At 37.4% G+C, this 72,089-nt stretch overlaps 3 protein-coding genes across 7 annotated transcripts in view; all 3 read left to right on the forward strand.

The window, feature by feature from the left end:
• lrrc1 (leucine rich repeat containing 1) overlaps positions 1-8,887 on the forward strand; it is a 27,621-nt gene extending 18,734 nt beyond the window's left edge. Inside the window, exons 9-14 of the mRNA XM_007546149.2 lie at positions 515-633; positions 2,034-2,117; positions 3,552-3,667; positions 4,406-4,569; positions 5,449-5,588; positions 7,482-8,887. Coding sequence (XP_007546211.1) covers positions 515-633; positions 2,034-2,117; positions 3,552-3,667; positions 4,406-4,569; positions 5,449-5,588; positions 7,482-7,640 — 782 coding nt within the window. The 3' untranslated portion in view covers positions 7,641-8,887. The remainder of the gene's footprint in view (positions 1-514; positions 634-2,033; positions 2,118-3,551; positions 3,668-4,405; positions 4,570-5,448; positions 5,589-7,481) is intronic.
• Positions 8,888-8,974: 87 nt separating this feature from the next.
• On the forward strand, positions 8,975-14,045 carry LOC103134178 (disks large homolog 1-like). 2 transcript variants are annotated; one of them, XM_016668448.1, is made up of 7 exons: positions 8,975-9,572; positions 10,615-10,854; positions 11,029-11,118; positions 11,306-11,383; positions 11,668-11,928; positions 12,110-12,205; positions 13,198-14,045. In XM_016668448.1, exons 1-7 carry the CDS (start codon positions 9,456-9,458, stop codon positions 13,288-13,290), a joined length of 975 nt encoding a protein of 324 aa, XP_016523934.1. In that variant the 5' UTR covers positions 8,975-9,455; the 3' UTR covers positions 13,291-14,045. The 2 variants fall into 2 exon arrangements, with proteins under 2 accessions (XP_016523934.1, XP_016523933.1); XM_016668447.1 differs by lacking the exon at positions 13,198-14,045 and having other exon boundaries at positions 12,110-12,522.
• A 10,815-nt stretch (positions 14,046-24,860) lies between these two features.
• mlip (muscular LMNA-interacting protein) lies at positions 24,861-55,424 on the forward strand. 4 transcript variants are annotated; one of them, XM_016668432.1, is made up of 12 exons: positions 24,861-25,023; positions 27,776-27,901; positions 34,740-34,877; positions 35,172-36,737; positions 37,784-37,858; positions 39,275-39,352; positions 39,433-39,516; positions 39,639-39,683; positions 41,246-41,290; positions 42,284-42,346; positions 42,423-42,545; positions 46,611-47,414. In XM_016668432.1, exons 2-12 carry the CDS (start codon positions 27,788-27,790, stop codon positions 46,776-46,778), a joined length of 2,499 nt encoding a protein of 832 aa, XP_016523918.1. In that variant the 5' UTR covers positions 24,861-25,023; positions 27,776-27,787; the 3' UTR covers positions 46,779-47,414. The 4 variants fall into 4 exon arrangements, with proteins under 4 accessions (XP_016523918.1, XP_016523917.1, XP_007546212.1 ...); XM_007546150.2 differs by lacking the exon at positions 46,611-47,414 and adding an exon at positions 54,957-55,424 and having other exon boundaries at positions 24,863-25,023; XM_016668431.1 differs by lacking the exons at positions 39,639-39,683; positions 46,611-47,414 and adding an exon at positions 54,957-55,424 and having other exon boundaries at positions 24,862-25,023.
• The last annotated feature ends 16,665 nt before the right edge of the window (positions 55,425-72,089 follow it).

Here is a 72,089-nt window from a genome sequence, read left to right on the forward strand (position 1 = left end):
CTACAATCTACACATTTTAGGTTATGGCCTTCAAACTTAAACAAATAATAAGCGGTAGGACCACCTGAATTGAAATTTGCCTCCTTGTGTTGTAGTCATGCTATAAGTTGAGCTTTAATTAGATATTAGCACTAAATATCAATTCTTAACAATATAGTTATCATTTCCTCCCCGATTCTAAAATGTTGTTCGAGAGTGTATATTGAATACGTTTAGTCAGATTTAATTTAAAAGCTTGTTTTGGTGCGTTTGTATGTTAACTGATGGCACCATTTGTACAACTCTTCACAAAGTAGTTCAAATTTCACGGAGTTGTATTTGTGCTGATATTATTTACTGAAACCATGTTACATTTTATTACACGGATAAAGGAACATTTGAACAAGTTTTTACAGAGGTTTGTAAAACCAATTTCCCTCTATATGACGACTTCAGATTTCTGACGGGTTATGTTTTTGCCCGCCCCCCCAAAAAAATAATCATGTTTAACAAGACATGTTTTCTCTCTCTGCAGGAAAACTAAAGAATCTTTCCATTCTGAAAGCTGACCTAAACAAGTTAACGCTTCTTCCGGAAACAATTGGCAACTGTGAAAGTCTTACAGAGCTCGTACTCACAGAGAATCAAATACAGGTTGGTCTTTTGCTATTGTCTGCAAGTGCCTCAAAATGACAATAGTGTCTGATTGCTGTTTAAATTAGAGAGCAGCTTGTCTGGGCAGAGGCCTAAAAGCATGCCAGTCATCGGGGAAATGGGTCAAGCAACCATGTCTAGGGATTTAAATCCACTTTAGACTGACCTATTGGTCAGACTGCTTTATTATGACAACACCGAGTCAGAAACTGGGGTGGGGGCGAGTTTATTTACTCATTCTAATAATGGCATTACTTCCTATGTAATAGATAAAATATTTTCCACAATATATAAGATAAAATGTAATACATTTCTAAACAACTTTAATTATGTACATATGTTGCATAATGTTGTAACCAGTATAAATGCAGTATAAATGTCCCAGTAAGTGTTCACATTGGGTGATCTGGCTGAGATGTATAAAACACTTTACAATGAATTGATCTTTTATTGGAGTAGCATAATTTATTTGTGAAAAATATTCAGCAAATAATACTTTAATTAGTAATTAAATGAGTAGACTTTTTTTTCTAGGTCTGAACCTGCGTGTTTTTTTTTTTTCAGTTCCTTATAAATACCTATTTTAGCTGGGGGAACTCCAATATTTTCTATAAAAAAAACATATTTCAAGGTCGATCCATCAAATTTGAACTGGTAATCCATGATTTTCTGCTTCTCTTATGTGATGTGACACAGCAGCTCATGTGTTGGCCAACTTTTAGGAAAACCCAAGTGAACATGCCATTCAAGTGTGTGAATCCACGTCTAAAAAAGGTCTTCATCTAAATTTGTCCACATTTAGAGGCATAGCAAGTTTAAAGCAAGCTGCCTAGTGCGGCCAGACTGATGTGATCCAAGTCTAGCTGAAGAGCTGCTGCATAGTGGCATGCTGAGGTCATCATGTCTCCATAACGACCTCATTTACTTGGTTTAATACTCAGGGCTTAAGTATAAAATAAGTTATTGACCCACATCTGCTTTACTCTCCAGCCCTGTACTGTTAAAGTTTGCATGTACCTGTTGCACATCACATCTTTTAATTTTTGATGCATTAAAGATTCAAGTTCATGCAGGACATGTAGTTTAGCCCCGATAAGCAGCAGTCCACTGAAGCCTTTTAGGGGAGTCTATTTGCAATTTGCTTTGTGTAGTGATGTGTGAGTAACGGTACATAACACTGAATCCAACTGAAACCATATTGATGTGATTTCGTTAATTGTTCTTTGCTGATGTCTGATCAGTGAGGTAAATAACTGAATAAAGTTTGACTTAAAAAATATATATATTTATTTACAATATTCAAGTAATGCACACATATATTCTGTGGTTTTATGAAGATACTGTTTTGTGTTTAAACTCAGGAGGATATGCTGTCTGATCACTGCTTTGTTTCCTCACAGACTTTGCCTGCTAGTATTGGAAAGTTAAAGCGACTCTCCAACCTGAACTGTGACCGAAACAATCTAACACTATTACCTAAGCAGGTATGTCTTTCACAATCACTTAGAAATCTGTTTTCAGCTGTTGATGCAAACCTCAAATTGAAAATGAGAAAGTAGGACAAACCAAGTGGTCCTCTACAGTGCTGCGTACTCACTTTATGAATTCAGTGGTTAAAACTGAATTAATTCATGTTCATCATTCATCACTGTGATATAACACTATGGATATCGGGTACAAGACTGAACTTATGCCTGGGAGAGAAAAATCTTGTAATTCCTTTTATCGTAAAGTTTGTTCTAAAAAACTTTTCAATTTAGATCCTTCTTCCACATCCAAAGCAAAACTTGTTTTAGAGTGCTTGAACTGTGCTCACTAACACCAAAAACCCGCCAAGCGTTAGATCAAAATTTTCCCAAAACTCTTAAACCGCTCATCAGCTCATATTCGTTTGTTGCGTTCACCTGTCTGCAGGGCGCTTGTCTTCAACCTGAAGCTTTTTAACAAAACTGGAGAAATGAATCTGACACCAAAGTTACACTGTTGGCAACACAACGGTCCAATAGATACTGCTGCGGTTGAATTAAAAACTAAACTGAAGCTCTTTATTTTTCTTTTCTCCATACAATGCATTTGCTTGTTGTGCGTCTACTTGTTGGTTCAGCTTCAGCTCTGTCTTGAGTGTCTCCATTGTGTCAGAGTGTGTGACATTCTTCTCCAGCCTCTTGTCTGTTTAAGTGAAGTCACGCTTGGTTTAAAGCTTCATCTGAAAGGCTTATTTAACGCTCATACAATGTCCCTGTGTGGGAAAGACGCAAAGCCTGCAGTGTGCGCACAAAAAAAATAACAGTTTGGTTATGAGGCAACAAGACCGCTGTCGTTGTGCAACCATTACCTCAGGTTCGCTTAGTTTTACAGATTGTGTTCATTATTGATTAGACGTGAATAAATATGTTTATAACTAGTCATTTGCTTAAGAAATATAAAATGTTTTAATATTTTTACAGCCTCTGTAATTTTGTGGTTTTCTTTTAAAATGTGTGGTTTTTGTTTTTTTTTATGGCTTTTCATGCCTTGTTAAGCTGATAAATCGAATAGTAATCGCAATAATTTTAACATCTGCATCACAGATGAAATAATGCAACAGCTGGAGTTCAGCCGGCCCATCAAATCCTTGTTTTGCCTGGCTCCCAGCCCTAGTTGTTCACTAAATTTAGGTCCCCCTGCCACATCCCATTAACACACAATTGCCTCTCCCTCATGATTACCAATTCTGGGACACGCGGCCACCCACATGCTAACGGATTTCCTCTGGTTTCAGTTTTTCCCCCAGCTGTTTTCGCAACAAAAATAAGTCTAGCACCACGGCATTCACACTGCGTCTGCCATGTTTTTATTGAGCAGGCTTCTGATCATGTTGCCGTTCTTCACAGGATGTTTGTGCTGCGACTGACATGAATGCTTGTGTTGTTGTCTAGATCGGAGGCTGCAGCGGTCTTAACGTCTTCACTGTGCGCGACAACTACCTGAAAAAGATCCCGCCGGAGCTGTCGCAAGCCACCGAGCTGCATGTGCTCGACGTCTCTGGGAACCGGTACGCTTAGCGGCAGAAGTAGAGATCATGTTCAGACGACAAAATAACCTCTTATTAAAACTAAGAAAAACGTGCAGGGCTTTGTCTCGGTAATTCAATAGGTGATTTAATTCACCCGTAGGGATACATTTCAAATGGTTATTTCTTTTAATTTGATAATTTGATTTGATAATGTCGCCTTACAGCTAACAAAAATACAAAATTCATTAGAGAATTAAAACATCAGATCAATTAAAAAAAATATTTTTATGACAGAAATTCTATCTAATTTGTATTGTATACATTCAACATGTGGTCAGGCTCTTTTTGCATCAATTACTGTATTATTTTGGCGTGTCAGACGATCAACCTGCTGATTTCCTGAAGTGGTAGTGAAGCCCTTTTGCAGTTTAGGCCAAGTCTTCCTGGAAACTAAAATCCTGACCTTTGTAAAACTTGTCAACAGAGGTGTGCTTGAAGTTGCTCTAAGATCTCCTGGTAAACTTTCTCAAGTCTGGACTATGTATGTTCATTTCCTCTTCTTGATGCAGTTTTTTAGTCTGATTCGACTTACACTCTGAATATAATGCATTTTTCACACTTTTAATTAAATTACTGAAAAAACATTTTCATGTTACCTGTTCCTTCTAATCCTCTTTCTCCTGTTAAGAATATTTAACATTTGACTTGATTATCACTCTAGCAACAATAACCTGAAGATTGTTGCTGGTTCTGTGGTTTCTTTTTCGTTCCGTTTAGCCTGCCGTACTTGCCGATGTCGCTGACCACGCTGCATCTGAAGGCCCTGTGGTTGTCAGAAAACCAGTCCAAGCCGCTCCTCACTTTTCAGACGGATGAAGATCCTGACTCAGGAGAGAAGGTGCTCACCTGCGTTGTGCTGCCTCAGCAGCCTAGTGACTCAGGTACTTCATTTCTGTGAAAATCTTCAATAAGTTTTAAGTCATGCATGTGATTAGACGCAGAAACATTTTTTCTGATGCCAATTAATTACCTCCTGACTCAAATTACAATCCATTTTGATTACATTCAGAAGTGTCTCATCAGTTCTCGCCCAAGTATTTACTGCCCTGCGGTTTTGATATTATCACATGATCTGCTCGGCGAACCGCTGTGGGCTCTGTGCACTCTGATCCTGTGATATCTGACAAATTACAAGGTCCTCTAAAGGATCGCTGAGCCTTTGATGCATCAGACTCTCTCTTGTCCCCCGAGGCCGTCTTTGGCTGAGTTTTTCCAGAAATGTTGTGGATTGTGCAGCCAAAAGAGGCTTAACAGTGCCTGGCTGCCTGACATTGAACACTCACCAATATGGCATTGGGATGCGAATGACTGGCTGTAAAATCTCAGCGATTCTTGTTTGTATATTATATCAGATTTTTGCAAGTATTCTTTTATTTTTTTTTTCATCAGTATGTTGCTCAAAAACCTGCTTGTTATGTGGCACGGTGTCCTTCTCTTGTGGCAGAGAAGCAGGTATTAGACAGACACAGTCAGCAGGGTGAGGCTGCGGTTGGGGGCAGGGGACCGTGTTGCTGTGAGCCTTTGACTAAGCTGGGATTTGAAACTGTGATCTGGCAGTTTCAGTCTCTCTCTTATTAGCAGCCGGGTGTGTGACAGCTCTCATTTATTGAGCTGGGAGCGGATTGTGACAAACATATCGACTGCTGAAATAACTTCCTTTAGTTTGCTATTGCTATTTTTAGATGTCATTGTCCTTTCTGTCAGAGCCTCATTAAGACAAGATATTTTGTTTCTTAAAAAAAAAAAAAAAAAACCTCCAGGTTACGACAACCTGGCCCGCTTTGGAGCTCTGGAGAGCCTTGTGAATGGGATGGCTGATGAGGCTTGGGACGGCAAAGCCATGAACAGAATCAGCTCCATTCACTTCCTGGATGAGGGTGAGGACGACGACGATGACCCGGTAAGATCAAAGAGCATAGACACAGAAACACCTCAGTAAATTTGAAGCCTGAAATATGTATGTATTCCTGTAATTACATTCATGAAGTGATGCTTCTTTATCATAGTGATTCATGACACGGACACATTTTCTTTTGTTTATAGGTGACTATAGTATGTTCTGCTCTGTAACTAAGCCCCCCTAAGAGAGATAATGGAAAGTTTAGTGGAAGGAAAAGGTTTTGGAAAAAATGACAAATACTGCAGCATTGAGATTAATGTGCAGCAAAACCTCTTTTAACGGTTAATGGGGAAATTGACAAAGTTAGGACAGTACCAATGCTAAATGCTCTGAGAACACACAGACACACCCAAAGAATGGTCTGCCGCAAAAGTTAGAAGCATTTTACCTGATTTAAGGAGAAAATGGACTGGAGGGCTGCACATTTGTCCAAGGTACACTTCTCACTTCTCAGATTGAGATACATTTTGCATTTGGTTTTGAAATCAAAGTTCCAGAGTCACGTGGCATTGCGCCTCTGCAATGACTTCCATGTCACCCTGCATTGATGCTGTAATATCTGCTTATTTACAACAGGACATCATTTCTGTTTTAAAACCCTTTCTTTGCTGCTCTAATATGATAGAATTACCTGAGATTCAGTTGTATGCCAAATCTTGAACATTTACAGAAATGTTTCTAAAAGACATAGTATGAAATGTATGCTTTAATTTCAGTCCTCTGTTTGAGGGGTAAACAGGTTACAATGAGGGAGATGTTTGATCATTTCACAGCTCTTAAACGTATGTCCAAAAAACACCCAGAAACTAAACACGGGACCTGATTTATTTTTTAAATCATGAAGAATCATAACCTTTTGCATTTGGCCAAGTCCTATTTTTTTCCTAAAGTGAGGCTAATTAAGATAAGGAATGGATGCTCATTTGTTGCAAGTTTCAATCATTCATTTTCTCTAAGATAAGCCTGGGTTCTGTGTTTCTGCGCTTTCAGCACACTCTACATATAACCTATTGCACTCAGCATTACCTTATGGTACTTTCAAGCCATCTGGATCGTGTGTTTGAAAAAAAACAACAAAAAAACAAGACATTTCCACACGCGACCAAACACGTGGATCTACACAGATTGAAAACATTTATTCGGTTGGGGTAAACAACTTGGGCAGAAATTAAAAAGGTTCCAAAGGTGTTTTCATTTATAAAGCTTCCTAAGAAATACATCTAACGGAAGCAATTTAACATATTCTTAAAGAGAATTACAGTATTGAGGAAGTTTTATTTAAAATCTATGACTTCCTGTTTCTCTGAGGTATACGTAAGACATCACAGTTTGTGGAATTTCCCTTCTCCACCTTTTTAAATTGGACAGTTTGTCCTAAGTTCATCTTACCAAAAGGTACAGTGAGGAGAGAGCAATGTCTCCGTAAGCAGACACTGTCTCTGTCGGACAAAGTACAAGGAAAAACAGTTAGTTTTTCCATCCTACCAAAAATGTTGGAATGAAGACTAGAATGAATCAAAGTGGGTTGATTTAAAAGAACTCAGTTTCAGCATTTTTACACTTTTCTGGATATTTGTTCCTTCTTTCTGCAACACCACCATTCCCTACACATTTACCATCCTCCAACCTTCAGGTGCAGCTTTGCTCCTCTGCACCTGAATCTGTTTTCTGAACTTATAATCAGCGATTTTGTACAACACGATTAGTTGTTGATGTGGTCAGTTTACAGGTTTGCATTGTAGCAGATTATATTGCTACAAAAAAAAAAGGATATATTTAAGACTTTTTTTGCTCACAATAACCAATGACTCTATTTCGCTTATGAACTGGTATTCTATGTTTAAAAATGTAAACCTGCAACCATAATTTACCCAATCTGCATCCGTCTCACAGGGAACTCTGCTACGAAGGGCCACTCCTCACCCCGGCGAGCTGAAAACCATGAAGAAGGCAGCCGAGAACCTCCGCAACGACCTGAACGCTGCCAAAGGCCTGGACTCCAACAAAAACGAGGTCAATAACGCTGCAGACGGAGTCACTACGTCTGTCTGACCTTTACCTCAGAAGTGTTTTTTTTTTTTTTTTTTTAAATCCTTCTGTGTCTCGCCATATCGTCCTGCACAACCTTGCAGCCCTTCGTTGTTGCATTTTGATATTTTTTATTTTTTCCCTAGCTTTTCTTTTACCCACAAGTCCCAGTTTGACCTCCCGCTTCGTTTGGTCATGCCATGCAAGAGCCTAACACCTCCAACTTCCTGTGGAAAAATAAAACTGTACCTGGGCCGCTGTGCCTTCCTCTTTTTAGCAAAACTCCACGGCAGAGAGATGCTCCTTTTTTGACAATATATTTTTAAGACGAAATACTTTTTTCAAAAGTCATCTTTAAAGGATTTTTAGGTAGTTGCACTATAAACCTCTTAAATGTTTTTTTTTTGTTTTTTTTTAAACACTGGGTCTTTCTACATTTTGGGGCAAACAAAAGCAGGAGTGTTTTTGGACATTCTTATCTAAAAATTGTTGTAAATCTCTTGTGAATACTGAATCTTTTATACTTTTTGGCAGCTCAGATGTAAATAAGTGTATAGCAAGTATCTTCTTAATCGGTTTAAGATTCCTGCTCTCTTTTACTTGGTACATCTTTATATGTTTTGCTTAAATCAAGGTAATGAACAAAACACTAATGTCTTATTTAATCCACTGGGTGATCTTATTTTTTGGATGTTTATTAGATTATTCAAATTGAAATTTGAGTACTGCACATCAAGTTTAAATTGCCATCTGCAGTGTTGTTACGCTGTAAGGATCATGTTTTATTTAAATGTGCTGTACCTGACTGCTTTGCATTGTTGTTTTTGTTTTTTTTAATAGATGCCAAAACAGATGTATTTGTACTTTTTTAAATTTTGCCTCCTTTTAAGGAGTACTGTGTAGATGATTTATCAAGAGCTTTGGGGAGGTTGAGGGTTTTTATTTTTGTTTTTTAGCATAATGATCGCTCTAAAATGTTATGGTTTCTCTCGGATGCACTTCTTATTGTTGCTTTCCTCCTTTTGTTTTTTTTTTAATGGTAATTAAAAAAACTGTTGTTTTGTTGTTAAATCAATGGCACCAAGTGAGCCAGAGCAAAAAGTTTAAACAGTTTTCCTTTTATTTTTATTTTTTGTTTCTAATTATTCTCCGATAAAGCTGCACAGAACAGATCTCAGACTGGCTCTAAACCTTGAGATTTGCTGACGTTCTTTTTTTTTTCTTTCTTTTTTTTTAAACCACTGATCAATAAAAATGAGTGCAACACTAAATCCACATTTGGTATTCCTCCAGATTGCTTTTTGCCTCAAAGTGATGCGAGATAAACAGAGTGTAGCAAAATAAATGGCTCAACGGGTTCAAAATGACTCTTGTCGAAAGATAATCGGCTGCTGAGGAGAATCGAACCGTCTCGTTTGGAGGTAACGCAACAGATCCCAGATCCTTTTGTTTTTCCTGTTGCGTCCGACCAGCTGAGCATGATGTAGAGCACCTCCACCCTGCATGTCCTGCATGCCACTTCTGTTTCTGACGTTGTCTGTTCAGATTCCAGGTTTAATCAAAGGTATGTAGTTGGAGAACAATTGTGGAGTTGCATTGTGAATCTCACTTTTTCTTTCAACCCTCTGCAAAATAAGCAGCTTCTCTGGATAAGGAAGCAGGATTTTAATATAGCTCCTGCTTTTTTGTGAAATAGGAGACTTTTTCCCTCCACAGATCCGCCATCTTCTTCAGCAATAGCTGATTTCTTCTGATTATCTATAGGAGATTAAAAATCCTCACAGTGACGAGCCCCCTGGGGCCGGCTGTCAAAGCTGGACCGTCCCAGACTTCAGCTGGATGAAGACCAAAGAGAGGCTGCAGGGGGGACCTCAGATGTTTGCCGTCAAGAACAATGTGTGCGCTCGCTGCTGTGAGCTGGAGAGGAGCAAAGAAAAAGCTGAACCAGCAGAGGAGGTCGGTTTCGGCGAAGTTATTTCATGTTCTGTGTAGATTCTGTTTCAGCTGGAGAACCAGGATTTGCTTTACTTTTTGTTCTTCGCTTGAGTTGCTCCAGGATGCCTGAGGGTCTTTCAATGACTGGTTTCCCCTTGATTTCCTGTGATATGATAAAATACAGTTTGCACACTGCGGAGCAGCACACATTGTGATTAAAAAGAAAAAAAAAATAACAGAAGGCTTCCTATCATATTGACAGCAAGCCTTTGTAAAATCAAACGGCAAATTTTAAACAAATGAAAAAAAAAATTCTCTTTAAGGAGAAATAAATATATTAGCTAGAGGGATCATTTTCCCTTTGGTTTGGGTTCAGCTTTAAAATTGAAAATTTCTAGATCTGCTTAGATCAACAGGAATACTAAATCTTTTTTATGCAGTCCAGTCCAAACACTATAATCCTTATTAAAATGTAAGTAACATTTCTTGAAGAAAACTAACATTGAAAGTCTGTTCATGCTTTCCATGAAAGTTTCATGAGTTCAGTCATTTCTAGTTGATCTGACAAATCCTGTAGACTGTGATCTCTCTGCAGCCACAGTTGAAAGTGTGAATTCTCCTCTTTTTTTCCTCTTTAAAACTTACTTCTGCTGAAATCAGTCAGTTTCTGTCTTTCTTTTTTAATCTGTAAAGACTGAAAGTTGCTTAGCTTCTTAATAAATATTCTGTCAACATGTCCTCCTACCTGAGCTCCTAATCTTTGCAGCTCCTCTAGAGTTACCTCGAATCAGCACAGGCATTTCCCAAAATTAATATTTCTGTCACATAAATCCCAATAAAAGTCATCAAGGTTTGTAGTTGTAACCAGTCAAAATGTTCTAAGAAATTAGAAAACCTTTGAAAGACCTTCAGAAGTAAGAACTGTTGATCAAGAACACGTCAACCTATTAAAAGAATGTATTTGGAAGATATCTAAATGAAACAATAAATTATACGGTCTGGAAATGTTTGCATGTTTTTCGCCGGCGGTCAGTGAACGCACCAGTTTTTCTGTTATCACCAGAGCTGTGCAGGTCGCCTGTCTGCAAGAGAAGCTGGGCCGTGCCCGTTTTGCCATCAGAGAGGTGAAGCCCAAGAGGGCAAGAATTTTTCACATCCCAGAGCTCTTAATGCAGGGTCCGGTCTCCATGGAGACCCTGTCTGCAAGACAAAGACGTCATCAGTCCCAGGCTTCCTGAGATCTTCTCCACTGAGCGAGACGAGTCTTCCTGCAGAATCATCCACCACTCAAGTGCCGTTAAGAGTAAATTCACTCTGCATCTTACGTAAATGTCAAAACGTCCCTCTGGCATCGTCTGAACCATATCAGGAGAGCCTCTCTGTGTACTCATAATCCATTTTTGCTTCTTGTTAGCTATACAGAGCTGCTCGTATCATATAATCTAAGGTTTATTAGTGATGAAAGCATTTCTTTCAGTTGCAGATCAAAGTATCTGGCCAAAGTGGTCGTTTGGGGATCAGCATCGCTGGTGGGAAAGGTTCTCTGCCTTATAAAGATCAAGATGAAGTGAGTGGTGGAGTAGGAGAGGAAAAATTGCCTAATCTGTTGCAACATAGCTCATCAGTCATTCATTCAGTAGCTTCTTGGCTCTCTGGACGAATGTGATCTGAAGGAGCCAGGTTAGGGATAGGATAGGGTTAGGGTAAACTCTAACCCTATCCCCAACTTAGTTTGCTTTTTTTTTCCCCCTCAGGGCATTTTTATTTCCAGAGTAGCTCAAGGAGGGCCATCCGAAAAGGCTGGGATCCATGTTGGAGACAGAGTACTTGAGGTAGAAAACAGAAACTTTAACTTCTTTTTGCTGTGGGAAAATATTGCATGGACAATCTGCTGTGCTATAAACCCTTGGTTTATCACTTCTCACCAGTGGGGGGCAGCACATGACCAACAGAGAATTCTCAGCTTGGACTTCCCTCAGTGACAATGTGAATGAAAAAAAAAAAAAAAAAAAGAAATACAGAAAAAATGAATTCCCAGACATGTTATTTCCAGGCTTTGTGCTCACGCTTCCATTCTTTGTTGCAGCAATTTCTAACTTCACCTCTGCCCTTCTAGGTCAACGGCGTCAGCATGCAGGGTGCGACCCACCACGAAGCAGTTGCTGCCCTCAGGAATGCCGGGTGCTGCATTAAGCTGAAGGTGCTCAGAGAAAGGCTGCCGCCCTCAGACGTGTACGTCCCGGCCGTGTCTCAGGATCCACCAGACCCGGCGGCGGGTCGGCTGCTGTGCTCGATCAGCAAACAGTCACAGCTGGAGGAGTCAGAAAAATGTTTGCCCAAGAAGATTGAGGCTGTTGTCTGCAATGGGAACAGTGCTGTGGGTGTTTTGACTCAATTTTCAGCATGAGCAGAAAAAGTCTTTTAAAATCTGACATTGTTTTGCAGCTCCCAATCCCGACACATACAGAACAGAACAGAACACTGTTAATGTTTTCTCTTTCCTTGCACATCTGGTTCAGTTTTGTTGATACTGCAAACTTTTTTTTTATGTGTTTCAGTGTGATTCTGACAGTGATCTGAACAGAACCCTGTTTGAAATCGAAGCAGAGGAATTAAAACTGGACTCACTCAAAGAGATGAATCACATAATGTCCGTAAGTAGATTAGTGATTATCTACAATTTACTATTTATGCTCCCAGTATTTGCACCCCATGATTTCTTTCACAGTTTTCCTCTGGTTACATCCATAGGTGTTTTTGACTTCTTTTTGTTAGATATTGTGTTAAACCATTACAAATTGTATAATTTTTAATCTGGATTAAAAAAGATTTGTTAAAATCCAAAAAGAATGGTGTGCATTTCTGGTAATTTGATGTTTTGTTGAATTGTTAGCAACACATCTTTACCAGCTTTGTACATTTTGAGAGTTACATATTTGCCCATTTTTCTTTTCAAAATAGCATAAATTCAGTCAAAACCAACTGATAGCCTTTATAATCAGGAACTTTCAAGTGAAGGACAAAGACTGAAGTTTGACTGGGTAATTCTAATGCGTGTCGCCCATCTCCCAGTGTGAGCGCTCTTCACATTTGAGGATCGCTTATCCTGGGAAAATCAATGTTACATTCAGCACCTGCAACTCTAAACTGAACAAATTAAAAGTGCTGCCTGGATGTGGACAGTACAGCTTTAAACAATGTTCATAAGGGATTATACAAGCAATGGCTACTTGGGTGTCCCAAGTCAGTCTTGCTAAGCAGAGCAGTTCACCTGGTCGTGAGCCGTCCATTTTCGCACACACCTTTCATACAGTGGCATAGATCACCTGGTTTTCACTATACATCTGTTTTCTAATTGGATACATTTTTGGAATAAATTACACATTTCACATTAAAACCATGTTAGCATTTCCTCGCCTTACAATGATGCTCAACTTGTGTTTGTCCATCATGCAAAATCCCAGTAAAACACCCTGATGTTTGTGGTCGTAACGTGACACTATGTGGAAAATGTCAAGGGGTAGAAATATGTTGCAAGGCGCTATAGTTAACACGTAAATTCCATTTCCCCCTTAAGCATATAAAAACTAACTCTTAAATACAACTTGCTTTTTCCCCCCTCACTCTTTTCCTTTTCATCTTGCAGATCCCCCGGATTATACTCACTCACCCCTCTACCTCAGATGAAGATGTTGAGCTCTTGTCACAGATTCCCAGAAGACAGCGGCTTCGTGACTGACAAGCAGACCAGTGTGGGCACTTTGGGGTGTTATGATGGTGCTTTTTACTCATTTTGAGCCCATTTTGGAGCTTTGTGGATGCCGTACAGGGACCAGTGGTGGTTCCTCTCTTTTTCAGGGATATACATTGAAGCGTAGGAGTTTACATTCGCTCACCATGGGCTTGTTAACCATATTAATTTTAGGATTTTAGGGATTTACTTAAGATATTTTTAAACACGTGGACTGATAATACAAGACACAAATTAACAGATTTTTAGAAACAAGAATCTGATGCAAAAATGTATATTTATAGCAGATTTTCTCTGATGCAGGTTCAATTATAATACATTCCAATTAATATTTAGATAAATGTTCCTTAGGAAAGAAACCTCAACCAACACCCACAATGAAGTCCCATTTTTATCCACTACATAAACTTACTGCTGCCAGGCTCTATCTGTTATAAAAATGATGTTGGAAATATTTTTTCTTTTGATAAACCTCAAAATAGATGCTAACTGTGAACATGTTTCAGTGCTCTAGTTGTTGAGTTGAGATTATGATAATGAATCTGGACATTGTGCTACTTCTGAATTAACCCCCACATTAACATTGAAGCAGAATCTTAGCATAATACTGCCACCACCATCTGCCAAAAAGTTTAATCTTTGGTCTTATTTGACCAAGATTTTTAAATAACAGAAGAAATGTATCTACACAATTCAGCTTGTTTGTACAAATTTGATCCTGTGCTTAGGAGGGAATATTGGCAATAAATTAAATTTTTTTAATATATATATAAATATATATATATATATATATAATTTTTTTTTTATTTATATGTTGTATCATTATTTAAAAATGTCATAGGATGCACCAAAAGCCTCAAAAAAGCTCCAAGTCCACACCTAACATTCATGGTGATTTTTTTAGCATACTTAAACTTAAGGATTATTGTAAAACCAGTGGAATGTATTTTTAGTGTCAACCACAACTGCTGCATTTAGAGTTGAATTTAAGTCTTTTTAAAACCTTTTTTTAATAGAACCAATTTGTGAAAGTGAAAACATTTGCTTTGTTTGTCAAAACCATTAAGCAACGACTGATGTTTGCTGTCTCTGTGTTACAGCGCTCTGCAAGATTTAGGCACCTCACACTTACATAAGTGTTTGTACCCAATGTGAAGCCTTTTACTTGTTTTGGCCTGTGCTGAGATGAAATGATTTGTTAAACAGATTGCGCAGCAGGAAATCTGATCTCACTGAGGCTTTATTTTCTGTCTTCAAGTTAAAGATAAATGATGTCTCGTGAGGATAAACACAATGCAGGAAAAAGATGATAGAGCTTTTTATTCACTTCTGAAGACAAAGATATGCAAATTGTAAATGTGGTTTATACTTTACTTTATGTTTCACATTTTATATTCTCACAGTAATAAAAGTGATTCTTTTTCTTAATAAACTGCAAACTTCTGTTCCAGTTGTTGTTTTTGTCTTAAAGATGCAGCGGAAGGCATTTCCAAAGTGATGTTTAGGGTGAAAACGGGAAAATCACTGCAGATCACTGACTATTATCCACAAGTTCTTGAAATACATGACAACCTCCTGTAGGTTTGCAATTGGTAAGATTAAAATGCTTCTTCATCTTTTGGGTGAAACTCCTCTGAGGACACAGTCTTGTTGGAAAGCCCGTGCATTGTCACAATTTAATTTAGAGTCAATTAATGGAAGGTCAGACTCGCTCTGGGAAAGTGTCTCAGGAGGCCTTTCTGAAAGTCGGGGAGATGATTCCAGGGGGAGGAGCGCAGCTTTGACGGGAAAATTAGTTTTCCATCAGGACAGCAATTTTCCCAGGTGCCCTTGTTCAAAATGTAACACAGTCATGGCAAAGCGAAAGTCCACCCTCTGCCATTTCTAGTTTTGCATAATAAATAATCTGGTAGTCACCCAGAATGTACAATTATCTAGATATGAAATCAAGTGTACAAAAAACCATATCACAGCTTCCACTATGTCAATGTTATTCATAGGTTTTAAATTAGTTGTTTAATAAAACCTAATCTACTGTAATAGCTAATGTTGAATAAATGTAAGGGTTAATTTAGATAAAAGGATTTCCAGATGTTTGTTTTTTTTTCACACATGCAAAACTATGAATATAAATATCCTTAAAGTTACATAAGTATATTTAACACTTTGTTGGTGTTGCTGAAATCTTTAAATCTAAGAAAATTAGCCACCTTCATTGCTCGATGCGATTCTGACCCATTCTGCAGAATTGCAAGAATCAGAACCTCACACTCAAACTCCTTACCTCTCTTTGGTTCTGTGAGTTCCTTCCAGGACTTTTAGTCCTTTGCACTAATTTTCTATAGGACTCGGGTCAGGTGACTGACTGGGTCACAGCAGTCATATTTTCTTTCTCTGAAGGTAATTGAGAGTTTTCTGGGCAGTGTGTTTCAGATCAATTTCTTGCTGAAACATCCATCCTGGTTTCATCTTCATCATCCTGGTTACTTGTATAACAGAAATGTCACAGCACATTTGTCCCTTCATCCATCTTTCAATTCCATCAGGTCTGGTCGGTACCCAGTGCTTTTGCAGGCTTGTCTAAATCTTGCTCAAGTTTCCGCAGGCTCGGAAAAGTGCCACAATAAAAACTCTGTGCTGAAAAGTAAACCTCTCCACGATGCGTCAGTTGATTGATTCAAAAATAATTAGATAAATAAGCTACTACAGGTTTAGCAATTTGTTATGTTGAACACATCAAGTAGTCGTTTAGTTTTTGCTTTTACTCTGCAGCCACAGGCAAATGACATCTTTCCTGAATGATCAAACCAACATCCATCAAATTTGTCTACAAGTGGAAACTCTAAATTTTACTTTGCAAATAAAATTGACAAACCTTTAAACATTTCTGAACTTCCACAACATCAGAAAACGATAATCTCTGTTAATTTTAAAAACTATCCTTCACACTTCTATTATTAAAAAGGATGAATAAAGTTTTTCACAGGGAACAAAGACCACAACCAAGTATTTTTTATTCAACTTGTCTGGAGGACATTAAAGTTGAAATGGCTTAATTAAATATTTAAACCTTTAGTCTATTAACACAGGGTGTACCAGGTGCTGCAGTCCAAAGTGTAGTCTGTCCTTTGGCACCAAAAAGGAATGAAAAAAATTGGGATGAACATATTGTAATTATACAGAATCGTATTGCTGTCACTTCAGAATACAAGGTTTTGAGCACTTTCCTGTTGCAACATAGCAATTATACTGTGCAAAAGTCATGATATATTTTATAAACTTAGGAATTAGATTGTGTAAATGTGATAACTTCATCCACCATCATCCAATTGGAGGCGGTACTCTGCATTTAGTGCATGCAAACTAAAGAAGGCATAATGACGAGTTTACAGGAAGGGGTCAAATTTTACTTCATGCTTGGTGTAAGACATGGGAAGACACTGATATCCCCTTTAAATACTTTTTATAGCAGTGTATAAAATAATTATTTCTTATCCATCAGTGTTTGAGTATTTTGGATAACATCATTTTTCTGTGTTGATTAATTCTGCATTGATCAGATAAAGAGCAAGAGGACACCTGTGCTCAAACCAAGTGGTAGTGACTAAGTGAGACATGTCTAAATAAAACTTTAAATTCAACAGAACTGTTTACTGACGGACCCTACATAAGAGAACAGGATTGGGTTAGGTTGAGAGACTACAAAAGAGAGATGTTTTTTTTGGGAAATATTTGGAAAGTGTAATTGGAAATGACAGAAAAGGCCCTGGGGATCCTCTCTTGCACTCTCCATTTGGCAAATATTTCAAAAAAGAGGTATGGTTAGGCACTTCTCACACCTCTCTAATGCCAGAGAAACTTGAAAGAAGCCTCTGGAGAGATGTGTGGAACATCTACAGTCATTTTTTAACCCCAAAGAGCCTAAATGTGGACTAAGGATGAATGACTGAAAAATAGAAATTATGAAAAGATGGAAGCTGCAACAAAGACATTTTTGCTATTCATCTTATTTTGAAGTCAACCCACAGGCCAGTTAAGGTGACAAACGAAAGATAAACAAGAAGAGCTTTGACAAATGGGAAGATATTGACTGTAAGAAGTTTAAAGTGTATGAAATCTGGCTAACTTTAAAGTAATATTAATCTACTCCATCTGTGATTGGAAGTGTTTATGCTCAAAGTGCCAAAACACAGACAATCCTTGTAACCTGGCTAATAAGACAACAAAATGACGTTTAGAAAAATCTATAAAGCATAAATGCACAAAGAAAGAAAGGGCTTGGATACAAAGACCCCTTGAAGAATGAAAACTGACTGACTGACTGACTAAAGAAAACCAAAAATCAGATCCATAAAAGCTATTAAATAACTTAACAGTAGCCCTGAACAAGAAAGAAAACAATAAACTCAAAATGTCTATTTAAAAAGATTTTTTTTGTACTGCTTCTTTCAGAGTGTTTATTGTCTTTTCTTCATCTCTGTAGACATCAAACTTCAAACTGGAATACTAACATTATTGTGCTGGTGCAGAAGAGGTTTTTTTAAGCTTCTACTTAAAATAACAAAGAATGTCAGCAAATGCAGTTACATAGTCCTAACAAATGATAACACTTTGCATGAGTCGCAGCTGTATTTTCAAAAATAAAACCTTTCATGAACACCAAAATAGTTTGTACAGTTATTAATTTAATTAAAACCATCTCATGAATTCAATTTGACGATTCACATTTTTAAGATTTAAGAAAGCAAAGTCAGGTATCTTCAGAGACAACAGCAGGGAAACGAACTCTTGATGCATGAAGTCTTCTTTCTGTCTTTTTGATGCCCCTGTCCACCATCAGTCAGTAGGCCAGTACAGGGATCAGACTTAAAAAAAATTAGAGCTATGTTTACCACAGTGATTTTAGAAAATGAAACAAAGTTTTATCTAATCATAGTGGGCAATGACTGTTTGCATGAAAGTTTATCTCCCCAGTTCTTTAAAGTACTTCACTGCAGTGACAATGGAAACAAATCGCAACATTTTTTGTTCAAAATGGGAATTATTCTATTATTACTGTGTATTTTAAAACATTTTCCAACCCAAAAAAATTATCTTAGCTCTTAAGCCACTCGTGCAACTGCATCAGGTTCTTAGAGGGCCAGATTTAAACTCTAGAAAAAAAAATCCTAAAGATTGCGTTTCTATCAGAAAGTAAAATGGATGTGAAACTACTTTATAATAGGTCAGAGAAGTCTGGCAGGGTAATCATGGGATGCAGCAGCTTAGTCCCTCTCTGATAATATATTCTCCAATCAAAGGCACAGAGCTTTACATCTACATCTGTAAAAAAAGCAGCACAGGCATTTGAAGCTTTTGCCTGAGTTTCCAATTGCATATCGGCAGTTTGTGTTTGTTGACAGCATTTACAAACGGAAAGATGAACAGCAGGGTGTGCGTTGATGAATTCAGGGATGATGAAGGAAGTCATTTTGCACAAGACAGGAAGTTAAAATCTTCAGTGTTGAAAGAGAGGAGGAAATCTAAGTGGGTAATATCAACAACGACCAAACATGCCAATGTTGAATAAGTAAGAGGCCCAAACATGTTCCAGAAAACGACGTCGAGAAGGTGTTGCAAAAATGCAGCCCGGATTTCTGTGCTGAGTTTAGCTTATGATGTCCCACTTCTGTTGGTATTCTCACTGAGGAAACACATGTCTTAATACCTGCAGAGATGGGAGCAGATGATTGTGGGCGTGGGTCACTATTGTGACCAAAGTGTAAAGGTTATTGACATTAGGAAACACATTTCAGATTTAAGGTCAGGAGCTGTGGGGAAGATGAAAGAAAGAAAATGGTGAGGAAAAAAAAGAGACAAAATGTGGGCTAAAATTGGACCAAAACTACAAGTGTACCAGCAGCAGAATGACAGGAAATTAATGTTTCTGAAGCTGTTTTTCTTTTACTCACCTCGTAACATTTGTACTCCACCATGCTCAAAACACGATGACATCTTTTCACTTGACTCAATATTTTCTTGACTGTTAGTTGTTGATGTTTGACTGCTTTATAATGACTCTTATTGTGTCACTTTCTTCTGTTTTTAAGTCTTAGCAAAAACATTTCCTGCCTTGTTTCATAGATTGTCTGTGTCGGATCAAAGCCCTTTTAGAACCAAGTAATGCAATCTCCTATCTTTAATCATTAATTAAACCAACATCACTCTTCTGCATACCAGTATTATCTCTACTCCCTCTTGCATCTTGTTAAAATGAAAAACAACCCCTTCTATGCATCAACAGAATAGACCAGCACACCAACAAGTAATATCGTGATGTAAAGTGGAAATTAGTGTGCCAGGCACACAGAGCACTGTGACAAGTGGTTCACGTAGTGCAACAGGATTAATTGCAAGAAAACCAAACTGTTTTTTTGTAGCCTTATTTTTTTGGGGGGGATCTCGCTTTCTCTTTCAGAATTCAGATCCAGGATTGTTCAGAAAAAACACTTTGAAGCACGAGAAAACAAAAATGTCCTGTCTATCTGTCTATCTGAGGAAACCAGGAGTTTACATACACTGAAGAAAAAACAAAACAAAACAAAACAAAAACACTGTCTGAAGGTAAATCTGAGTCAAATCCCTCTCTTCTTTAGGTCTGTTAGAAATACAAATTTTTTCCATTTACTAAATGCCACAGTAATGACATAATATGTTAGGGATTTATTGTAGAAGTTAATGTTCATTTCATCAGTATTTGGCAAGATTCATTCTCAGTGACCTTTCAGTTCATGTCAGTGCAGGGCACGCTTCTTGTGGTACTGATAATAACACTGTTTTACTTCAGCAGCATCAGAAATCTTTGACATGAGATCTTTCACTTTTGTCCTGGGGTCAATCAACACATTTCAAACCAAAACATGCTCTTCTCTGGGCAGTATGATGACTGGACATTTCCTATCATGCCTATTCTTGAATATAATCATTTGAACAGATGAACGCGGCTCCTTCTAGTGTCTGTAAATTGTTCCCAAGGAGGAACCAGAATTATGCAGCTGCCCAGTTCTCTGCCTGATATCTTGGTTGACTTCTTTTGACTTTACAATCATGTCAAATCAGAAAGCAGTGTTTCAGGTGTGGTCTTAAAATAAATCCACAGGTGTGCCTCCAGTTTACTCAAATGTGTCTGTCTACCTATAATAAATGATGTTAACCAGAGAAAATACTCAATTTACAAGGAAGCACAAAGAGCAGTGGAGCGTCATGTGCTCTGATGAGTCCAGGTTTATCCTCTTCCAGAGTGATGGGTGCATCAGGACAAGAAGAGAGGCAATTGAATTGATATACCCATCATGCATAGAGTCGTCTCCAAGTTCAGCTGACCTAAAGAATGAGGTCAGCTGGCTGCCTGAATGTACTGAATATATGGTGATCTTTTTTTCCTTCTCTGATTGCACAGAAAGTAAAAATACATAACACATCCATATTTTCTTTCTTGGAATTTTGGCATGCAGCTCTGAGTCCGCTCCATGCCAGAGAGCATGGAGCTGAAACAAGAGTTCAGTATGAGTTAGATCAACTAGTAGAGACACTTCCAGCACATCGTCACCTCTGCTCTGTACTTGGCTCCTCTTGCTAGCTAATCCACAAGGTGGCAATTAGCTGACAGCTTAGCTCCTTTTCAAGTGTTGCAAGAACGCACGTCCACCGACTCAATTGCAAACTCATTAAACAGCATCAATTTCAGGGTGCTCTAAAGCCAAGATGTCTGACATACGGAAAACATACTTGGTCTGGATTGGACGGAATGTTCTTGCACTTCTATTATATGGCCATTTTTATTACTAGAGCATAAGAGCCGCTAAGCAGATCATTTTCCTGGCGACTCCAAAAAGGCCACTTACTTCAATCTAAAACTAGGCACGTAAACACAAACAAAAATCTCTGCCTGAGGAACCAGAGACTGACCTGAGGAAAGACGCAGATGGCGTCTCGTATAACAGTGACCTACAAAGCTTAGGAGCCAAGCTTGATGCTGCTCTAAGGCCACTACTGCTTTTTACCTCCTGGGGTAGCTCCAGACCCGAACAGAGTCCAGCCCCTGACCATGAGGCTGGTAGGGTCTCTGGCAATAAACCAAGGTGGACTTAATTATACTGAATTGATATCTCCCATATTTTACATCTTATGTAATCTCAGCCAATATTATGCACATGGGCTCCAATCAATTCAAATATATTTTTGGAAAACAGAAACTTAAAATTCTGACAACTTGGAATTGGCATATTTTATCACAACTTGATGCTGTAAATGTTTTTCAGAGATTTTTTTTTGGCAAAACTTGCCCATTTTAATGCAGAAATAAGTTTTTCCCTTCCTGACTTGATCAGGCCGTCTGCTGATTAAACCGTTTGATCAGGCTGCTGCACATGCAACGCTTCCTCTGTGTGCTGCTATTATTTCTCTTTCTCACTGTTTACGTTTTAATTATGTTTTTTAAATCTCTTTCTCACATGCTGTTTTTATTTTAATTATGTAAAGCACTTTGAAATGCCTTGCTGCTGAAATGTGCTATACAAATAAAATTTGATTGATTTTTGATTGATTAACAAAATATATGCCTTAACCCCAGTCAGTAGATTATTCTGCCAACACGCTGTGGCTCTGAAAAGTGTGTAATGACCATCAAAATGCCAGGATTAGTAATTTTAAAGATTGTCAACAAATATTGTGACATTTAGTTTTTACATTACAATTGAAAACTGACACCATTGTTGTAAATGTGTCCACACCATTAAGCTTATGCTTTGTTGAATTACTGTTTGATCTAATTCCAGCGCCCAGTCTTTAATTTGGAGTCTATTAGAATGCCAGATCTTAACTAGCCAACATTCTGCCTTGAAACATGTCGAGGTTGTGAGGACAGCTCTTGTTCGCTGCCCTCCTCAGTGGATCCCTACACAGGGTTTCTGTCAAGTTTAATTCTGGACTTTGAACAACACAATTTTCCTCCCACAAAGTTGTTCTGATGTTGATTTAAAAGCCTTCTTGGACTCTTTGTAATCAGATACAATGAAATCTTTCTTCATCTTCAAGTTTCTATCACAGATCTCTGCGCTGCTCCTGACAGGCGAGCAAGACAGAAGTTTTTTTTTTATCTCTTGGGCTTCATTAACTTAAAAACCAATTTTTCCTCTTTGCAGGAAAATGTAATGAACCTCCGTCCTAAAATCTAAAACCTAGCTGGACATTTGAATTATAAGTAGATTTACTGACTTAGAGTTACTTAAAAAAAACTTAGAGCTTTATTTTTTACACATATTCATAATTATAATGCTGTTTTTTTTTGGAGTGTAGTTGTTTGATTTTTAATTGGGGAAACATCTTTGACTTTTAGAATCGAAGGATGTGAGGAATGTTTACATGTGACAGGAGGAAACTGGACGTGCAACCTTCTGACAAACATTTAGCCACAGTCACCTTCATTGTACATCGAAATTCAAATCAAAGTTGCACAAAAAGTTAAATTTTTTGTCTCATATTTTATCTTCGCTTTCCCTTTGGGTTTCCTTCCCTGCCTTCCTGTCACTGCAGGTCTGGTTAGATGGTAGAGAAAACTCTACATAACATGCTTTGTTACTACGTCTTGGTAAATAGTCAGTTTGGGCCCCACTAATCTACACTTCATATGTCATCTTCTTATTAATATGCAACACCAAAAGTGGCTTAAATGCAAACAGGTGGCAGCATTGGACCATGCTTTAAGTCATTGTAGTTTCCTGTGTGGGTAGACAGGGGGGAATACCCAGCAGGAAGAAAAACAGACGAGAGCAGCTTTGACAGAAATGAAGACGTCAGTAAGAAGGATTAGAACAGAGGTCTGCTTTCTCTCACTGATAAGGGAGATACACGAACAAACAACCGAGCAGTAGAATTAGACTCATGCTGCCAGGCAGCTTATTATTGGAAACCACCATATCAGTCACAGCAGACTGTTGAATAGTTTGGATTTGGATCACTTTGAAGCAAACAGAATATTTGATACTGTTTAAACAGATGCGTAAATACAGAAGTGCATTTAACACTTTAACAATATTGAAACTTAAGACATTCTTTAGTCTATATAAGTTTATTTTTTTTGCTGCTAGTTTAAAATAATTTCCTAAATAAATACATTTTTGTAAGGTAGCTGGCTCAATTGAAGGAGAAAGACAGAGGCTTGTTATGTATTTTTCTAAAATAAGTCACAGTACATCTGTGGTTAGAACAGTTAAAAACTGAGATTTACGTATCATCTGACACTAAATCAGAATAAATGCTTCCTGTTTCAGGTGAGAAATGCTATAAATATTATAATATTATAATATTAATCCTCTCTTGGGGTCTTTCTGCGTGGAGCTAGCATGTTCTCCCTGAGTATGCATGTATCCTCTCTGGCTACTCTTGCTTCTTCCTACAGTCCAGAAACATATCTGTTAGGTGAACTGGTTTTCTTTTAGCATGAGGCGCCCCAGAGTCCTGCCAGAATAAGTAATAATAGACAATGAATGTCCAAATAATGTCACACAGCACATAAACCCCCCCCCCCAGTCCAATTATAATGTTTAATTATACTGCATTCAAGCTATTTTTTAAAAGCCTAAATGATGATGTCATGCTTTTTTTGTTTTGTTTTTTTTGTTAAGACACCACAACTTCAAAACCCACATTACAGGGTACAAATGCACTCTGAGAAAAAAAAACATGTTTGTTTTTGGAGACATCTCATTTGGTTGGATGCAATTGAGATTGAAGTGTTTGTCAAAGAAAAATGACCTGCATCACATTTGGAGGGAAGAGGCAAGTGGGGTGTTTTGCTGCAGGCGAGCCTGGTGCACTTGGATTCATTGTGAGTTTATAATTAAGTTGGCTCAGGTATTTTCAGATATTACCCAATCACGGCTTCAAAAGATCCTTCCAGCTGAGACCAAGACATCGTGCTTTGATATAGAAAAACCTGCCAGGGCAAACTTCCATCTATCAATTAAATTAAACTTGTGGAGATTTCATTGTTCACAGTCGAACGGTTCTTCTGCCCTCCGATGCGACTTCAAGATTTCTCGTCGTCTGTGTGGGGGAACATGAAAGAGAGTTTAAACACATGTGTTTTCCAAATTAGCTACAGAGAAGCTTCATGTACTACAGTTAGTGTTTTTGGAGCGGTCATAGTAAACCTCTGATCTCAGTCCCATAGAAAATTCATGGGCAAAGCTAAAAGGTTTTTGGGACAAGCCGGAAGGACAGCCCGAATGTTTGAAATATATGTAAGCTTTGCATTTTAAGACAGTGAAAGACAAACAAACAAAAAGTTTATTATTCTTTTGTCTTTTTATAAAGTGTTTGCAAATATGTGTTTTCAGATGGGTGGTAAAAAAAAACAAACAACTTATGTCATTCATAAAGTAAAATAAATGAGCTACAGTGGAGCTGTCAGTTTGTCCTGGCATGTCACACATTGTTTCTGCTTCCCAGCACACAGACTGGTGTCTGCAGGCTATTTGTGGATATAAGGCATCTATAAAAGGAAATCTGTTGGACAACACAGGTTGACACTATTGCTCTTTCAGATTCATGATAGGAGCTGAACAGCTGGCACCTTGCTTTGATGGGAAGTGAAGCTTTGTTTCTGAACCCGAGGCTGTTGGAAAACCCTTTAAATGGAGAAGAACCAGAGCAGAACAGTTGAATAAGAATGTGGGAAAGGTAAGAAGGTTTTAAACTATATGATTTCATAGATGTTCATTTGAAAACATGTAAAGTAATCATCCTCTCGGGTGTTTTCTGTTGAATGGTCTCAGCTAACTTCTTTGGTTCTTTGTTGATCTTCGGAAACATAAGGTCTATAAAAGTATTTTAGCCTAAAGTCAAATAGAGCTGCAATGTGAAACAGGCTAATTGGGTTATTTTACGTTACGACACCGTTCGGTGCTGCCTTCTCACGTTACCCCCTACTAACCATTACCACCCTGCAGGCTTACACACATAAACAAATGGACAACATAGTGACGGACACTGTCACTTGATACTTAACTTGGCTTTCCGCCTGGACTGAAGTGGAAAATCACTTCAGATACATTTAGAAAGTCAGAGTTACTCTTATAAACCAATTTAATGTCAGAATTACATAATAAGCAAAGTAAAAATATTAGCACGGACCTAATATTTATACATTTCTATATTATATTTGTTTATTCTGTGCCACTTATTATTGGAAAACTGCAACTGAAAATCCCACTGACTGAAATATGTACAGTACTTATATTTTTTTACTTAGCTAATTCTTGCGTAAGGTGCGTATTATAATCTCAGTATATGTTTGTAGTCCATATTTAGCGCCCTGTGGGCTCAGTAGCAGCTGTTGGGTGTCTAAATTTACACCCACTTTCCCGTCTGACAGGAGGGGCTGTCTGTAATTAAACTCATTACTTTGCAACACGCCCAACAGTTCATACATACATCAACTATCTTGATAAACACACGCTAAGGTCATTGGAGCACCGCAGTCACAGGCCTGAGCTTTAATTAAGGTAATGATATAAGCATTCACGAATAAATGTGGATGTTAGCAGGAGGACAAAGCTAAACGTCTCAAAATCATTACAAAAAACATCATTAGACAAAAGAAAAACAGAAGGGAAATTTTTTAATTTTTTAATAGCCTTTCTTCCTTTAGTTTCATTAAGGTTCATTTGTCACTTTCTGGAAGGTCACAGTTAATGTGAGTGGCCGTAAAAACCCACACGCAGGGGTGCAGGCTCTCCAGGAAGTGATTGAGTGGCTCTTACGTTGGGCTAACATGCCAGCAGCAATAACTGGGCACACATACACACGCACACACACACAGTGACGACACGCAACAGATTGAACCAGGACCAGCTCTAGAATGTGACCTATGAGGACGGTATGATCTCGGCAGCCCTGACAGCGATTAGTTTACAGGAGGGCTTCACCGGCCAAGCAGGAAACACATGCTCAGTCTGTCACGGGGTAAACTTACTCCACTGAGATGATGAGCAAACAAAGGGTTTGCAATGACATAACAGTATAAAAGGGGATTGTAAAACAGCATGCAACCATTTTAACTAAAAAAGATAAACTGTATGTCACTGAAGGTCTCACTGCTCTCGCTGCCATTACTAAACTCATATATAAATACATTAATTGTTTAAAATGTATTCATTCACAGGATACTTTATAATGTATACTCTCACATTTAGTCATGTAGATGTGATGAAAACAAGAAGCTGAAGTTCATGCTGAGCATCAGAACGGAGGATGGGGGGGTTGGAGGGGTAAATGTGGATGGTTGTTGGTGCCAGACGTGCCGGTCTGAAACTGCTGACCTGCAGTGATTTTAACGAGGAAGCATATTTTAGAATTACAGGAAAAGGTCTAAGAAGCAGATGTGTCCAGTGAGCATCTGAAAATACTTTGATGGTGTCAAAGGGCAAATGGCCAGAGTGTTTAAAAATTCTAGAAACCAATAACATCTCATTACTCTAAAAGCACAGCCAACGTTGAAGCAGTTGGGATGCCGCTCCTGTGGGAAAAAAGGGATGTTGAGGCTAAATTTAAAAGTAACAGAGTGGAAAAACTGTGATTGGTCTGATTGGTCTTCAATGATCATAGAGTAAGAATTTCATAAAACATGGATATGTATGTATGGACACCTAATCAAATGACAATAGCTATGAATGCACCTCTTCTGATGAGATTAATTTATGAGTCACACAATCGCTTTTTCTTACAGTTGAATATGAGTAGGTTAACAAAAAAGTTATTTTAATTCATTAGTTAAAATATTTTAAATCTGAAAAGTTTCCAAGATGTGTGTAAATAAAATATATATATATCTTTTTTCTGCCTAAACCATTGAGTACAAAAGCAATGGGCAAACCTAGGCAGGCAGCTTTCCCCCCACCTTAAGAAATCCGTTTGATCATCTGGAGTCATTTTCTTCAACATTTTCTTTCCTCACATTGGTTCTTGATTATTAAAGTAATTAAGATCTAGCACTGTTTTGTTTCAAATAAAGGCTGTGGGGTTGTTTCAATTGAATGCCTATTTGTTATTTTTAAACTTGGGCTGGATGAGAGCATGAACTGATGTGACAGCAGCTAAATGGTTCCCAAGAATCTGGGCATGTCAAAGCTTTGAACTACACTGTTTAATTAACTCGCCTCCCTCTGAGTGCGTGCGTGTGTGTGTGTGTGTATCTGAGTAATGATACATCATATGGTGAGGAATATCACCCTATAAAGGAGAGACGTAACCGAGAGAACAACTTTCAAACTCAACGGGTTCTGCCACTTTTTGTACCAGCAGTTTTCATTGTATTTCACTTAGCATGAACTGCATTGCTCGTATGTATTTCAGTAACATTAGAAGGAGGGCCTTTCCAAGTATGCGTTACATTCAAATATATTTATTTTTTTCTCTCCAATAACATTTGCAGGTTGCAGTAAGGATGCCTGCTAAGCCTGCAGCGTTTACCTTTGTGCCTGTGGTGCAGAAGCTACCAATTAAAAACATTCTTGCCAGTGACGAGAAGTTTTCTGTTCAGAAAGGAAAATCAGATGAGGTAAAGCCGCAGCAGTGACATGCTGGTACTTTGTGCAACTGATTTTACAACCTACGGTTCAGGGTTTAAAGACATAAACTTTTAATTAACAGACTAAGGCTATGTTCACCCAGTAGGTGTTGACGTTTAATTCCTGTTTTTACTGAAATCTGATTTATTTTATTTTAATTTTATTTTTGCTTGGTCATACTAAATTATGCAAACGCAACTCTGTATGAATGGCTTAGGACTTGAAAGTGAACTGCATGTGCAGAAGAAGAACGTAGACCTCACACTCCAATGCACATTTTACATATATAATAATGGATGCCAGCATCTATGGATAAATGTCAAAGTTACTCAGCAATGAAGCGTACAGTAATGTCACAAGATCAGAAGACAAAAAGAAAACATAACTAATAGCAGTGGCCTTTTGTGGAACTTCAATGGCAAATGTTTTTTGTAAATTTAATAATAATGCATGTCTCAAATCAATGACGTAAAAATCTGATAAAATTCAACATGACTGTTCAGACATCAGACAGTCTTAAAACAACTTGATATGTATCTGAATTAGTACCACATGTGGAATTTAGTCATCGTTTTAGCAGGGCGAGAAGGTTGGAATTGAGCTTTTCAAGGTTGGATATGGTTGGCATTTGCCTGCTTTGTGAAGAAAACCTTAGATTTTCATATTTTTAAGGTTTCATATGTGAAAACACTTGAAAGAACATATACACAACTTCCCTTAGACATTTTTTAAGTAACCATCATTTCTGACTTTGACTGAGGTTTATAAGATTATTTACAAAAATATGATCTAAGAAGATTTGTTAAAAAGCCACAGCCTATAGGATTTAAGTTGGCCTAAAAGTGTGTAAGTTATTTATGTCCCAGTTAGCTAACATCACTTTTGATCCCATTGTGAAGGAAATCAAATGTCCATCTTCAGATTATCTGATGACAGATTAAAAGCTACTTTAACATAATCCAAAACTTAAAGAAAGTTGTTCATTCTGGATTACAGTCCTCACCAATTCTTCATCAAACAGAAAGTTTGATGGCCAGATACTATTCAGTAAGATTTTTACGGCTTCATTATAAATCTCAGCAAAATGTTAAAGTAATCTCTAAGGTTCACAACACAAACAGTGCCATCATCTTCCAGGAACCTCATAAAAAACATTTCTAATCTGAAGGTTAAAACAAAGGTTGATGATCTGGTTTAGCGAGGTTGGTGTATGAACACGCCGACGTAACGGTGGTACAAGGATTTGCTTCCAAGGTGAAATATTTATTGGAATTTTGCTTTTCAATTTTTTTTTTTTTTAAATAAAAAATAGATTGTTTCTCTAAAATCGAACTTCTTCAAATTGAAACAAATAAATCCTCAAACTCAAACAGGTTAATAAAGGAGAAAATCTCTTTCAGCAACTGTCAATTGTGTGAAAAGATTTTCATCTGAAGTGATTTATCATGTCAGAGAACTGAAGATTAAATTTGTTCACCACAGGCGTATAATCAATCTCACTTTTAATGTACCTATGGTGCTTTTGTACCTCATCTTTGGGAACAAGCAGGCAAAAAACAATTCAGTTGTAGGAGCAGCTGGTGAGGTTTTGTTACATTTCTACAACATCCTTTCGATAGAAAAGTGATTGTAAAAATATAAACACATGCAATTCCCATAGGTATTCACTCATCCTCCAAATTTGGGAATTCCAGTCAGTTTTTTTTCTTTTTGTTTTAACAGCATCTAGGTATGTACAGACATTTGTGAAAGAATGGGTGACTGTCAGGAGTCCATTGAATTTCAGGATAGTGATGAGCCAGGATGCAACCTGTGCAATAAATCCAGTCATTAAAAAAAAAAGAAAAGAAATCTAAATACTCCACTAGATAATAAGACATTAGCAGCTTCTGGAAAAAAAACAAAAAACAAACAAACAAACAAACAAAAAAAAACAACTGAGCCATTTGGCAAGTACAGGTCAACAAGTCCCAGTAGCTATTTATCTTCATAAGGTCTTTGGATGAGCTCCTTTTTGATGGAACGGGTTTTCATGTGTGAGTGGCTGGATTTAAGCCTTTCTGACTTAAAAATGCACATTTAGAAGAAAAGTCCAAATGTTCCATAAGCACACTCCAAAACATTGAGGAAAACTTTCCTAAAAATGTGGGATCTGTTACAGCTGCAGTGAGAGAGTCGACGTCGTGTTGGGGATTCCTCTTAAAAACATTTGTGTGAAATTGAAATGAGGAAACAAGCTAACCGCATTTAGATTACATCCCTGTTGCATCATTTCCAATATAATGTGAGATTCTGGTTCAAACATTGCAGAAATTGCATCCTTATCTATGCAAAGTCAACATCAAATACTTTTCTAAAGCAACCATAGAAATCCAGTAAGATGCTCTTCTGCCATAAAAGTGAACATCAAAGTCTAAATATAGCATCCTTACACAATTTAACCAAATATTAAAAGAAATATCTTCTTTTCAGAGCTATTTTTTCTGAATCACACCATAACAAAATGTACAGGTACATGAAAGTGCACTGTGATATTAAAAGTAACCTTTCCAGGGAGCTGGTGTTGACCCCCTGTGGTGCAGCTTGCTGGAGGGCTTAAAGTGCTAAAAGATGTTTATCCAGCATCGCTGTCGTAACAGCACTACGGTGCTGGAAGCTTGACGTCAGCTTGCTGGCTGCCAGCATCTAGACTTCAAAGGTGACACCATTAATTTTTGAATTTCCTCCAAGGTTATTATCCCAAGGATTGGCAGGCCTTTGGGAAGTCACAGTGAGAAAGAGCTCCAACATGTAAAAACAGACGGTCTTTTTAAGAAAAAACTTTTGTCTTAATGATTTGTGCATCTAAATGAGCAGTTGGCATAACTCTCACATGTTTGGATCCTGGTTTTCACTTTAAAAGTGGCTTGCTGTCAAAGAAAAGTAATTTAAACTAAACTAAGCTAAACTGCGAAGTTTGTAGCATCAATATCTGCAGATAATACAAAAACTGAATAATAGGAAAGTGGTCGGGACGTCCACAAGCAATCTGAACCCACAGTGATAACTACAGAGAAAGCTCAGGATAACCCGAGCCCCTCTAATTATAAGTTTTATCAAAATGGTTTTCAGCTGAGTCCTAAAAGTAGACATGGTGCCTGTCTGTCTCAGATGGAGCTGGTTCTACAGGAGAGGAGTGTCATGGCTCTTCCTGCAGCCTTTTGGATCAGCTGAAGGCGTTTTGTAGATTTATCCAGTAATTGGGGTTGCCTTCTAAACAGAAAGGACTCACAGTAGTCCAGCCTTTAATTGACAAACACACGGAATATTTCCCTGCATTATCCTGTTATTTCGTGACAGGATAATCTTAATTTGGCAGGAACGAACAGATAAAATAAGGAAGTGGAAACCACAGTGTGAAATACTCAGATTGTTGTCTTTAGCAGGCAAAGTTTATGAGTTTACTGCGATTTCTGGTTAATCGTATTTAAGTCTTATATTAAATATATATTAACATGAATCCAACATGTAACAAACTTTAAAAAGGAGGCATAAAATAATGTATTTTAGTCAGAAATACACAAATTCCGAGAACAAAAATCTGTTCATCATGTTAAAAATTCTGCATCGTATGCAAAGTAACACTTTTTTTGGTAGTTTTAGGCCATCAGTGTTTCAATAAAACTTATTCTCAAAGTAAAAAAAAAATATGCAACAGAGTTATTTTGTATTATCTGTACTGAATGTAGGACTGAAACAATTAATTAGATTAATTGTTGATTGAAATAATTGTCAACTAATTCAGTAATCAACAATCATTCTCTAAAAATAGTAGATTCTAAAACAGGCAATTTAAACTTTTTGCTGTCCAATTTTTAACCAGTTAGTCAAAAAGACAAACAAACAAACAAAAAAAATCAACAGATAATCTCTACAACGAATTGACTTGCTGTAAAGTCTAAAGTACAAAAGATGCGGTTTGTATTTATTATGAGCACACATCACTACATCACGCAGAGGATGCATGGGATCTTTTTTGACAGGGATGATTTTTGTTCTTCTATCTGGGTCAGATTGGATCAGGGCATACTTTGTTTATATTTGTTTTCTTACACTTCAGCTTGGTAATTTGACTGACATTTATGAAGAATATCATATCAAAGAAGATCAGGAAGAATATCAGAACCTTGTAGAAAGAGGTGTTATACAAACTGAGATACAGAGTATGACTCTATCAACCCAAATATGGCTAAATTTAGAACTGAAGATACAGAAACGTCAACAAGAGTTACAATGTCAGTAAAAGTGTAAGATAAATGTAAGGGGAAGAACATCCATAAATAATTCGTTAAAAGTTTTCATGTGAAAGAAACACTGTACAGTTGTGGAAGTGTGGACTCCAACTCCTATGGAAAAGTTGAGAGTGAAGAAAGGCACATTTCTTCAAAGTAACTTTATACTGACCACAGATTCACGGAGGCATAACCCAGAAGAGTAAAGTTTGTGGTTCTGCCTTGATGTTTTTATTTGCCTGACCAGAGCATTAGAAGCTTCTGTGCATGGCCCTCAAGAGAGTGACGCCTCCATCTCAAAGAATCAAACACGATGCACGACACAGAGTTCACACCCAGGCACAATAAGTCACAGGCTGCTCTAGAAATAGCTGCCAAAAGTGATTATTTGAAGTCCTGAAAACCAGGGAGATAAGAAAAATGTCATCAAAAATCTTAAAGATATACGAGAAAGGTTACGTTTGGACATTTGGCTGCAAATCACTTTGTCTCTGTGATATTTTCTCACTGCCGAAAGTTAAAGCTGCTGAAGGTTTCTCAAACCTCCGGCTGCTGTTAAAAAAAAAAGTTTAGGAAGAGCACTCTCAAGTTTGGATCATCAATTTGCTTTCATGTCTCTGACAAGAGCTTTGTGACACAAGTGTATAAATTCTGTGTCCAATTACAGAGCCACTTTAAATTAGACAGTGTTCTCTTTGGTTCTTTGTGAATCCCAGATTGCCTTCAGCGTTTGAAACTACTTGAGGTGGAAGCACAAAGGAAGATATCTTTGAATTCACAGTATATATGTGAATTTAATAAAATTACTTTAATAAAATGTAATTATTAAAGTAAGCTTTAATAAAATTACTAGAGCTGAGACAAAGTAGACATGACATGGAGCATTCCCAGAGTAACAGACAAAAGAATGGAAGATTCCAGCAATAACTAATGAAAAACCGGAACCTTAAAGCAGCACTATGTAACTTTTATAGTCTTTACATATTTGTTGAACTGTCACCATGTTGTGACAGTATAACATGAGACAGATCATCTGTGAACAGATCAATCTCCTCCACCTACTCCCTGTTGAAGAAATGCCCCAAATCATTTTTCTTTTGCTAATAAATAGTCTTAAGGGTGATATATTCATATTTCTGTGCAAACTTTGACATTTTCACATACATTTGTTTTGTTCTTCAATTTGTTGCCTAAAACAATCTCAATCTTGCCTTCTTAGGGTTCTGCAGTTCTCATTGTCGAGAGACAGAATTGTAGGTATCAGAATATTTATGTTGCCATGTAGCATTTCAAAACTTTTCATGTTTTCAACTCATTACATACATTAAAAGCGTAAAACCATCAGCCATCAAATTGCATGAGAAATAATTAAACTAACTTAATTAACTTTTCTCTATTCAGGCTCCATCTTGCTTAACATGAAAAAATAAATAAAATAAATTGTCAGTGTTCCAGGAAGCTCTCATCTGGAAGCCTTTCATTTCTCTGACTGTTGGTTATTTAAAGAAAAGCAAGAGAGCCCCAAACAACATTTTAAATGAGTTCAGATGACTGACAGCTGCCAATCGACTGATGTGTATTTTTAGGACGATCATCACCATGAAGTTCTTGGCAATAATTTTGCACCCTAGAAGTTATTGCTCCTTTGAGCTCCCTAGATGTGGGCAAACAACCTTCCCAACAAAATAGATATCAACTTTTCTTAATTTAAGAATTACGTTTTCTGCAGATTTTTTTTTTTTTTTTTTTGCCTTTGCTTGGTTTTTGAATGTATTCATACAATTGTGAGAATATATTTTAATTTAAACTACAAAAGTAGACATACAGTAGAAGGAAAACATTACAATTTGACAAAATCTTATGTAGGCTGGACAATGATTATGTCATAACTGAGTTTTTATCTTTAATCATCAGATGTTTCATTAAAGACAGGTTCAGTTTAATACAAATATCAGCATTTGACCCTTTAAAGATATTCAAGAAATGGGTTAAATTTCAGACATTTTTAAAATGAAGCCCAAAACTGTCAATAGCGCTAGTAGATTTAGATCGAAAGCTGTTTTTATTAAATCAAGACGTCTCTTTGATGTCATTAAAACAGTCTTATTTTGAAGGGACCCGGAGGAAAGTTATTAAAATATGTCAATAGTCACATGCGCATGCTTATGTACTCTACGCATTTGGCTTTCACGAAGGCTTGAATCTTGTTTACTTGCTATTAAAACACCAAAGTGCAAATCCTATAAATCTGCTACACTAAACTGAAAGCCAGTGCATATCATTTTAAATACATTTTACTCTGCATAAAATAAACTTGAACTCAAACAAGTAATAATTACAGGAAAACAAATACGTCTCAAACAAATCAGCATCGTCTCCAGATGGAATGAGTTGCTACATTAATGCCAGCAGAGCATGTGAATTATCTGGAGCGTGTGTTGTGGTGAACCCATGCTCAGCCTTGAAGCTCAGCCAGGCTCTGTGAAGTTCACCTCAGCTCCTCTCAGGTTTCACATGCTCTCCTCCACATAAATGTTTTCGCTTTCTACCCGGTCAGAGCATAGCTGTGTCCCGGGAGAGGACAGCCAGAGAGACCATGTCAGAGGGAGACATTTACAAAGCGGAGATTGTCTTTATCAAGGACGTCTTAGAGGGAGGAGAGCGAAACACAGTGCAGCTGGATGCAAAACCACGAGTAAGACAGAAATAAAATATTCTGCATGACAGTTTTATTAAATTTACACATACAGAAGAAATACTGATATTGCCTGGCATGAATATGTAGTTTCTAATCCATTTAATTTGAACCTTTTTTGTTTAAAAACGTAGAAGGAAGATGATTAACGGATTAAAATGACCTTTCAGATGTACATGCTCTGTAACTGACAGATGTAGAAAATGTAACTCTGCATGTCCAATATTCAATTTAAACAAAATTAGAAATAAAATGTAAAAATTAACACAAATGTAATATGTTTTTATTTTCCAGTTCAGTTCTTCGCCAGATCATAAGAGCCTCTCTCGAGCCAAGGCGTCTCCTTCAGTCGGCGCCCCATCTGAAAATACACCCGACCATGAGGCCGTAGCGACTGTCTCTATGGAAACAGTTGTTGACAAATGCAGAGGCAGTCCCTGGCTGCAGCGCCACGGTATCTCTGGACATTCTGAACATAGCTTGGGCTACTTTGCAAACAGAGCGTCTGTGCCAGAAGACAGAGCGAGCCCCGCAAACTCTCCAGACCTCTTCCCCACCCCGTCTTCCTCCAGAGAGTCCATCCTGTCAGAGGGCTTGGATAAAGAGCGGGGTTGGTACACCATGCAGTCTTCCTCTGTGGCTTCTCCCGCTTCTTTTAGCAGAACTGTTTCTCAGTGCTCATCTATCCGCTCTGGAGTCTTCTCCCCTGCTGTGGTTCAGATCAGGAAGCACTCTCTCGCGCCCGGCTCTAGCCTGATTCACACTCCTCAGACTTGTTTCTCGTCCTGTGACAGCCTGTCCTCCTCCACGTGTCTGCAGACACCCACTTCCCGGCATCGCCCCCCTCTCACCCGGCTGTCCCTCCTCACTGCCATCCTCAGAAAAGGTCGTCTTCCTGTGCTGTCTGCCGCGCTGCAGAGGCCTTACACCCCCTGCTGGCCTGTTAACCCCGTGACTCTGTCTGTGTGCAATGCATGCTCAGCCGCCTGCAGCGTGGCTTCTATTCCTCTGGAGTTTTCATCTCAGTTTTCCTCGTCCACCTCCGTAGACAGTCAAAACCCCGTTTGCCGAGAGCCCAGCGGCGTTGTCAGTGCTCCTTTGACGAGTAAGCATCATGTAAAACGTCTTCAAACTCAGGTGATGAGCGGTGAACTTAGAAAAGCTCAGGTAAAGTCACCTCCACTGGCGAAGGCCAACAATCTCCCCCACACCACCCCACCCCTGTTTCCAGATTTGAAATTAATTTCTGTGACACAGCATGAACAACCAGCCACGGCGGCTACAACAAAGAGTTTTATTTCAAAGCGGCATGAGCAGAGGCTCACCGTGCTCCTCAAGGACCATATTAATAATAACTCCAGAAAACTCCTAGCGCCAACCTCTTCATCTATTAAGGAGCCAGAGACCTCCGCGCCGCGGAAATCGACTTGCCAACCAAACTCCTCTCTCTCAAGGCTCCGAATGCTCTCTCAGCAGCTCAGATCGCCGCCCGTCTCCCCTCCACATCTCCACCCTCCTCTGCCACACATCACACCTTTGAACACACGTTCCTCTCTCCCTCATTTACAACAAACAACAAAGGTTGGAGGACGTGAGTCAGAGGTGAGCGGCCATGTTTCCAGAGGACCCACACCTTCTCAGACTTTTCCAAAGCCCCGCAGCCTGTCTCCTTTTTGCTACACAACCATAGCTTTTCCCGGATGGTCGTCGCCCACAAGTACGCCCACACCTACACCCTCTCCTGCTCCACCAATCAGAGACCTCACCTCTTCTCCTTCCTTGTCCCTCTGCTCCACGCCGTCCCCCAGGCCAGGGAGTGCAATATCAGACTGCAGTGACAGGGAGGGTAAAAAAAGAAAGGTAGTGTCCTTGTCTATCACAAGCATGACTTTGATGCACTAATGGCGGTGTTTTCTTTTCCTGGCACACACTGTTCTCTCATGCTGTGTGATTAAAATGAGCTATTGTCTGCTGTTAGGATGTCAGGTTTTGTTCTCTGTATTTAGATGTCTGTCTGTGTTTTGTCACATGAGCCATTGCTGCTGCTACGGATTATCAATCTGCACAGGTTTCCACATCTGGAAAAGCCGTTTGGTGTCAAAACTTTGGATTTATGAACACCAATAATGCAGCATGTCTAGTAATGTCTGTTTTTGGGGGATGGATGAGATGCCTGATACATAGGGCCAAGCAATTGGACTTAATTTTTTATTTTTGTTGTTTTTTTTTTTTTACAATTTCTCACATTGCAGAAGATGAAAACCAACATATTTTGCTCTAATTTTCTTCTTTTTGTTAAATTAAAATCTGAAAAAGCCTGTATGCATAATTCATCTCCCCTGAACCAATAATTGTAGCTTTTCGCTGCAATTAACAAAAATAGTCCCAATTAGTCCAATTGATTAGGGTCTGGACTGTGACAGGGTCATTGTAACACACACTTACATTGTACCTCCAGCTGTATTTCAGTGTATCTCCTTCTTCCCTTCAACTTTTAACCGCTACACTGTTCATGACAAGGAAAAGCATCCCCATATCATAATACTTTATCTGGTTTGCCCGGATTAATGTGTTGTTAGTTTTCCTCCACACATGGGCCAAAAATGTTCATTTTGGTCTCACCTGACTAGAGCAACATCTTCCACTGGTTTCCTGTTATCATAAGTAGATTTATAAAGCTTTGAGGTGTATGAATATTTATTTTCTTAACAGGTTCTAATTTTTACTAATTTGGAAAATTTTTTGATGTAGTTTTGCATTAGGGGTGAGATACAAAGCTGAAATGCTCTATGAGGTGCATCTCCAGACATTTTACATGGATATTCTTTCATAAAATGACAGAAATCTGACTCATAATTAATTTGTATTCATTATCTGCTTTTTTTTCTCTCCCTCTCCCTAAACAGCATGCACACAAGATTAAGTCAAGCTACAAATCACTGGCTGCAATACCAACAAACACGATTCTCTTGGATCAGCAAGTGAGTTCATATATTTAACTCTAATCCCTCTAATTCACCCTGTTATCCCGTCTAACATCCAGAAGATGTTAGTAATCCCCAACAAATTTGCAAAGTGTTGGTAAGAATAATTTACATGCTAATATCTGCAAAAGGGCAAATAAAAGTTAAAATAAAATCTCCAAAGTTTTAGAGTAGACATGAGGAAAACAAAACAAAAAAAACAATGAAATGTTTCTTGAAGACATTCTGTAGCATGTTTATTTTTCTCTTTTTTTTTAATACTCCTTGTATGAGAAAATACATTTTTTGTAGTCAGTGAAAATCTTCCTGCAGCTAAGTGCTTCTTAGCTGCTTGAAGATTTTCCCAATACATCGATTTTAGACACTTTGCAAGATTTCTTGTAGAAAGCACAGATTTTCCTTTTCTTCTACTGCTTCCCAGTTGAAAATTGTCCTGCCTTTTTTACTTCACCAATACTTTTTTGGTAAATCATGTTTTCTATGTGATTATCTCAGAGAAGCAACACAAAGCAACAGTACGACTTTCCGGCGTTATAGAAACTTTGAATTGTATGCAGTTGCTTTCCTTGGCTTATTTCACCTTGCAAACTTTCCTCGAGCATTGTTTTTGAAAGAAACGAATTGCAAGAATCTATAGAAAACAAAATCTGTCCACTTTAGAAATCCCTGGTCTCTGTGTGCTGGTTCAGTGTGCTATGCATGGTTTGGGTAAAAAAAAACATAAAAAAAATAAAAAAATTGTATTTCTGTTTGCTTGCTCAGGTTTTGTTTTTCTACAATCTGCACTATTCTTCACAGACACTGATCTTTCAAGTTCTTATTTAATAATGGTCAATAAACTCTTGTCTGTTTTCCAGTAATGTGTAATACATGCTTGCTTTTGAATTTCAATTTAAAGTCCACTGAACTTATAAAGGTTTGGTGGTTCTTTGACTATTTAGAAAATTTAATAGATGCTTTATTCTTCATCTTCAAAGGTATGAACCTAAAATTCAGAGTGCAGCAACGAATGTAAACAATGCTGCAAAGGATCTCTAAAAATACATGATACAGTAGCATAATAAAAATAAAAATAAAAAACATGTTTTTAATTCCAGTGCTTACGAATAGTCTAACAAAAAAATTAAACATACTTGATTAAAAATCAGCTGTGCCACAGTTGTTGTTAGTTCTGCTTTTCAAACTTTGTACAACTCCATTTTGACAATAAGTGAGTGTTTCATCATTTTTATAATGTTATGCAACAAGATGTTTGACGTGGGCATGAAGAACTGTTAATAAGTGCTAAATGCAAATAAAGTTTGTATTATTTTTCAGAATTTTTAAATTATGTACAGAGAATAATTGATGGATGATGTATTTTGTATTCTTTGGTTGAAACTTGGCTCTTTTTTTCTTTCTTTGTTTTCATAGGCAATAGATGAAGAAGTGGAAAGAAAAATGAACGACTGTAACTCCATGGACAGAAGTCCTACAGACACCCATGCAGAGGTCAAAGGGCACAAAGCTTCTTATCGTATTCATGCGTCATACTTCATGCAAAAGTCTTAATAATTCTGTCCTGTCTGCAGATGTGCTCTCCTGCTGAGCTCCGTCAAAAGTCAGAGGACCTTTATGCAGTTATTGATGAGATACTGTCAAATTCCAATCCACCAGTGAGTTCTGTCATTGATTGCTGAAATTGAAACCAAATTATTCAACAGCAAATTGTGAAGCACAATATTGAAAGTGAATTAATGGGATAATTTATTCACCTTGTAATTGCAAAACATCCCAGTGCCAGAAATCCTCCAAGTCTTCCACTACCAAGGAGCATTTTCAGGTAATTTGTAACAGTGTGCTGTAGATTCTGGGTCATGATGCACGTTTGACTGTGAGTCAATTTGCTGGAGGCTATGTGAGAAAATTACCACAACTTTTGCTTTTATTTTACTTGAAAACCAGAAATAATTTACAAACAAAGCACAACTTGGAACATGTTGTGGGTGTTTGTATTAAATTTATGCCTCCTTCACAAAAAATTAACTAATGACATTCATCTCTAGAAAATTGATAGTTTAGCATGCAGTCTTTCAAAAACACAGATTGTTCTTTTTAAAACGATGGCAGGTAATTCACATAATGTAAAGCCTGAAGCAAAGATGCTAAGTGCATGAAAATATTAGGCACCCATTGCCTATACCTGGTTTTGTATATACATATTATTTTTATTTATTTATTTATTTTACAGTACTTGATAAGGTCTCCTTTGGCACAAATTTGTGCATTAATATGGAGACAGCTAGCTTGTGGCTATGATAATCAAGGTTGCTATAGTAGCTGCCTTCATCGCGTCTGCATTGTTGATGCCATCTGTCGTCTTTCTCTGAACAATATTTCAATGGTGTGCTTTGGGGTTCAGTACTAGGATATTCAATCAGAATTTTCTTTGTGTTTCTGAACAGCTGATCATGATTTTGGACTTAATAAAACAGAGTTAAACAGCAACAATTACCTGGTTCCTAAATAATCACTATCTGTGAAAACATAACTCTGAATCACCTTTGGACCACTGAGAAACAGTCCAATCCCCTCAACTCAAGAAATGCAACAGGCGTAGTTCATGTCCTCATTACATGAACTATGCATTCAGAGAATCTGCCCTCTAATCGGGGCTTGTTGACCCAGCTTTCTGAAACGGGGCCCTATTGGCTTATGAAGCACCGACTCCAGCCGGAGTCCATGTCTTGACAATCTTCCCAAATGTTTGAAAAGGTTTTGCATCAAAATCCTTTAACTTGTTATAGGCAAATTGTTTTTCTTTCCACTGTTTTTTTATTTAACATGCTTTGATGCAGCATGTTTACTAAATAGGATACAGAGAGTAGAGATCATCAGCTTTCACGTTCAGTCAGAGTTTGAATTAAAATGGGGAATTACCACAGATGGAAACACTTCCTGCAAAACTGCTCTGGACTTTTGTAAAATAGATATTCTCATTCATGCTGTGATATTAACTGTAAGAGCGATTAAAGGGAATTTTGACTCTATAAAGTTGGTATGTATGAGAAAAAAACACATAGATTTTTGATCAAAGGAGACAGACTCATGTAGTTTTCAGAAGAAACAAGATCAGCTCAAAGTGGTAAACAATATTTGTCAGTGTGCTCTGGATTGAAGGCAGATGGCTGTCCAGACTTAACTGGGTCAGAAATATTCAGACATAAATCATGGCTGATAAAAAATAAATCATTTAGGAATTTAAAAAAAACCCAATTAAATAAAAAAGTTCCCTTTTTTATTTAATTGATTACACTTTTGAAAATGAGTTTACTTACTGTTAGGTGGAACATGTCTCATTTTCACACTAGATTTTTTTTTTCACGCCTTACTTTTCATTTTCAGCACAAGCCTTCATTTTCAAAATCCTTGGGCCGTGAAACTAAATATGTGAGTAGTTGACTGATTTTCTTTTCATTTATTTCCAGCTGTTACTCCCAACAGAACCCCTGCAACATCTTGCTGCTGCTTGTGTTTTACTATTTATATTATGCAATATTGCTCTCCAATTAGTTTTGTCCCTGAATTTAGGACTATTAAGTTGGACTTTTGTCATCCATAGAATATATTTTGCAATAGAAAGCTTATTTATAACAACATGAAAAATATGGGCGTTATCTACACGAAAAAGAAGCTCTTTTCTAAAGGTAAGAGCTGGTAGTTAAAACCAAAATCTTTACCTTGACAAAATAAATTTAAAAGAACTGTTCAGAAAATGCAAAAAGGTTTCCAATTGAGTGAGGTGAGAATACCTCATTGGTATTCTCACCTCATTGGTATTTTGGCTGAGTATGAACACAGAAAGAAAGTAAGAAAATATTCATCTAGCTGATTTTGGCCCTCAAAAAGTCCCATAAATTCAATCTTTCTTTGTTAAATAAACTGTGGTTGTTATTTTTTGACATTTCAAATAAATGCATTTAAGTATATTTGGTCAATAAATGTGCATTTGTTCCCACAAAAACACTGTTTGGGAATTCATGAGTATTTCATTAAAGATATTTTAATAAAATATTTCATTAAAGATATTTTAATAAAAAAGATAACTGGAGTGTCTGCTGAAAGTTTCATTCAAAATCTGATTGACATTGTTATATTTCATATGTATTTAATCAGAACTGGCATACAGGAAAAATTATAGAAAATAGCTTTTGTGTTTTATGTAAATATCTCTTAAATACACAACGATAAAGTGCTATTAAGTTGTTTTTCTTGTTTGCACAATTATTGCATAGTTAGGAGGACGACATGTTTTTTTTTATACAGTACTTTGTATTCTATAAATGTACACACCAATGAAGTAAACAACTAGCTGTACACACGGTATATATTTTTTTATACTGCATGCAATCTTCTGTCATTCACTGCTTTCTTTTTATTCAGGCATCGTTATGCAGCCTGCATCCATCTGCCAATAAGCAGAGGAATCTAACAGATGTTGAAAAGGTACAAAATATTTTACCTTGTAAATGTTGGTATATTAAAACTCTGCCCGTAACAGATTGTTGTTGTTTTTGTTTAGACAAAACCTGGGATGGTTCGTCCAATGTCGGCTATTCCAAGACTTACAGAGGAGATCGAAGATCGGTTTAAATCAATTTCCTTGAGGAAGTATTTTCAACAAGCCATGCCTGATAAGAAAAAGGTGAGATTCATGATGAGTTTGATGGAAAAAAAAAAAAAAAATCTAATTTTGAGTAACAGAAAACACTTTTTTTTTATAACTATCCTATTTGGTGTCGTGTTTGAGAAATTTAGTACCAAATATCTGCATGCTGGGATACAGATATATAGTAGTATCGTTAAGGTTCACCAGACTCCTTCCTTACTTTAACTAATGAGCCTTCTCTTCTCTGAGCATCAATTAGATATGTAACATATCAAACATAAACTGCTGAGTTTAGTAGCTCTATCATAGTAGAGGGCAAAGATATGTACATCCAGTTTGTGACACTGGAACAGCAGAGCAAACTATAGGTTTAGACATCAGTAACAGAGAGGAGATTCTGTTCCTTTATATCAAAATAATGAGGTGTCTGACCCAGAGCAGGAGGACACAAATTCAGACTGCATATTTTACAATATCTGCCTATGAGTGGAGATGTGCAAGCTGTCCATAAAACAAAGACACTGCTCTACATGGAGCAGGGCTGGCCCTAGACATGTTGGTACCCTAGGTGAGATTTTATTTGGTGCCTGCCTCCCCCATCACCACCATCTGTCATTTTATCAATTATATATGGCTTTTGTTGTCATTTTTAAACTTTTTAAAAAATGTCGCCAGTTATAAATACGCGGAAAAACTTCAAAATACTGATCTGAACAGGTTTAGGTGCGACTGAACTGAATCAAATGGTCAATTTTCCAGAGTTCTGCTAATGACCTGATTATTTGGCTCAGGTGTGTCAAAGCAGAGCCAGTTCTAAAAGTTGCAGGACTCTGGTCCTCAATGACTGGAGCTGAAGATCTCAGGAATACACACGTTTTCTTAGTTTAATTTCAAATACTTGGCTTTCCTGACGGCTGAAGCAACCAACCGCCTGCTCCTTGTTAAGTAATCAACTCCCCAATCACTTCTTAAATGTGTCTCAGTTGGTTGCTATCAGCCTGTTTTGTTCATGTTTTCTTTTATGCTTTTTACATTTTCTCCTGGTTTTGATTTTCCAAATTTTTAGTAACAAATTATTGTTTTTTATGTGCCTGCCTGGTCTCTGCATATGGATACTCCATGTCGCTGTTTAAGATGTTGCAATATATCCAGACCACCAAGTTTGAAGGGTATGGAAAGTCAAAAGTGCTGCAATTCCACAAATTAATTTTTTTTTTTTAATTTTTATCTGAAAATGTGAAAACTACAACTTTCAGCGGGATTGAGCATAGTAAAGCCCAATGTCTTTGAATGATGTCCAGAAATTGCAGCAATTTGGTAATCAAGAGATCAGACAGGATGGTTAAGGAAAGAACTTTATATGAAGACATTAGAATACAAAAGCCCAATTTAGTTAGGGAGCTGCTAAAGGAAGATTAACTCTCAGTGAAATTGAGTTCTTTTGTTGTTGCTCCAGAACTTTTTCAAAAATTCACCTTAAACATGTCAAACGCGTTAGAATTAGCATTTTGACAATGAGCAGGTATCACCAAACAAGCTGAGTACACAACATTGTCAAGGTTGAGGACAGGCTGGGGATTTGTTTTAGAAGGATTATGAGTCACAGTAGTTGTAAGGAATACATTTTTGGTTTATTTATTATCATTGTCCAAGAGCAGTGTTTCAAAATCCTGGTCCTCATGGGCTCCTACCCTGCATGTTTAAGGTGGTTTTCTTTTTGACCTGAACTGAGTAAGTGGGCGATAAACAGGTCTCTGCAGCACTTGTTGGCTGGCAGGAGCTAATGCTATCATTTGAATCAGGTGTGCCAAAGCACAGTAGTTGTGTCTGAGGACCAGGATTGACAAAATCTGCCCAAGAAAGAGCAATGTCCTTATCTAGAATGTGTCCACTGTGACCAAACCACAGTTTATATACACAGTGTGCAGAACGTTCTCTATGTCCACCTTCAGCTGATAGATGTTTAGTCGGGGAATCAAAACAGATCTAAAATTGATCTGTTATGGTCAAAGCTTGGAAGGATGGTTTTTCCCTCCTGCTCTCTCTTCTTGTAATACACAAATTACAAGAAGATTGTGTTGCACTTTATCATTGTGTATTTAAGAGACATTTACATAAAACACAAAAGCTATTTTCTATCATTTTTCCTGTATGCCAGTTCTGATGCATGTGTTGCTTAGCCTGTATCATAATTATGGAGCGCAGTAACGTATCCACTGTTATTAGAACCTGGCGCAGGTAAATTCTGGGCACTCACAAAGCAAACACATTACAGAGTTGTTTTTATGTTCAGCAAAGACAGAAGTGAAACCTCTTCTTCCTAGGTAACTGAGAAATTTTACAACTCTGTGTATGTCAGTGCTTCAATTTTGAACACACACAGCATGTGAACACACATTGTGATTGATTATTTGTGTGTCCATTTACAAGATGCATGCGGATTATTTAATCTAATGCATTTTAATTTGATAAAGTGGAGCTATCAGCTACTATATCACCAGACTTTTTGCTCTAGAAACATCTTCCTTTCTACAACCAGGGGTGAGAAAAGTGTCATTTAATACAGAACAGATCAAACAATAGGATGCCTTGGAGAAGCTCAGCTTAATGTCAGTGGCAGGTGTGTGTCTAAAAGGAACGAATGAGTCTGAACGTACTCATCAACTAAATGGCTTGTTTCAAAAGGTTTTATTTCTGCTCACTCAAAAGGTTTAACGCAATTTGAAAATTTTATCAGAACATTCTTCTGTTATAGTTAGCATTCTCCCCAAGCAAATTCAATGTAGGTTTGGTTTTCATCTTTGAAATACTTGGGAAAAAATAGCCCTAAGTGTTTTGGACTAACTCATTAGTATGGAAAATGCTAGCATCACAGTGAGTGTTTTTCAGGCAGCTCAAGCTGTGCTGCTTCATACACGATTTTTTACACACTGCTGAATATATTTAGTATAACCCTTGGCTGGTCTATATCATCCTGCTGCCTCTGCCTTTCATCCACTGCTGATTGCTGGTTCTGCTGCGTTCTTTTAAAGCCCTCCATCCTGCCTAGCCAAACTGTCCAAACTCAGAGACCCTCTTCACACTTTGACATTCAGAAACATTTTTACGGGGTAGAGGTGCGCCCATCACTTCTTAACAACTTACCCTTGCTTTTGAATGCAGTCCAGCTACAGGAAGTTCTACGCTTTTTAAGTTTCTGACAAATGTTTTGATGACAACATTTTTGTTGGTTTATATTTTACAACTGGAAACAGCAGATCAGCATCTGTTAAATTTAAATAATACCTGAGCTACAACCCCAAATCTTAGAGTTGACATGAGGTGAAACAGGCATCATGGATGAAGAGCAAGATCAGCCCACGCCATACCTTATGCACACCTAGTCAGACAGTCAAAGCCACACTCAGAAGAAGACAGAATCTCTGGCAATAAAGGTGCTTTAACACAAAGATGGCACAGACAGACAGTGGCTCACATACTGTGAAGAAAACCATACACAAACCATGTGGTTTGGCGGTATGTCTGCCAAACCCACTGTAAGAAATCCCTTCTTGTGTGGAAAGCAGAACTGGAGTCATATACGGTCCATTCATCAACATCAGTGTAATTTAAATGGTGTATTGTAGTGAGTCATGATTCTATTAGTGTGATACCTGTGCCAGGCATTGACAGCTTTCCGTATATTGATAGTTGTGGGTCACTAAGTCAAAGTCCAGGGCTGTTTTGTTGCCCCACTCCATCCCTGCTTGCCAGACTGAACCACTACCTGAGATTTTTCTGCCCAATGCATCACCATGCACAACGACTCTTTAACGATACTGGCATGAAATGAGTTATGATAACATTTAATATCCCCTTGGGGGGGAGGGGGATATATTTGTGAATTGAATTGAAGTTGGAATCTGTCGTTCATAGTTTTGGATTGTCATATTTAATTTTATATGAATTATTTCAAAACCCTGAGGAAAAACCTCAACATTTATATGTTGTACTCTATAACCGACAAAAGCTGCACTTTTCTTTCTGCCACGACAACAGACATCAAAGCTGATGCAGATCTGGTCAGAGTTGATTTTCTGAATTTGTATTTTTATTGTTCAGTGTGTTGACAACAGGAGAGACTGCACAACTGAGCTCTGGTTGATTAGACTTATCGCTTTATTTGCACACAAAGCCAGGAAGATGCATCTAATTACAGACACTCACCGGGGATTGTGCATATGCATTCTAATGCCAGAGCTGAAGCGATGTACCTCTGCAGTTAAGTAGCTATCTGCTGAACAGTTTTCTAGCATATTGGCTGACAGGATTCCCAGAGCAACACACCAGGAGGGATTGTATCCACAGTTTACTAAAGAACTCAAGTCTCTTCAACTTAAGCACGTCCAGGACCCTGGAAGAGGAAGAAGGTTAACCATACAACGTGTTTAATTACACATCTCAGACAGCTATCTATGAAAGGTTGGGGAATTCCTTACCAGAGATCATTAACAGTTCATACATATTTCATAATATAATGATTAAAATGCTTCTTTAATTGTAATACACCTACACACACACCTACACGCACACACGCGCACACACACAATACAAAATAATAAGTATCAGAAACATGATTTTGTTATTTCTGATGTTGCACTGTAGACTGTGAGGTGAACATTTCCTCTCCAGTATATCAAGTCACTGACACTCCCCAGTATGGGGCAACATTGCCTGCACTGCAAATAAACTCATCAACCATAATACCACAGCATTAAAACACAATTTTGGCAATGTTGCACATTTTGCAGATGTTCGTCAGCTTATCCGCTGCCTACTCTTTCCTATTTTGGGCCCCGCTCTGTCAGTAACACTTACAATGTGTTTCAGTGATTGCTGCCAAAAGAAGGCAGCTGCATCACCGCTCTGTGTGGTATTCTATTGGCTCAAAATTTTGAGACTCTACGATGGGGAAAAACTGAAAGAGAAAACCTCATAAGCAAAAGAAGAAAAGGCTTGAAGGAGATGAAGAAACCTTTGTGCAGGCAGGTTTATGTGAAACCAAGCATTCCATTTTTTTCGCACATTTTGAGCTGGGAGATGACAGGTGGAAGGGAGAGAAGAGATGATAGATCTCCATAGATTAACTATAGACACAAATTCAAAATGCAATGAATTTTAAATCTAATTTAAAGCCAAACATTCCTTTTCCATTAGTTAGCTGGAATGAATCAAAGTCATAATTGATCAATTAAAAAAGGATGAGTGTCTCTATCAATACATTTACTGGAAAAGTGTAGCTGAATGTATTTTCTTTCTGGATGGACTTTAATTTCAATGTCAGGGATGGGGAAACTCAGTGACCTGGAATGCCTTGCACCCACAAACTGCAACATATTTATTTTGTATGAGACCAACAGTGCATAGCAGTAAAGTGGAAGCAAATGGAATATGCAAAAAGTTTAATTCTTGGTGCCTTTCCACCAGACAATGCTTAATGTAATTGTTCCTCATATTAGTACAGTTACATGTTAAGCACTTAAACAGGTGGCGTTGGATTATTTTTTTCCTTTCGTCCTCGCAGAAAAGCACAGCCTCGGTCAGATTTGTTCCAGTCTGGATTTCGACTGTGATGACTAAACATAGCAATAAATGTTTTGATGATTTAAAGTGTTTTATTGTTGCTCTAGCTGTAGGTTTAAGTTTATTTTACTGCTGAAGACTGAACCTCCACTTCAGTGTCAAATGTTTTCCAGCCTCCCACAGATTTACTTGTAGGCAGTGTGGCATGTTAGATGGCTGTGGAGCAGTTTGGCAAAGACCAGATAAGCAAACAGTTGCCCCATAATGGTGACCATGTATGACTATTTATAAAGAGAGAGGCTTATAAACTGTGGAACTGGTTAGAGAGGGCTAAAGAGTAATAAACGTGAAACAGCAAAGCAACTGGGATAGAGAGAACCACTCCGCTCCACCTCAGGCTAAAGAGAGCACAGGCAGGGGTGGTGATGAGGTTTGTGGTGAGGGAGGAAGAGCGGAGCTGTCAGCCAAATCGCCCAAGGCAGTGTGTCCATGGTGGGACATTTGGGGAGGGTGGGATGGGTGGTGAGAGGAAAAACTCTGAAGCTGATTGAAGGTCTTGGTGGAGGGGATGTCGCTGGGAAGGCATCCACAAGGTCTGTGATCTGCTTCCACATCTGCTGGCAGATCTAGCATGAGAAAAGAGGAATGATGAGAAATTCATATCGGCATTTCATCAAACAATCATCCACCACAGTGGAGCACCTTCAAACGGGGATAAAGCTGATCATGTCAAAGAATTAACTCTATCTATCACTATCAATTCACGTGATTTCTCAAGAAGCTAAACTCAGTGTGTCATTGTGGTCTTCATCTTATTTAGCTGTGGAACTTGAGTTCACCATTTGCAGTCAAGTGGGACTACGTTTCTCCAAGCTGACTAATTTTATAATTAGGTCCCACACGCAGTTTGGACTTCATTTCCGTGTGTTTCTCTATTATATTTGTTCCCAGAGTTGAGACAAATCTGGGTATGTAAAAATGTTGCTCACATCAGCCTTGAATGTCTTTCAGCAAGAGACACTTAGTGAACTAAAAGTAATAAGGCTGTGAAGAAGAGTGCAATTGCTTTTGACAGTCAATCAGTTTTAATAATCTTTTTTTTTATTTTATGCTTTGATGCTTTTAAGCTAAACAAATGTATGTTGCGGAGTGAATGACAACATCACTGCTATCTTGCCAGGTCCCTCTAAAAAATGAGATTGTAGGTCAGGTCTGGATAATAAATGTTATTATTATTATTATTATTATTATTATTATTATTAATAATAATCAATTGAATATAGAGCTTAAGAAACTGGGCAAAACCAACACCTGGCATGGAGTCAAGGAAGCCGTGAGGCTCTTATATTCTGGGCAATAGGAAACCTATCAAAATAATCCAAATACAAACCAAACAAAGGCACAAACCCAGACAAATATTCTTTTTTTATATTTGTCTAATCTATATAACCGTCAACTCTGAACAGCTTGCCTTTTCAAGAAAAACATTTCCACAGCATGATACTGCCACCACCATAGTTTGCCTTGGAGATGAAGGGAACTTGGTGGATAATGTTAATTACTGATTCACACTTTGTTTACTCCCTACTACATTTTGTTAAACTCTTTATGGAAGGAAAAAAAGGAAAAAAAAAAACATGCATCCTTTTTCTTTTGCTCCACAGATACAATTGCATGAAATACATAATTTAACCTCAAATTAGATGAACAGTGGCATTTACTAGAAATTTGGAAAGTCCCCAGTAGTATTTCTTCAACCATTTATTCGTTTTCCTGTATTTGTTTTCTAACCCATTGCCTCTCACATCAGATGCTCAGAGGGTGATTCAATTTTTCCTTCACAAGCTGGTGATTTTCTGGCCTATTCCCCAAACTTCTTGTCAGAAAGATTCAACTGGAGAGCAGTGGAAAATTGTGACTCCTCTTGTTGCCGTCATGCAGTTTTGTAAATTTGCATCCTTCCCTTCTCATGTTAAGCACACTTCACTTGAGTGAGTCTATAATAAAAGGAAATGGTGTTTCGTTCTGCCGAGGAAAGAAAGGTTGGAGGAGCTGAAAGTAAAAAAAAAAAAAAAGCTGACAATTCTGCTTACGCTGTAGAAACAACCATTCTCACTGATATTTCTGAAAACGTCCAACAAAGAGACTAAGGGCTGAGAATTATTATCCTTTTCCTATAAAGGACTGATGTGAACTTTTCAAGACCTTCAAACTTTCTTACACAGAACATAGCTTATATAAAACTGGTAGCCAAAAAAATCTGAGCATCTGCAAAATGAACAGGCTTTAAAAAATCATGAAAAAAACATCTAATTTGAGTTTGTAGTTATTAAAAAAAATACAAACTCATTACTTAATTAATGAAATGTAAATAAGTTATATATATATGTGTGTATATATAAACAAATAGCAAAATCAGCATCGCCCAGTTTCCTTTGTTCCCACAACTTTCATTTTATGTCAAAGAACTGATATCTGTGACACGTCAATGATTGATCATTGTATTAAGCTAACCTTTTTGTTCACTTCAAGCTAGGTTCAAGTGCACATAAATTGAAACCGCAACAGCTGTGACATTCATTAAGCATAAGCACCCAGAGGCTAAAAGTCTTTCTCAAAAGCACCCAGAGTTTATGGCACAATATGCAGATTTAGGCTGCAGTGAGAAGACAGTTGTGACAAGGTTGTGTTTTGGGTCACATAGAAAATAAACCAGTGGTGTAAATCAACAACCACTAAATGAATGGGAGTTTACTGTGGTTTAAATGTTGCAAGTCTGATCTATATTTAACTTTAAAAGAGCTTTTGAGGTGAACGTATTTTTATTATTTTTTTTAACTCTGTGAATGTTTACATATTTTCAGAAAAAAAACACAAGATGGTCCTTTTTTGAAATTCAGACAGCACACGACTGATGAAGCAGATTCAAAAAAGAAAATGCTAACAGGCATGCAGAATCAAGCCAGATTACGTTGAAGTCAAGGATGAGAGGTTTGAAGGAGTTATGGACAGCTGGACATGTAGCTTCACAGCAGAGATGACAAAGCATGGACCCAGGAAGAGGTGAGGTGGCTCCATCATGCAGGTAGAGGTGAATGCACAGGAGGTGAGAATAGCCGGTGGCTCCAGGGAGTTCATCATTATAGAATCAGAACAGAGGCTTTGGCAGAAGCAGCATAACTGTGAGACAACAAACCAATGAGATACAATCACTTAGCTGACAGAGAAATTACATGTTTCAGATTGTTTTGGGGGGCAGTGAAATTTGGGCTTCACTTCTCTTGAAACATTTGATGTAAAAATGATTGTTTTTCCATGAGAAACAACAGTCTTGTCTACTTGCCTATTTCCCCAATTTTCTTTTTGCTTTAAATAATGAATGTTGCTTCACTAACGCTAACACATAATCCACGAGTAAAACAGGTACATTTCATGTCTCATTAGATAAAATATAATGCTTCAGCAGGTTCAATTTTGTCTAAAGGGTAAAATTTCTCCATCAAGCAACCTAAATTGCTCATGTCATGAAAGGAAAAATTTATATAAATACCCAACACTTTAATAGGAATTTTGATTAAGCTGTACCTACTCACAAAAAAAATCAACTATTTAACAATTTGTAACCATGATTAATGATTAATTCACACAGAAGACAGAAACAAACAAAGAAGAAACCTCACTATTGAAATGTAGAAAGAGTTGGAGGATTACTGTTCAGACAGTTTTAAGTCAAAAGTATTTTCTTTTTTTTTAAAGGCCTTTCACTCTGTCTCTTTCTTTCTATCTGGGTGGGAGACTGACAGTTTGTCGGCATAACTTGGATTTTCTGAATACCTAAAAGAAGTCTGAGGAAAGACTTTAAAAGAATTTACAAATAGACAAAAAAAGAAAGGCTTCTTGATCGGGCTCCAGAAACATCGGACACAAGGGAGTTTCTCCAGTTGGGTCAGACACCTTTTTCTTTCTTGGAACCAGCTTTGGCTTCTGCTGTGGGTTTCAACACTTCTGTGAGTTTGGTTTCTCTCAGTTGAAAAGGGTCATCAGCCATGACTCACACAGTTTGCTGTCTGTCAGGGGATTTACTCTGAGGCTAGAAGGATGCCCAGGCTCCCTCTCTTTTGAATTTTGAACCCAACTATAAGCAGAAACAAAAACTGCTTCACTGAAAGTTTAAAGAGTGTTCAGGTGAATATGAAAATGCAATCAACACGTGAACAAGTGAATCTTAAGTTGTCAGGATGCGATTGGGCAGAGCTTCGCGTTTCTCTCTGCAACTGTCAAGCTTTAGTCTGCCTCCGTCTTTTTCTCCATCTCATTTTTCTTACTCTGATCACACCCCCAGTTACACTTTAACCTACAGAACAAAACATGTTGTAATATTTACCCATAAAGCATCCCCAATTACTGTGACCCTAAGCCTAGTAAGTGTTATGTAATCCTTCATATGAAACAAAAAAGACACTGTTGCTGCAGAGAAGGGAAAGTTAAAATTAAATTCAAGACATATGTAAAAAAAATGTGCTTTTCACATTTACTCAGTTATGATTTGTTGTTATTTTAAGATGCAGCTTGTAAGTAAATAATTAGCAGGTTAGGTGCCTTGGAGACACATCAAGTTCTGAGACACAAATTCAGCTCATTTAACAGCAACCTGTAAACACAATGTGTATAAGAAAAAGAAAGAAACACCAACTTCCCTGTTATCGAAATATACTGCTCAAAAAAATAAAGGGAACATTTCACTTTAATTTTGTGTGTGGCTCCAAATCCAGGCCTCCATTGGTTAATAAATTTGATTTCCATTGATGATTTTTGTGTGATTTTGTTGTCAGCACATTCAACTTTGTACAGAACAAAGTATTCAATGAGAATATTTCATTCATTCAGATCTAGGATGTGTTATTTGAGTGTTCCCTTTATTTTTTTGAGCAGTGTATATTGCTTCAAACAGTCAGAAAATATTCAAGCTTTTGTTTCAGTGAAAGCAAAACAAAATGTCGCCCACGATACTGTTTTGGAGAAATAAATGCATTAACACTGTGCTTACTAGGAAACATCCATTAAGAGACTTAAAATGCTGACTTGCATGGCTTACAGTGTGAGGAATTTGTCAATACCTTTACTGCCTTCACTTTTTCCAAGGTTTAAAATGTAGTAATGTCTTTTCCAAACTGCTTTATTTGTGACAAAAGCACAAGACAGAAGTATTAGAAAATGTAATAGAACATTGAAAAGAAAGAAATGTACCTTGGTCCAGTCAGCTCTGAGTTCTTTTATCATGCTGGAGTCCTTAATGTGAAGTGAACCTTGGTGACTGGAATGATTTTATTTTCTTTTAAATTCAAGGCTGTATTCCTTCACTTCACAATTCTGTAAAGAATCTTCCTACTAAATACAACTTTACATGATTTTCAAAACATTTTTATTCATTTATTTTTGGTCATTTAATTTGTTTCCCCTGTTGTACACTCAACACAACAGGCAGATGTTGGTGAATGACTACTTTTACCTATGGAGAACTCCAAAACCATCAAAATGTGTTAAATTTAGGCCATGCAAATGAAGGAGATGCATACAGGCATTACATTCAGACAGATATATTTGCCTATTCTTCTTTGCAATAACAGCTACAGCTTTAGTTTATTGACTTTAGTGCCAAAGGGTATTTTGCACAAGAACACAAAGTGGATCAGCACAACTTTGCTGACATTTTTTTGCTTGTTTGTTCTTTATATTTTTGATGGAATAGAGAGTTATGTCAAGGTGGATGAAATATCAGTTTTAGACAAAATCCTCCAGGTGTCTTTTAGCTGAAGATAGAGAGATAAAATTTTTCAGCACACAGTGAGTCTCAGCGTGTGTTGAAACCAACAAAAGAGTGACGGCCCTGTCAGAAACACCTGCAGAAAGTAAAGGCTTTGGAAAGAAAGAATATATATATATATATATATTTTTTTATTGTAAGTGCTGGACATGTTTGGTCCAATGACAATTTGGTATAATCAGTAAGCAAATAAATGAATAAAAATATGTAATATTTTTTGTAGTTGAGCAGCTCTCAGCATGGCTTTGGGCTTTTAAATAGAGAATTGACCTTAGAAAGAGAAAGCAGCAGGTGGTAAGAAGAAACACATCTTCCAATAACGCTAAAGCCCGTCTCCTCTATTCAGTTCAAAGTCAGTTCTAGTTATCTTTTCTCCCACAATGAAACCAATATTTGTTGTTCACCTGTCAGACTGTGCCTTTTACAGAGCCAGAACTCTAACCTCACCCTGAACTCACACATTGCTACACGTCTGAAAATTCAACAAGCTAACTACACAAACTTCAAAGAAACAGGAAAAAAGCAAATTGTGTGAATGGATGAATGAGAAAGATGCAGGTTGTTTTGCAGAAGTTTGAAAAAGAGGAGGAATGTTTGAGAGGTATGGAACATTTTTTGTTCGCAGCATTTTTAAATTCAGAATAAAACATTCTCCCCCCCCCCCCTCTGGCTCAAAGCTCTGTGCGCAGCATGAATAAAACTCTGTAACTGACTCTTTATTGATCATTTCTTCCAACTTGTGGAATCAATGAGTTTTTCAAAAAGTTCAGTGCCAATAGTTTCTAAGAGCTCTGTCAGCAGTTAATTTAAAACTACAATAGCCATGTGAAGACGCTGCGCAGAATAAGAGATTTTATCTGCGAGTCTCTCAAATGCCACACCAGCTTAGAGCAACTTCATTTTGTTGATAAGCCTAAAACTCATCTATAACCAGTGATATTTGGTCATCACACTGAAGTCAAAAGAAGATGATGATCACAAAAACGCTATTCTGTCCATCTGGCCTACATTACTGTCACAGCATTGACTTAGAGACAAATGTATATCCTCTTTCATTCCAGGTAGAAAATACCAGACTAGCAGCGCAGACGGATACCGTTATGGACTCAAAAGAGAAATTGGTGGAAGATAAGACGGCAGCAGAAAGGAGAGGTCTGTTCTCGGTTTGTGAGCTGCACATTAAAGAGCCTGATGAGCAGCTCGGTCTGACTGGAAAAGAAGCAGGGACATCTTTTGGTACAACTGACAGGAGCATGGAAGTGTTTGAAGTGTGTATGTAAAGCATTACATTAGCTGCTAATCCAGGCAAACATTTATCTGCTAAAGTTCAGTCTATCAAAACTCTGAATGATTAAGGAACAGATTTGCAACCTGTCAGAGTAAGCAATTGAATAATTTTGTATGGCTGCTAACAGTTGCTGGCAGTAAATGTGAAAAAAAAGAGGTAATGAATCTGCCATAAATCAAAATTATATGTAATTCTTTAAAACAACAACTGTTTTAATACAGAATAAAGATGTTGTCGACTGGTCTGTGGTTAATTTTTAATGCTTTCTTCTGACACATTAAGATGCAGTATTGTCAACTTGAAAAGGTTTCAGAAATGTGATAGCTGTTTCTTCATTAATCAGCAAAACATAGAAGCATGGTGTTGAAATTCAATACTTACAGATGAAGGTTGACATAATATCTCTTGAAGAGAGGACGCTGTGGAATACATAAACACATTTTACAAAAACAGAACGAGCAAGTAATTCAGATTTGACACAGACCTATTTGACCGTCAAGAAAACAGAAAAGTAGCTCTGCTTAGAAGGGGTTTATGATGCATTTTATTCAATAAGTAGTCCATAGTGCAGCAAGGTTACCCCATACTTTAATAAAGAGGCTTTCAGCCTCCCCCGCAGAGCATGGCATCATTATAAAATATGAAATATCTCTTGTAAAAATCTGCAATTAAGTTTAAGAAGAGAAAGTTTAGTTGTGATGTAAATCCGGTTTTGCTTGATTTTATTTTATTTCAGGTTAATCTATGCATGTTGCATCATTTCAATGAGGAAGTGTTGGCTGGAAATGATCTCTTATCTAGTCTAAGTTACACTTCCGCTCATGTTTTTGGCCTTTTGATATCTTCTGAACATCAGGTCTGGATTAAAAAGAAGCCTGGCCAAAAAGTGGCTAAGTGTCTTCTGACACAGTAACGGATACACATTAGGTTGACCCAGTTAAGAACAGTGGTGAATGACTGGAAGAGTTTTCTTAAAGCGCTTCAGAAGTTAGACATACCTATGAGGTTGATTCTGTGTCCAGTGATCAGTTTCTGGGCTGATTTGAAGGAATATTTTGATGAGCTTCTGAAAAAACGAGCAGGGGACAAATCCTGCCACTTATCTCCTTATTGAAGGTTTTGGTAACAACATGTGAAAAGACCAATCAGGCTGCACTTACAGTGAGAAGTTAGCATTGCCATGAGCCCCTTTAGCTACTGGTTTGACTGCAGAAATTTAAATAAAGTTTATATGAAAAGGGAGGAGAAATGGGTCAAGAAATAGCAAGTCATGTATAAGTTAATAAAATGTTATAAATGTGCTGATAAACCTAAAAGGTCAAATGTGAGAAGTCTCTCAGTGAACTGATTTTATAAGAATGGTTTGAGATGCCAGTAACTAAGGCAAAAACTTGGTTAAAACATGTTTGTTCTTGCAATATGGGATTTATTCCCCCACTGAATAAATATATTCAAATTTATTAATTTCCTCTTGTGAGACTATGCCACAGTAATTATAAATACATTTGTCTGAAGGCTTTTCACACTTTTTCCAATATGGAGGACGCTAAAGCAGTAATTCTGAGCCAACGAGCCAGTGGATGTTTTTCTCACATCACAGGATGATGCACTAAATTATTTAGGCAATTCTGTGACCTCTGCAAGTCCTATGGTTTATCCCTTTCTACAAGCACTGCATTCGCAGGCTTCAGTTTATCTTTGCCCCTTTTATTTGTATGTCGTGCTGTGACAGCAATAAACATTGAAACTTTGTAGCGTATAGTTACCAAAATATTCAGTGTCAAATTATGAGCCACACTAATGTGTCCTTTGTTACAGCTGCCAATATCTTACTATTTCACTTGAAGTCAGTGATTTATAGATGTGACACTGACAGGAAGTTAGTTCTCTGGAAAGTTGTAGATCAGAGGGAGCCAGCAGTCCCTGTAAGTTTGAACTTGACCATTCTGTCACCTCGGCTGCTGTTCTGAAAGACATGCAGTGAGAACCAGACAGTCCATAAAAAGTTGTCAGTGCAGCGGTTACTTTTTGTGTTTTCAACCTCTTTCTGGACTGAAGATGGCAGAACGTGTTTGTTCTCTAAAAGAGGATCTAATTGATTTCCTCTTGGTGTGTCGTTGGGGGTTTTCATAAATCTTCAAATACAAGAGTTCTGCAATCTAATGTAACACTCAGTGGACTTCAGCAGTCTTTGTGGATCTTACAAGGGAGTTCAGAAAAGCTTGCAGTGTTTTGGCTCAAATGTAAGGGGAAGCTTGTTTTACGCTACAGTGCAAAGGTCCAGCAGTTTATATATCTTGAACTCTGTATAAACTCTGCATTCTCCTGTAAAGCCCTCAAAGATTCGCTGGAGAACTTCAGTGAAAAACCGCCTCATTAAGAGGAAAGAACACTTCAGACAGGTCAAGAATGAAGAATGATGCAAGGCTGTGGTATGTAGGGGTCTGGAGGGTGTTGCAGAATCTCCCATGTGAAGGACAGATGTCATACATTTTAAAATATGCAAAAAGTATACGACTGTATTACCTTGAACATGCTAAGAGGATTAAAATTGAACTTGATCTCTTCCTTTTCTGGAGCAACTGGTATCCAAAGATTGTCTTCTCTAAAAAGTCTTTTAAATTTGGTGAAGCAGTGACAATTATGCCACACTTTTTTGCATTTCTTACCATAATCTCTTAAATAATAATTTTGCAACATACATCCATAAAGGAACGATGCTATTTTTGGCATTCAGAACTTCAAGAACACAAAGCACCGGATGACTTGGCCTTATATACATAACAACACCATTCCTGCAATATTACTAGATGCAGAAAAAGATGTGGATAAACATCCAACTCCAAATGGTTTTGCAATGAGTTTGGTATTTGTCTCACCAATGCAGTCATTTTATATATTTTTTTCCCACTAAAAATATAAAGTTAAATTAATTTCACTTTTCAATTTTTATATAATCCATTGCAAGTTTGCATTACATCAGATTCCAGAAAACTTGTGCATTTGTTGAAAAAGGAACTGAACCTCTTCAGTTTCAAGTCAGTAAAGATTTACATGTTAGTTGAACCTGTTAGTTGATGTCTTCGATGTTTTTATGTCTTCGATGTTTTTAATGTTTTTATCTTTACTTTTTATCTATTTATTAATTTATTTTATTCCTCTTTCTACGGAAGCTGGTGCTGCAAGGTTGGAGACCTTGTCCTGTCAGTCTATGGGGCCTGAATAATACCCATGTTAAACGGACGGCGGAGTCCGGCGACGACAGGCGCTTAAATTCCATAACAAAAGTATGTTTTTATCTTTTTTAATCTTTTTCTTTTTAAAAAAAAAATCTCTTTCTCTTTCTTACTGTTTATTCAATGTCACATGCTGTTTTTATTTTTTCTTTAATTATGCAAAGCACCTTGAAATGCCTTGCTGCTGAAATGCATTGCATCCATTTGCAGGTATTTTGTTGAACTTGTGCGGCTAGAGAATGATTCTACTACATTTTTGCAGATTTCTTTTAGCAGTTTTTTTGTTTCCTTTTAAAGCATACTTTCAATTTTGCCATTTCTTTTTTTGTTGTTTTTAACACTTTATTATTTATGACTAAAATGGAGCAGTTTCCAGCAGCAGCAGCAGCAGACACTAAATTCTCATATCCTGTGCAGGTAGGAGCTACTGCCAAGGCCTCTTTATGTTTAGCAAAGTAAAAATTAATGATTTTGGCATTATCTCACTTTAGTGCACCCAAAATTCAATTAAATGCTTATTACTAAAAGATACATTTTAATTAGTAAACCTCTTAGGTTTGAATTCTAGTCTCATTTCTCAGCTTTACTTAACCGGAACAAGGAAGAAGCTCAGCAGAAGAAGATAAAGAACCACCAGAGAGCCTCTGAGGCAATGGTGATTAAAATCAAGGTGACTGGAGTGGCTTAAGCAAAACTGCAGTGAGGATGTTATCATTTGAAAAATTATCAGACTGATGTTTTCACTTTTTATATTTCTGTATCTAGACCTTGCTTAGTTAATATTTCCTTAATAGTATTATACAATAAAGGTTCAGACAGTGATGAAGGTAGGGAAATGTCTTATTTTATTGCAATTAGGAGTTTATAGGGCTCCCTTCATTGTTTCTGCAGCTGAGAGGAGAGCTGTTCACTGAATGTCTAAGTCCTGTGGAGAAACTTTCAGCAATAAGAACATAACAGAGGAAAGTGTCAAAAAATTGCCACAAGATCATCTGACGAAAGCGACACAAAATGAAAATCTGATGGCCCAAGCAGCCCACCTCTGACTGGAAGCAGAAACAACCCTTAAAAGTGGCAGTCTTTGTAGAAAGTCATGCAGCAGCAATACGTTTGTTTTTAGATACTAACAATATTTTGTTAATATCTAAATATACAAAACCAAGTTTGACCTCTCAGATTTTCTCACATTTTACATGAAATAAATGTTTTGTTTGGAGAAAATTACATGAGGAAACCATGGAATAGCCTGAAGTTTTGAACAAGCACATCCTAGAGGTCCCTCCTTCTTGCTCTGTGCTGCAGCCCTCCTCCCTCATAGCGGACTCTTCTGAGAACTCGAGAAATTTACAGTTTTCTTGGAAGGTTGTTTCTCTGCAGTTCGGACGGCTTCAACACATTAGCAATCTGGAGCTAAAATAATGGTACACACTGTGCGAGGGGAGGGTGTGATCATCATGTAAACGATCATGATAGACAGCGCTAAAACTGTTCTCCTGGCTATGATTGGTTGTTTGTGACTAGGAGTGTTATATGTTTGCAAATGACAGTAGAACCACTGGGAGAAGGAAAATAAGCTTGATTTGATAGTGATAATTTTAACAAATATTTTTGGTCTGCCTTAAAGTGCAGCTCTAAGGCATGTGAAAATCCTACTCCATGCTACTCTGTTGATTCCAATCCAGCAGCTTGTAAAGACAAAAATAAACCAATGCCTTATTAAAAACAGGATCAAATTGAGATGAACAGGTCTTACATGTTTATTTGATACACACGTAATGTGATGAAACATCCTACATATTAAAGCTATCAGTCTTCTACCTTGTTCTGGTCACACAATTCAGTTTGATTATAATTCCTTCAATGTAACTCATCTAAAGTATGTTAGATTCTTGATCTTCCAAACAGCTGAACAATAGCAGCTAAATTTTGTCACTTGTCATACAGCAAAGTTTCACAATGAATGAATTCAAACTCTTTTCTTCACTTAACGGCGGAAGTTTCTTTTAAAAGCTAAGTAGAAGTAAGATTGACTCAGTAATTATTGTTCTCTTTTGTCCATTTTAAATATGAATAATTTTAGGTTCTGTCTGATGTGCAAAAGCTAGTGAATTGCTGAGCATCCCTTTTTACCCCTCTCTGGGAAGGAGGTGCCTTCAAAATAAGGTGAGCCACTTTTCTGACAATCCTTAGTTGATGACATCAGGCAAAACAAGATATGTGACAAACTGCTCATTGAATCCCTTAAATGCCAATTATGAAATTTGCACATAGGAAATACTGCCAGACCTTATATAATTGAAGGAAGGATGAAAGTATAATTGAATTGAACATTTGGTAGGACAATCTGAAGATGGAGATGGTCGGGATCCCCAGGCTAGAAAATGGTAACAAGCAGGCACATATATGAGGTCAAACGTGATATATTGTGTTGTGGCGGTTTCTTCTTGAATCTCAAGTCTCCACCAGAGGGTGCAGTACAGCACAGCTGACACCCTGTAATATCCTGCAGGATGTCAGCTGAGGAGGTGTGCTCCCACGCACCTGCAGACAATCAAGACAATCTCCTGGCGTATGTGAGTCAGTCCCTCAAAGCTAGAATGTTAAACCTCGTGGTAAATTGTGCCTGTGAAACACAGTGGCCTAATGTTATCCTTTGAGCCTAATCATCTCAGTGTTTCTCTCCTTTGAAGGAACTTCTCAAGGTTATTCATTTCCCCCCAATTTAATGTATGAAGTTTGACACATCTGGCTCACTTTCAAGGTTATTCAAAAGCAACATTTCTCTGCTCACCTCACTTCTCCCTGCTCAGACACTAAGTCCTCCCAACCCATCAGAAAACCTCTCCTGGACCAAGATCATCTACACATTTCATTGCGTAATAAATATGTTTCTCTTTTTGTCTGCTGAGAGCATTTGTGTATGTGGGTCAGGCATTTAAACAAGATCATGACATAGGAATAACCTAGAAGCAGAGAGAACAATATTTTACAATTATGCAACATGGTAGGTTCGCTCTCTATTCTGAGAGTCAAAAGTATTGTCCAAAGGCCAAGGAACTCCCACACAAAGATTCAGAGTGTAACCCTTTATCATGCTGCTGGCATTCCTTTCCTTGTTCATCCTCTTTCTAACTAAATATGCCTTTGCTTTCCAGTTGAGAAAAAATAAATTTGTGTTTTACCTGAGGCTTGAACACTTGTTCTCAAAGTAGCCAGCTTATAGGGGCAATTTGGAGGTGTGGGTGCTTGTTTCCAGCTTGGAGCCCTAGCCCATGGCAAGAAATATATAGAGTCAACTAACAAACAACCCTAAGAATAGCAAAGTTTTGGATCTTTGTTTTGAAAGGATTTCTCATCTCAGTTACTTGAGAGCATTTTTGGTTCAACCAGAACATTGACAGCACAATTGTACATAGAAGTGTGACATAAATTGCAAAATCAATTTCAAGTGATTCTGGACATGCTGAAACTTTAAATATGGACCACTACATCTCTCCATAGTGGACACTTTATACTGTCATTACAAATCCATCCTCCATCTGGTTCCATTATGCTTGTCATGTTACATTTTATGCAAAAAGCAATTCCACAGCATTTGCCCTCAGGAATTTATAAATTTTTTTTTTACATGATTTCCATCAGTGGGTATTAAGTTTGGCAAAAAAGCATTCTCCTTCTTTGGCAACTCCACTTGCAGCATCTTTCAGCAAGACCTGAAGCTGTCCAGTCTGGTCACACTTGTGGAATTCAAATTTTTAGCGAAGGGATTTGAAAATACATCTTCGGTACCTGCATTTGTTATCAGTGACAACCGTTCTGTTATTGATTTTCAGAATTGCTAAGCAGCATTTACGTTATTGTTGTTGATGTGACAGGTCTCTCATGAATTTTGAGAATTTCCCCCTGTGTAAAGCAAGGATTCATAATAAGTAATAAAAACATGTGTGCATGTTTAAGGAGCGCTCTGCAATCTCAATGGATCCCAGAATACATGCTAAGATCTTGAAGGGACCTTACATTTAGTGGAAAAAAAAAATAATATTAATTCTATCTTTGAGTACTGTACTTGTTTAACTGAAAGAAAAAATTAAACCAGGGTTTTAGCAGAAAAATATACACACAATAATATTATAATAATAATATTGTGTATTATTGTGAGGAATGGGAATCAACATGTTCACATTTTTCTTTTAGCTGAAACTTTATGGCAGTGAGCATTTTATTTAAAGGAGGGTCAAAGGTATCAGTAATTTGTGTGCATTAATCAACCTCTGTTGAAGCCTTTATTGTTCATACCTTGACCCCAGAACCCACAACTGTGTTAGCATAATGTAGGTACTGTAGAATCTCTAAAATACATTTTATATCCTAATTGCATTATACTGTATTTTAATATTTGTAGTTTTTGGTCAAGCATAATTTGATGTAGATCATGCTAATCCTGCAAATTCAAAATGAGTCTATGTTATGTCATGCAGACAACAGTCTGCATTGGGAAAGAGATAATAAAAAAAATGAAAAAGACGTGATATCAAAAATATTTTTGATATTACGTAATAGTGAAATGCTTTCACTGTGAAGGAATTCATCTTTTATGTTCTAAATTATTGTGGCAGTTGTTCATAATCAGGACCAGTCATTAACATCACATTTAGATCTTAGGTGAAAGGATTGAACATAATTTTTGTTTTGTCCCATAAAGGTTTGCACCTGCATACCAGCAGTAAATACCAGAGATAAAGCTGAAAGACAAAACTAAGACTGAGCTTAATGTTACTCATAGCACTAAAACAAGTCAGCAAAGGTCACGTTTGGATGACTAAAAGGATTGTATCATCACAGATTTGCTTGACTTTAAGTGGCTCTTTTGATTCGGCCGATCAGACTACATTCTTTGGACGTGCATCCAGCAGTGGATAGGCATTCAGAGAAGAGAGCTAAAAGGTAAATGGTCTGTGCACCATTTTACTGCTCCTTTAAACCCTCATCTGTATTCCATAAGGAGCCTAGAAATGTGTTTCTTAATCGCCATTCTCTTCACCCACAGAAAGCACAGAAGGCTCTTATCATTTTGTGTGTCTACCATGAAGATCATGCACCATTTTATTTATTATTGATATTCTTACATGTGCATATTGGGAAAAGTAGGATTCTCAATGAGACGTATGCTGAGGACAAAACCAATGGCCATTCGATAGGAGCACAAACACTCTAAAAGCCTTCTAATGACAGAGGACATAAAGACCGGCAATTATTATGTAAGCAATGCCACAGTGCATGCATCATAATCCACAAATGCATTCAGAGTCAGATTCTGTTTATTTAGGTAAACTGTTTACAAAAGGAAAACAAAAATAACAGATAATTTGGCAAAAAAAAGGCTTGTACTTGAATTCTCTATTCACAGACCCAGCATCCTACAGTAATGAACAATATTCTGTCCATATACATAAGTACACATATTCACATTTATATTTAAATATGCATGTATGTACAAGCATACGCGTACATAAATGAATTCTCATGACTGTTTCAGAGCAACTGCATCATCAAGTGACAAATTACTTCTTTAGATTGTTTTTAGATGTCTCTTGTTGCTCTGCAGCCACCTCTTCCTCTTCCTCCTCCTCACTGCTACTCTAACTGGCATATTTTTCTGTCCCTCTTTTACAACTCCACAATCTGTCCTTGTCTGCCACTTAGCAGCAACAATGTTAAACTTTCTAACACTTTTACAAAGAATTCATAGTGCTACAACACAAATACAATATAAAAATCAACTTAAGAAAATTGCCAAACACAAAGGAAGTGAATTACTGTGTTTGTTTGTGTTTGTCCTGAGATGATAGAAACAAATAATAATCAAAAAACACAATTGGGGAACTAGATGTATAGTTTGTATACTCAGACAATGAACATAGACTTTCTTATAAAATGTTTTTTTTTGGATTAAAAAATATGTGCCTCTTTCTCATTATTCAGATGAATTATTTATGCACCTACAGTCTGGTGCATAAAGTGTGTTAATTTTCTCTGTGCCCTGAACACATCCAAAAACACTAACATATGTGTGTTAAGTCTGGTATGAAAGAACCATGTAGGCAGTGCTTGCTAGTCTACTGTAGTCCTGGTGTTTGGTCCCCTGTCATCACTGACATTGACTCCTCTACCAGGGATACTTATTAGTTAATTTGACACATTTGGCTTCATCCTGCACTAATATCTTTGTGTTTTTCCCCCTAAGTTTTTCAGATCTTTCTCCTTTCTTTTTTGGCATTTTGAGCAATTTGGCCCGGTCCACCTTTCTTCCCTTCTTTTTCTTTTTCAGATCTCCACTTCACATGCAAAATATCAGACTGATCCAGAGCTTCTGCTGTTAAACTCCAGAAGATTCCTGTTGACAGCATCCACAATGGGCTCCTCCTATGACAGAATGAGTCTTCCTCATGTAGAATGTAGAATGGAAAACCTGTTGACCTGGTGTAAGAAATAAAATCAAAATGAATGCAGACTTTGAGAAGAGCCCTGCCGGAACTGTTCCTCATTCAAAGTGAAATTTAACATGTCAAAAGAAACTGATGGTGCATTTTTACCGGCCCATCACTGAGTCCATCTTCTCCTCATCCACCGCTGTTTGGTACATTGCTGCCTCTCTCGGGGATAAAAGGAGGCCCTGATGTGTCATTCGGCTTGCAGAGAAGGTGATTGGATGTAATTTGGCAAGGCTAACGGACATGCGTGTCTCCAGGACTTTTAGATTGGCAGGAAAAGAGTGGCCACCCACTCTGGTCATTAACTGTTTGTCACTTTGCTCTGAGACAAGACTGCAACCCATCAGGACCTGAACCTCCCAACACAGGTATACAAGCAGTTTCTCACTACTGCTTTGCTGTTTGGTCATTCAGGTGTCACAACATGCATAAGGTATTTTTAGTTTTTAATATTAGTATTTATATATTGTGCTGTCACTGGCTCTTGGACACAACTCCCTTGAAAAAGAGAAAAAAGAGATTTTTAAACCGGAGCTCAATAGGATTTTATCCTGATAAAGTAAGGGTTAAATAATAAAAAAATATATATATTTATTATTCTTCTCATGGTTATATGTTTTGTAATGTTAGCTTAATCGTTGCTTTTTTAGTGAACTCCTTCAAAAACAAATATCTACGTCATTGTTAAGATATACATACATTTAGTTAATTTAAATTAGTCCTAAATATGACACATATTTGATACTTGCATTCAAAAATACCGGCAGCATCATTTCACACTTGATGTTTCACAAATACAGAACCTCCTTCATCCTCCGTCTCTGCTTTTAAATCAAGTCTAAATATTTTATATTTCAATAACTGAGCTACAGTTTATATTTGCACATTTGCAATTTTTTATGTTGTGATTTTTTTTCTTAAATTTAAAGCTATTCATATTCAATTGTGCAGCCCTCTGGTTTGCTTTTAAATTATCCCTAACTTAAGCCCGAGATCAGAACTTTCTTAAAATATAAGCAATTAATAGTTAACCCTATACAACTAAATTAATTATTTTTTTTTATGTTGAGTAGATCAATATGACTCTTAAATGTACATTTTTCAAGACTTAAGACTTTTTAAAGATAATCCAGTTTTTTCAGTTTTTTTTCTTTTTTTGAGAGTTTATACTTTTAGTTTAATTTGGTTTGGTAAATGATTACTTGACACTGTAGAATTATACATTTGCCAACATTTGAAAATAGGCATTAAAGAGGTTATCTCTGTAGATGCAAGTAGTAAAAGGTCACCTTTTGATGAATTAATTTCTTTAAAATTAGTTCACAAACAGCTGGGCTGCTCTTTGTATGTTTCGACATGGTCTTTGTAGCTCCTGAGGTTTTGTATAAGTCTATGCAAATTGTTTTTTCACTCTTTACACTTTGTTCCCTTATTTTCCATCTGCTCTTCATTGTCTTCTGAAAATTACACTACTCCTTTCATCCTCCACTCAGCTGCTTTGTTACCACACACTGCACAATAAGCTGTCAGCATCAGCTCTGTTCTCATGTTTCCTTTGCAATTACAGGAATTAACAGAATAAAGTGTTTTCCTTCTCTTTTGTATTCTACTTTGAATCACCGTGTTGAATGTTGAAAAGACAAGAAAGAATTAAAAGTGATACCAAGACATATTCTATTTTTTCTTCTGCTGTAAACTTGGGGACTTCATTATAGCAATATCTTTCAGACAATTGAAAAATGACTGCTGACTCACAATAATAATTTAACTTCCTTCACAACATCCACAGTTTAATAGATGAAGTCAATTTAAAGCTACATTGTGCTCCATCTAAGCTTTGGAATGGAAATGTTCCAAATGCAACATAATACTCTTACCACAGGTTTACAGCAAGGGTATGGTGTCACCTTAATGCATACAAATCACCGAGTATGTGTGTAGGAAAGGAGATGAGGTGAGGGGTTGGAGGGTGGTAGAGAGTGTGTGTGTGTGAATAACAGAGAGATAGAGGGAAGGTTTGTAAGATGAGTGTGGAAATACGTGATTATTTGGAAAGAGAGAGAGAGAGAGAGAGAAGTGGTGTGTGTGTGCATCTGTGAAAATTTCTCAGTGAGAGAGTGACCATGATGTGTATGAGTCATGTTACCTTACTATATTACTTACTATTGTTGGATCCCAGCTCTTAACATGGATTTTTTTTCCACCATTTTTGTCCTTATCATTGAAGAGTAGATGTGCAGGTTTGCAATTATTAAACTGCTAAGGTACTTATAAATTCATGTCCCTGAGGTCAGCAGCGAATAACATTTTAAAACGTAAAGCAGCAGCAGCATGAAGTTTGAAGCTGAAATTTAAACAATGGAAACATTCCATCTGAAATCCTTAAAGCATGAAAAAGAAATCTGAAAGATAGATGAAAATCCTCAGTTCTTCAACTATCAGATTGCATTCCTGGAAGGAAGTGTGTTTAATGTCAGTCATGATCCTTTTCTACTGGTCTCTATCAGTAGAAAAAAAACAGCCATCAATCAAGAAACATCATGGCTTTAAGCAAACAGATCTTTTTGGTAAATTTATAGAATGATGCTATGGAAAAAAATTGTTTCTTTTTGACACAAGGTGCTACAATGCTACACTTTTCAGAGAACCAAGGATAACTCCTTCGATGTATAATAAATAATATAATTTTTGTTTGTTGAGTAGAAGCGACTGGTTGAAAGGGTACAAAGTTCCCCAGGTCAGAGCAGAAAGTAACCACACCTTAGTTGTTTCCCACTGACGTTACTCCTCTGAATAGTAGGACGGATTATTTACAGCTCTAAGTACACATGGCGTAGTTACAGTACAATGTTTTTGTTATTGTCTGGTGCCATGGCAACTTTTTATTAAACTTGGATTTACCACTTGGATGACACCAAGCTGGTGGATGAATCAGTAGCTCTACTTCGAAGGCTGTTCCTGTGTGTGATCCATATATATGATCTACACTCATATTCAATAAATTAAGATGTGGTTCCAATGAGGCTGTTTGGTCAGACTAAAAGTACCTTTTGAAAATAACTACTTTTAAGCAAGTATTAAACATATTTTTCATTAGAGCCATATAGCTGCATTAAACTTCTTTTATTGATCTGATGTGACATTCTAATCTAGTCATGTTTTAGCTGTTAGCAAAAAATCGACAGAAATAAAAGCTTCAAAACATCGTTCTGCGTAATTCATATATGTACCAACTATTCAGAGAGAGAGGGGAGATATTTGGGGTTTGAGAAGGGGAGAGTGAAACTCGGGTAGTTTATGATGAGAAAAGGTGACTTCCTGTATTGTGATTAGAGGTAAAGGTTTGCTGTGAAGTGAGGAGCAAGAAAATGCTTCGGAGGGAAGCATGGAGGTTAACAGTGAGTTTGAGAATCTAGATCTAATCTAATGATGGGAAGCTTTGATGGAGGGCAGGCAGTTAGGAGAGAAACTGATGACATCAGAGCTGCAGAGAGCAACCAAGGAGACACTCTGTTGCACAGGTGACTCTGGAGAAGCTCACAAGATTGAGATGAACCTTAGACCACAAGACAGTAAAGATGACTGACACAACAATCCACAACAGACAAGCTCGAGACTACCATCTAAGTTCCTCAATGGTTCTGAAATCATTGATGAAGGTCCTACTGGTCCTGAAGTCCCCGGTCTCCTGATGATCTGATTAACCCCAGATGTACAGGCCGAGCAGATCCAGTAACGTCTTTCCTCTAAGATGCTCTCTAAAAGAATACTCACACAAAAACAAACTAACACACCAGAATCCTGACAACTGGAGCCAATGCTTTACTCTCATTGTACATTAAAACGGTCTGAAATCTACTACGCCCAGTGAGATGTAGCAGCTGGACGACACTTATAAAGCTGATTCTGAACAAAATTTTACGGTTGTCTGCTGAACCTACTCGTACAATAATAAACACTAAAGATTCATCAGATGAAAACAGAGTTTTAGAAAATAAAACAGCTCTAAAAAAGGAGATTAAAGCTAAGTTTGTGCAAAACACAACACAGAAACTTTGCATTGTTCTGTTTAAATCACAAGCAGCTCTAAGAATGTGAGACTACATATTTTATTTACATATGCAGCTATCTTTTGAACTATTAAATTGTCTGCAACTAACACAATCAAAGTATGACCTCTAGCAACAAAGGACAGTGTTGCTTTGATGACTTGGTGCCCTGAGGCTGATATCTGATCTGATAAGCATCAGATGGAGGATCAGATGAAAAGACTGGCCCCAGCTCTATAGCTGTGTATAATATTTGATTGTGGTACTTTCTAGACACAAGCAACGTTTGAGTGGTGTCATGGCACACCTTTTACACACTCTCAGGTACTATGATTACGTGCATCACTACAGCTGCTATTCTTCTCTCAAAGTTGAAGACATGCTTGAAGACATACTTCATTAAACTTTGTAAACTCTGAGTGCTTATGGAAAGTAAAGCATCCAAGTTATGTCCTTCAGGAGAAAAAAAATAAATTCTAACTTTCTCTTGGACTTAGTGACACAAAGTAAGGAATGCGTATATTTAAGTGATGACTATAAAATGCTGCAGCACCTTAAATTGTAGTACAATAATTCCTTTTTACATCTTCGGGATTTAGCTACTTCAAAACCAGGTCTTTTCCTTCACTCCATAAAACAGAGCAATGCTCAAGAGAAAAGCAAACAACTAGAATCCCACCTGACCACAGCAGCTAATAATGTTCGGATGTTTTACCACCTGTCTGTAAGTTTACACTAAGGCTCACTGGTGGGTTATCTCCCTCAGCAGCCTGTGACGGGCATATTAGCTCTGAGCTAAATTTCAGATCTCAAAGGGGCACGTCTTCATTTAATAAACTTCAGATTTGTCTGTGGCTAAAGGCCAAATGTGAACGTTCAGGTTGTCTTGAACCAATATGCAATAAAAATGTAAAGCCATTCACAATGTTTCTATAATGACAATTGAGGTTGCTTGGTTACAGATATTTTATTTTTTTGCTTAAAAACATTTAGTAGCGTAGTAGTTGACTTAAAATGGTGCATTTCATCATGTTAAGCAAACAAAAGGTCCCGAAGAAAGCACCAACTGCTGGGTTGAAACACTGAACTCCCCCTGTTCGGTTCTGGTCCACTACAGCACGCAAACCTCCCACCAACACCTTCTACGGTAATGCGAAAAATAAATTAGATGTTGACGCTTGTCGATCATTATTTCTTCTTCCTCTGAACTTGTAACAGTACTGGCACGAAACATCTGTGGATGTCTTCTTATTGCTTTGATAAATTTAACCAGCTCTCTGCTAACTTTTCTATTATCCCTTGGTATTTTGCTGCAGTATTAATCTGATATCCCGAATGTGTGAACCAAAGATCAACACATTTTACAAGCACTTTCACTTTTTGGACTCACATTCAAGCACGTTCACTACTTCCGCCATGTGTAGTGATTATATCCTTGCCTCGATGAGCTAATTCATAAAATATGTTAACAGTTCGTCAGTTCCTTTGGTTATTCATCCATCTTGGGTCTCCTTACTGAAAAGATAAAGTGAAAGATTTATAATACACAATTGAAACCAGATATTTTCAGGAACAGTGTGAAAAGACATATAACTTTAGGGTATGAATATAACCTGAGTTCTCTTATAATAATACAACAGTCTCACCGTTTAGATCTCCGTCTGAATGACCTCATCAGAAACATAAACACTATCACAGTAATCCTGAGCTACAGATGGGATTGGCGTTTTTTCAATTGTGAGAATCTTATGGGAGGACACCAAACACTGAAGAAGCCTTTGGATGCAAATGAAAACATTTACAAAAAAAACAAAAGAAAAAGTCCGGTTGCCCTCTACTTAAGCATTTAGGATTGTCGGGACTGAGAATTAAAGACAGAATACTAAGAAAATGAAGAGGTGCCCAAGAAATGTCTCATTAAGGCAAGAAATGCCTACAAAGAGTTAAAACAAGACAAGTTCAGTCTGATTTAATGTCACAGAATAAGAGAAAAAGTGTGTAAATATATCATTTAAACTTAAAGTTGCATTATTATGAATATTTCAGGCTCATAAAGCCATTTTATGGCACAGTTAAGTCACTATGTTACCTTCTGTTGTAAAAAATGCTGTTTATCTCAATCTTGACTTAAAATAATTCTGACTTCGCAATTTGACGCCTTGAAATTGGTCTCTGTCTCTTTAAGAACCTTCTTCAGCTCATTTACAACCATTCTTGGGAGCTTTGTGCTCAAAAGTAGTTTACAGAAGCACCTCAGTAAACACACTGTTACATGAGGTGTTTGCTAATTACCGCTGCTGCTAGTCTTGAGGAGCTGTGTGGGGGAAAAGGCTTTTCTGGAGCTTTGGGTAAATAGGCGTCGTTATGTGGAAAAAAAAATAAACATATGGACACTCCTGGATGGGAGCCATGGGAGGTTCAAGGATTCCTCAAATGTGTTAAAAAAAAATCAAATTAACACCTCAGGTATGTCAATTTTGAGGAAATATTAAAACATGAAATAAATCTCAAAAAAGTTGATTTCACACAATACTACACCCTCTTCCCCTCCCCTGCCTTTAATATTAAAACCAGGGTTACTTCTTGTGAGCACGTTTGAAATCATGCTACAGTGCAGCTTGTGGCAAAAAGATAAACGAGCAGCCAGATCAGTTTTGCTGAAACTGGCTGGATGGAGTTTTTACATGATAAAGTAAAGGTCATTTTTAGCCAGCAAGGAAATGATAATGATGTCCCTGAATGAGATAAGGACGTCTGTCTGGCACTCTGAATGAGATCTTGTTAGGGTTATGGGGTCAGAAGAACTCCCAGTGGGGTAAAAGATTTAGGCTGTTTACACTGTTTGTATTCAGAGAATAGATGGTAACAATGAAGTGATATCTCCAGCTGCAGTTTCATGGACAAATATAAATTAGTTTCCTTACAGCTGCATTAAAACATGTTTCATTTACCTGTGAGTTGAGTTACTGAATCTTGCAATTACTTCCTAATCCCATCGCTCTCGTCATTTATAGGGAAAAGTCTGTCACCTTATGGATGAAAAAAACAAACAAAAATAAACAAAAACACAATAACGTACCATTAAATCACAAAAGTCCCAATGTCTTTGTGTTATTTAACACTACTACAG

The sequence above is a fragment of the Poecilia formosa genome, unplaced genomic scaffold (assembly GCF_000485575.1).
Source record: "Poecilia formosa unplaced genomic scaffold, Poecilia_formosa-5.1.2 Scaffold15, whole genome shotgun sequence".
Classification (NCBI taxonomy): Eukaryota; Metazoa; Chordata; class Actinopteri; order Cyprinodontiformes; family Poeciliidae; genus Poecilia; species Poecilia formosa.

Bases quoted from the DNA above. Each gene is read 5' to 3' on its own strand.
- LOC103134178 (XM_016668447.1), top strand. From the start codon at position 9,456: ATGAAGACCAAAGAGAGGCTGCAGGGGGGACCTCAGATGTTTGCCGTC. The intron at 10,855-11,028 runs GTAAATTCACTC...CATTTCTTTCAG, and splicing joins CCACTCAAGTGCCGTTAAGA to TTGCAGATCAAAGTATCTGG. The intron at 11,384-11,667 runs GTAGAAAACAGA...CTGCCCTTCTAG, and splicing joins TTGGAGACAGAGTACTTGAG to GTCAACGGCGTCAGCATGCA.
- mlip (XM_007546150.2), top strand. From the start codon at position 27,788: ATGCCTGCTAAGCCTGCAGCGTTTACCTTTGTGCCTGTGGTGCAGAAG. The intron at 39,353-39,432 runs GTCAAAGGGCAC...TCCTGTCTGCAG, and splicing joins CTACAGACACCCATGCAGAG to ATGTGCTCTCCTGCTGAGCT. The intron at 39,517-39,638 runs GTGAGTTCTGTC...AAAACATCCCAG, and splicing joins TGTCAAATTCCAATCCACCA to TGCCAGAAATCCTCCAAGTC.